General features: G+C 30.8%; 1 protein-coding gene across 1 annotated transcript; it reads left to right on the top strand.

Annotated features, from left to right (window-relative positions):
* The first annotated feature begins 38137 nt into the window (after positions 1-38137).
* LOC130820499 (serine/threonine-protein phosphatase 7) lies at positions 38138-55643 on the top strand. Its single transcript, XM_057685898.1, has 5 exons — positions 38138-38770; positions 42967-43473; positions 44312-44458; positions 52753-52860; positions 53562-55643. The coding sequence occupies exons 1-5, from the start codon at positions 38279-38281 to the stop codon at positions 53640-53642; spliced, it is 1335 nt and encodes a 444-aa protein (XP_057541881.1). The 5' UTR covers positions 38138-38278; the 3' UTR covers positions 53643-55643.
* The last annotated feature ends 5692 nt before the right edge of the window (positions 55644-61335 follow it).

Raw genomic sequence — 61335 nt, 5'->3', positions numbered from 1 at the left:
TATTTGTGTATTCTTTCAAGGTATTTTCTTTCGATACAGTATACACTAGTAGATTTAAACTTTTGCATGTACAAACAATCAGAAAAGACAAAGAACATAGGTTATGTAAAAAAAACCGAACATAGATTATAAAACAAATCATTTTCAAATCTAGGTTAACCACCCACAACATTATGCCAATTAATTTGTAGTTCGACATTTTTAATATTTAGAGTATATGAAAGCTTTTTAATTTAGAAAAATTAAAGTAATATCATAACTATAGATAGCATGTAGGTAAATAATACACAATAATTTTTAATATCTTACTAATTTTATATTATTTTGTAAAATTAAATCTTAATGTAAGCAACTAACCTAAATTAAAACTACTACATTTAAATTAATATTCAAGACCGTTTAATTTATATGAGCTACTTTACATATGTCTAATCGTTTAATTATATAAGCTAAGATGTATATGCCTAAAACCACACCAACAAATAAATTAAAGATAAACACTAAAAACATATATGAAATGGCAAAAATATCATGTATTTTTTGCTATTGAATTGGAAGTTTGGAACATTTTCATGTAAACTAAACAAATTAAAACTCCAAAAAAAAAAAATAATAAAATATACGCTTAAAAGGAGACTCTCAGTATTTCGCATAAGACAGAATTCGGGTGAGTTTTTTCTTTTCCTGAAAGATGTAGACAAAATCGTATCTGTTTTACTTAAAAAGGGAGTAAAGAAAATGCACGCAGCTGATACCTGTCTCCAGTAAGAGTCAAACTCCAAGCCTTCTATCTATCTACAAAAATTACTATATTAAACCCAAAAACAAAAAGACTTTACTTTTAATATACTCCATTATTATTATCTTAGGGCAGCAACAGCCATGGGAGCAGCTTCATTGTTAAGATCATCAACAGATAGAGAATTTCTCTTGATAAACTCCAAACAATCTGCAATAGCTTCTGCATAAAATGAGTTGGTACGACCCAAAGATTTTAATCTACAATGTGGTTTTCTTTTTTCTTCTGAATTTATTCCACTTTTCCTGTACTCATTATTACTATTACTATAAATCGAAATAATATTGCAACTATTTCTATTTATATCACCACCTGAATCTCTTTTTTTGAATAATGATTTTACTGCACCTTCATATGATTTTCTCCATTTATATAACACCTTGAAGAAATGTAAGACTCGTACTCGTAACCTTTGAATCGATAACTTCGGCTTTATGTTGACCCGAAACCCTCTTAACCCATTACTGCATCGGGTCGGGCCTGTTACTCTTTTATAGCCCGATTCACCCATTTATATGGCTTAATAAATAAAATTTAAAAAAAAAATAAATAATAAGCTTAGATTTTAGAGGGAAATTATAAAGGGGTGTTTTGGTTTTGATGAAGAGGAGAAGTTTGAAGGAAGGCTTTTAAAGGTTGGGAAATAGAGAAAAAGAGTAGGATTTTTGGTGGGATGTTATTTGGACGGTTTAATTGAAAGAAGGGGGTTTCTTGGGTTGTTCACTTAGAATAAAACAATTTATAGTGATTAATCCGTGTTTACATGGCTTTTGATTTTTTTAATTGCTTTGTTAATCATGTATTGATTATTCTAGTCAAATTTTCAAATGTTAATCATGTAAGGTCTTGACTTGTAGTTAGTGATATTTGAACTTGGATTAGTAGTATTTATGATGTCCACAACTTATTGGTCTCCCTTCCCATAGAAGTCTTGCCTTGTGCTCTATTAGTCTTAGCTTAACAATTTGTGTCTACTTAATCACCTATTTAATTTTTAATTTTTTTTTATTATAGGATAGGCAGAGAGATGATGGGATAAGTGAGAATCGAATCTAAAAATTAGTTAAGAATACGTATTTATAGGCATATCTAGTAAAATATTTCCTCTCTCCGAGCATAACTAACACATATAAACTTACACTCTAGCTATTTAATGCGTTAATTTAAGTTTTAATTATTTTAAGTATAGTTAATTAAAAATATATTATAATAAATTGATATCAAGAAATTTTATATTAAATAGAATTAAATAAAATCTCTTTGATTATATATTAACTTATAAATTATCAAGAATAAAATATAAACTATTATTAATTGATAATGTCAAAACAAATGCAATAGTTTTACTAGCTAGCTATAACGATGGGAGAAATAAATATAAAGATGAATTTCGTAAGAAGGTAAGTGGTCTTTTATGCTAAAATTATCTTTAAAATTATACATAACATTGAACATAATTCTAAACTTATAAAAATGTTAGAATAAAACATATACTCACTGTTCTATATAGACTGTGAATCTTTAAAAAGTAATAAAAATTAACATTATGTATTCTACGTAACGTAATGTTTTTATCGATTATATGTGTAAATTCATTATCAAATTAGATGTTTTATTCTATACACAATTAAATAAATAATATTTAATTTGAAATTTCTACAAATCATCATCATCATTATCCTACCCAATATCCCGCTCTTAGAAAACTAAGGTCAGGTCTGGGGAGGGAAAGACGGCGGCAACTCATACCCATAAAGGAGAGCGCGACCAAAAGAGTCCCCCGGCTCGAAGAAGATAACGGGACATGATTATATGTGAAAGATAACATAGAGGCTGGTAGACCAAGAGGACTTCAGTAATCTAAGACATGGATATGGTGTCTCTAACTGTTCCTATCCCTAGTCAGGTACGCAGAGAGGCTTAACTCATGCAAATCAACTTTTAATTGCTCATCCCAAGTTTTCCTGGGTCTTCCTCGACTCCTTTTACCCTCTACTATGATGCTTTCTACCTTCCTTATAATGGCGTCAAAAGTCTTTCTCTGCACATGATCGAACCACCTCAATTTATTTTCGCGTATTTTTCTAGATATAGGGGCTAGAAATGAAAAATATAATAACATTAAATGGAGGAGGGATCATGAAGACATGAATGGCATTGATCTTTAGTGAAAATGATGGTAATGTATGAAGAGGAACAATTAGGGGACAATTAGGAGACATAGATTTTCACATAGGCTATAGGTAGGGAAATATTGAAGGAATTTGGACCACGGTCATCAACAACCTACACTTCTACATAAAAGATACTTCTAACAATATTTGATGCAGCTATATATGTAAAGAATTTGAAGATAGATGCACCTAAGATATAAACATGAGTCTAGTTGAACTTAAGCTCGATTCAATATTATCATGAAAAGGTTATATATTGTCAAATGAAAGCCCCAATCAACTCGTTTATAATTAGGAGTTCACCCAGTCCGTCCGAATTAATCTGATCTAAAATTAATATAAAATTGGACTAGAGTTTTTAATTTGAACTTTTTTTTATTAGACCAGACTGTTTAACAGTTAACATTCCATCGGATCAAACCAGATTGTTTTACAACGGTTTAGTCTAATCTAATTTACAATTTTTTACTTTTTAAACTTTTATTATGCTAGTCGTTAATGAACATACTCGAATACTCTGATCCATATTATGAAGTATATACTATGGATTATTAGACAATATTACATTTGTAACAGTTTATAACAGTTTAAATCAATTTGTATTTTATTGTTGGTTTTGACTTGTAAGAAGTTTTGTACGATACCGTCTCATTATGTTTCATGAAAAAGTCATATAATTAGCTTATTTCTCTAATCATAGATTAAACTAGTATTTAAATTACGATAAGTTTCAGTTTGATTTGTGGTTTCTGCCAAACATTGTTCACCTAATTCATAACCAAAAGATTTTGAACTAAGTCTAGTATGAGACCGTCTGATGGTGAGACATGTCCGTACAAAGAATCCAGATTAAAAATATGAGTATTTTGATAAGCACAGAGTTAAGTTTAATTTAACTTTTAAATTGACGTGCTAAATATTAACAAATAATTAAAAGTTTAATTTAACTTGAATGAGAAATTAATTACTATTTAAGCTATAAATTGTATATAATTTATAACTATGTAAAGAATAAACTTATAATTAAATAGTGTTACTTTGCAACAAAATTTAAAGACAATGATGTTAATGTGTGACGATGAAAAATTAGAGGACAATATTTTCACGTAGCCTATAGGTAGGGGAAACCGGAAAGTGGATGAGTTTTACTGGACCCTAGTAGCCACCTAGCTAAACGATACTTAAATTACATGTAAATAATTGAAATAAGAGAAAATGAAATATATGTAGATAAAATTTTTTAAAAGTCATGGGGATATTAACACTATAAGAACAAATTGAGACAATCTGTCGTCAAATTTGGCTACATAATGGAGACGGGAAAGTCCCGTCGCCAAGGTTGGCTACGGGCATTTTTCCTCTCCACTCTGTAGCCATTCTGTCTTTAAAGTTGGCTACGAGCATTTCCCGTTTCCATTCCGTCGCCATTTTGTCTCCAAAATTGGCTACGGGTATTTTCCGTCTTCATCCTATCGTCATTAACATTCTGTGAGAATGCAAATTCGCAGAAGGAGGGAGCTTGAGTTTCACTTTCACTTTCATTTTTTCACTTACACCTTCAATAATCTTCAATCTCTTACACTTATTAATCTTTAACTTTCAACCTTCTTCAACCTTCAATCTTCAATCTTCAACCATCAACCTTCAAACTTCAATATTTATTCAACCAGCATCATCCATTTTCGGTTCGTATTTTCTAACAATTTTTAGTTTTTTTTTGTAGTTCATATGTTGTTATTTGATGATTGTTTATATGTAGATTTGTTTTTCGATTTGTATGTTGTTCTTGACTTGTTGGTAAATTTTAGTTTGTGCTTTATGTTTTCTTTCAATTTTTTAGTTATTTTTATTTTTGATAATTTTGGATTAGTATGTTGCTGTACCTGTTGATAATTTTTGTTATTATTAGATTTGTTAGTTTTTCTGTTTATATGTAAATTTTTGTTAAGTTTTCTGTTTATATGATAGTTTTTGTTAATTTTTTTGTTTATATGTTGATTTTTTTAGTTCACATTGTTGTATGTTGTTGGTAGATTTTTTTTTGTTAATTATTGATAGTCTTTTTTTTTATTTTTGTAAATTTTAGTTTTTTTTTTATTTTCTATCCAAATGTTCATCTCAGATTTTTTTGTTAGTTTTTGGATTTTTTTTGTATTTGTTTGTTGGTAATTAGCTGTTAGTTTTTTTTTATTTATTTGTTAAATAATGACTTTTTTTTTGCTAATTTCAGTTTTTTAATTTCATGATAAAAGTCCCGGTGCATTTGGTGGTTCCCATTGATCTCCTAACGCACGTGCTTCAGGCGGCTCGGACGGGTTTTGTATGGGGCGGGGTGGTGGAAATGGTAGTAGTAATAGATGATTTAAATTGTTGTAAATTTTATTTAAAAACAATTTATATGTAAATTTAGTATTTTTATATCAATATAATTAGTTTTTTGCTTATATATATATGTTTTTCGAATATATTTTAATTGTTATTTTAGTTTTATGTGTTTTTATATATTTATTGTTATTTTAATTAAAATAAAACCTAAAATCTAGATTATAAACTCTTAATTTTTATTAATTTATATTAAAACACTTGTATAAATTAATTAATAATATTAAATATTAATAATAAATAATCATATTAGAATGTAAAAGGGAGGTCAGGATATGGCAACGGAATCAAAATCTGACGCAATAAATGGCGACGGAATGGCTACGAAATTTGCATTTGGCGACGCAAAATATGGCTACGGGTCCATTCCGTGTCCATCCCGTCGCCATATGGGTGATGGCTACGGATTGGGTACGAAATGGACCCGTAGCCATCTCGTGTTTTTTTGTAGTGTGATTAATTAAAATAAAAAGTAATAACATTTAAAGGACGAATAAAAACAATATTGGTAAACTCATGAAAATAGTAGAATTAAATAATAAGAATAGTTATAATTATAGAATTTAAAATCGAAAAATGAGTTTAGTAGTTTGTTTCTGTTCAGAAACTGGCGAATTTGTAAAAAGGACTTTAAGTAGGGAGTACCTTTTTTTAGGAAGCGAGATGATTTGACCGCCGTGAATGATGTACCTACAATCACAAAGAAAGACTAAATCGGGGGTTGACCCGGAAAGCCTCTTCGATGCTTATGTCAGACTGGGCAAGGTGAATTTAAGTGGTAGGTATAAGTATGAGTATGAGAGTACACTAGTGGAAAAAACGTCTTTTGCTGCGGTTATTTTGCCATTATTTACTGCGGTTTTGGCCCCCAGCAATTGTAATAGCAGCAAATGTCCTTTTTTAAATGCTGCGGTTTAAAACCGCAGCAAATAAGGAGGGTTATTTGCTGCGGTCAAGGGCAAAACCGCAGCAAATAAGTGGGGCATTATTTGCTGCGGTTTTGCCCTTGACCGCAGCAAATAACTCTATTTTTTTTTTCCTTTTTTCGTTTTATACTCATAATAATCCAATAATAATGTACATTGTAATAACAATGATTAATCCAATAATAAATCAAATGATAATCACAAATAATCACCAAAAATCTCTTTGTAATAATAATCCAATATTAATAATATGTACGTACATATATATATATAATATACATTAAAGTTATATAGTAATTAAAATCTATACTAATTACAAAAATGGCTTTTTCAACTCTTTACAATCCAGACAATGTGCTACTCACAGATACTCTGGATAATCACAGATAGAACGTGATACTCTGGGTAAACAGCAATGCCATCCATATCCGCATAATCTGATTGATCCATCCAGACAATGTGCTCATTCCGTGTTTTTTATGGGCTTGCGAAGAAAGCAAGGAGAAGCTGCTCAGAAGTTCGATGTGCGTGCTACGGTTGATGAGTTCAGAAACTCAACAAATATGTACTCTTACCGGAAACCAGGGATGGATATGCGTGTGTCCCATGTTTTAAGAAATTCACTTCCTGCTTTTGTTTTCCCCAAACGTTCTCGACAATCAATGCCTTAAGTGATGTCCAAGTACGAAGCTCAAGTGTATATCATCTGTGAAAAGAAAGCCAATAAAAAAGCTAAGAACCAAACCAATATATATATCATCTGTGTCTATTATAAAAAGTCAATTATAAAAACAGTACACATACCCTCAGAGCTTTCCTCTTGAATCTATTCATCATGGAAAACTGCTTGAGCCTCGATTTCACAACATCTCCAAGAGGAACATTTGGAGCCTTTTTGGCATTACAAAAGAAACCGGAAAAATTCATGCTTTTTCAAATATTACTCATCAAGTGAACAACAAAGCACAAAGATAGAAGTGCAATAAAGAATCCAATTCACATGGAAATCTACAAGACTCGAACATCTCATTTCACTTCAAGCACCAATTTCACATTCTAAATCGAACACTTTATTTTGAGCGAATATCATGGAAAATCTTCACGAATAAGCGTAGTCATACACTGAGAACAAAATCGAGTCCAAGTAACATGTATTATTCGAAATAAATGTCAACTAGCCCATAATCTAGCCCTAAATATATTGTTAACTTGAAAAATCAACACAAGCTATCTACATTCTAGTTCTGAATATAAATAGTGAGCCAAAGAGCTCAACAATGAGCTTGTACTATATTGAATTCTTTCTAAAGCTACATGACACAAGCACTCGGCTATGTTGCATGGAAAATGCAAGTTTCTTCACAAAGGAAATTCATGTTTATGATAATTAAATGTAAGCCTCGACAACTTTCCCTATAATGAGCTACAACAACATGACTCAATAAGAAGCAAAAGAAACCCACTTACTCCAATACTACACCAGAACATTAAATAAAAACAGCTATCTAAAACTTAATCTACTTGTGGTGAAAACCAATCGAGTCCTATGATATTAATCATTTGAAAGATATTTCATCTTTGAAGCATTGAAAATACAACTGAAACGGCAAAGCTTAGACTAATTATAAATTATAATCCATAACTTTCAATAGTCCTCAGAGGTAAAATAGCAGCAGCACTATACTATTCCACACGATAACACCTCATAATATGCAACTCAACACCTCACTTTTGATGTTTCCACACATTGCCACACCAGCAATTTTGAGCCTTCATCAAAGTGAATTTACAAGACTAATTACAAAATCAATGCATTAGGCAACACTAAACAGACAATCAAATCTTAATCAACTTATCCAATTCAACCAAATAATGTTGCAAACTCAAAAAAAAAAAGCACAATGCAACTTCAATCAAGTAAAATTTGATTAAAAAAGTGTAGTATATAATGAACCAAAAAAGGGGTAAAAAAAATTGAATGGAAGAATCAAGATTAAATACAAATAAATGAATAAAAAAAGGATTAAATGAAAAGCGAAACCTCTTGTTTCCATGAAGGAAGAGTACGGAGCTGAGAAGAAGCTTCAGCGACGGCCTTTTTCTTGCGACTGATGACATCCTCTTCTCTTCAGCGAAACCTATACAATGAAAAAAATTAGTATAAAAAAACTAAATCCCTAAAACATAATGAAGATGAAGAATTTAAATTAAGCTTGAAAAAATAATACCTTGAAGAACAATACAAGAATGTTCGATAATGAAGTTTGAAGTTTGAAGAATGTTCGATGTTTGAAGTTTGATAATGAACAAGAGAAGTTTGAGGGAATTCTGGAATGGAACTGCTGTTTTGAAGAAGATGATGATGCATGTTCGATGTTTGAAGAAGTCTGGAAAGTTTCAAGAAGCTTAAGGGTTTGAAGAATGTTCGCGTGCGTTTGTTTGTGGTAAACTGGTAATGAAGTCTGGAATGAAATTCTGAAAAGTATGAAGAAGCTGAAGGGTTTTATATAATGAGGAGAATTTGCTGCGGTCAATAGGATAAACCGCAGCACTAAATGAAGTTGGTAAAGAAGTCTGAATCAATTAACGTTATTTGCTGCGGGTAATGATGAACCGGAGCAATTGCAAGCTATATTTGCTGCGGGCAAGAAACAAACCGCAGCAATTGAAGGTGCACATGTGTATTTGCTGCGGTCGAGGCACAAAACCGCAGCAATTAAGGGTTCTTTTTTTTTTCTAATTCTTTTTTCTAGTTATTGCTGCGTATATTCAAAAACCGCAGCAAATGATAAGCAACAAATACGTTTTTTTCCACTAGTGGTAAGATTGCGTAACTTGATTTTCGTAGAATAAGGATCTATTTATTAGGGTTTTAATGCAAGAATCATAATTGCTGATTGGTTACTTCAGGAGTGCTGCCTCATGGAGCACATGATCACGGAAGTGACATGGTGGACAATAGTTACCTGAGATAATGGGTGGTTACACTGTGAAGTGTCTTGAACATGGTGAAAGTGGAAAATTGTTGTGTGATATCGAATTGAGATAAACAGACAACTTTGACTGTCATGACAATATTAACTTTCACGGCTAATGTTGACTTATAGATTTGACCTCTGATCTATTTAACAAGAGTATATTGGATATCTTATATATATCAGATATTTAATCCCTAACATAGTTGATTATGATGGAGTTCAACTAAATATTGTCATAACTCACTAACTCAGAAAGGATGTAAATAGTTTAAGTACACATCAATTGGTTCATAAGCTTACTACTCGATATATAAGAAATGTCATTTATTATAAATTTATAACAATGTAAGGTTGGCAATACTTTCAACGAAAATGATGTACGTGAGTGTTAGTGTATTTATGTGAAGAGGTACAATAATTTTAACATAGGCCGTAGGTACTAGGTAGGGAGAGACTGGAGGAACTATATTGTATGTAGCATACTAGACCTGGTGTCATGTGTACCTAGCTTTAAGATTACGTGTTTATTTTGATGTTTATGTCTTAGAATTTGAAGTTGATAGTGCTCATGAAAAGAATATAGTCAAAGTTTAAATCAATTCGTTCATAAAGAGTGGCGGATTTAGAATAAAAATAAGTATTGTCAATAATTTAAATAAAAAGCAAAAATTTATGAACTGGTGATACAAGTATTGTTACTTGATTACAAGTAGATAATGAGCTTCCATTTGGGACTTGTTTCATTATGAAGTTTGATGGTAGTTGTTACTAAACACGAATTCGCGTCAAGGTGGATATAATTGATGTTTTGTTACTTAAACTAAGTTTAGATTATAGAAGAAACAAGTGGAGTACTGATTGAAGAGTTTCGGTCAATAACGAGTTTAGTCTCCACTGAGACTGACATTAATCAAGATCGAGATTAGTATGTTGTGGAAGACAACAAACTTTGGGTCTTGGAGTCTCAGGCGAGACTAAGCTATATAATCTTGAGAGAGACTATCTCAATTTGGTCGAAATTTATTTTCTTGAGAGTAGTAACTTCTGTGGTGTTGAGTCTTGGACACTTCTATGGTATTGAGTCATTGGGCGAATGTCTTGAGTCTTTGTCAAGACACCCCTAGTCTTTGATTAATTTCTTAAAACCTTATTACTCTTTGTAAAAGGGTATTTTATATAAACACGTCCAATTGCTTAGGTTTGGGGTTAAGAAGAAGAATTAAAGTTGAGAGCCACATAAATGAGAGTTTGGGTGATAGACAAAATTCTCTGTATCATCTTGTTTCCAATATTCTTACATAGTGAAATTTGTTATCGGTGCCTTGTAAACATAGCTATTAAATTGATAGTGAATCACGTTAAATTGTTAAATTCTTAGTATGTTATTTTCTTATTGTTGTTTATAGTTTTATCGCTTTGTAATTGTTTTTTGTGTAATTGTCTCCGCTATCCACAAAACAAAAGGTTATATTTCTTTTTGTTCTAATATAATTTTTTTTTTTTTATAAAAATTCAGATTCTATTTTTATTAAATAACCTTTTGTTTGGTTAGTGTAGGACTTAGATTGTAATATTTTATAGTTTATTTTTACTAAAGAAAATTCGTAAGAGAAGAAGATTGAACTAGTAAAAGGATTTTTTTTTTTTTGTTATTGTTATATATATATATATATATATATATATATATATATATATATATAATTATGAGTATACGTTCTCTTTATAATAAAATAAAAATATGTCAAATAATTAAACCTTTAAAAATTCACCGACTATTACCCTTTCACCGAACTATAAATTCAAAAATCACGTACTAATTTTTACACTAGAAGTCGCATAATTATGAGGTTAATAATAACGAGTTAGGTTGGAATGAGGCTGATTTCACGTGTAACAAGAGATTTGTTTACATATTTTATCTTGGTTTTTGGTACTTAATTTGAGATAAAATCCAACAAAAATCCTTTTGGAAACAATATAATATGCATAATGGTAATGGGGAAGGGACAGAGCTAAGATGCATCGCAAAAACAAGAAGCAGACAAACAGCATCTTAGCTACCAAGGTAGTGTTCAACAATTGGTACATACTATGATCATCAAATCAATCTTAATTTTATGTTTCCTCGGTTATTATAACGTTTCATTAACTGCATTTTCCATGGTCAGATTCATAATTTACTTTGGTTAGGTTAATGGGCTGGTTAGAGGACAAAATTTGATGAATTTTCTGGGTTACAAAATTATATGATCCCCTAATATTATTTTCCTTCATTTTTATTTTAGTTTACACAAATAATTCTTAAATGAAATGGTCTCATGATGAGACCATCTCTTTAAAATTAATTCATGTATATTTACTGTGTTAAAGTAATCACTTATAATATTAAAGTGAATAACTATAGAAATACGTTAATTATTTGAATCCGTTTTATGGTGAGACGGTCTTTTTCAAGACAAGTCGACTAGTTTATTCCAATAAATTCATCTAAATTCTACTTTTGGATATAACGACTTTATTACTTTTATTCTTTATATTCTCTTTTATTTCTAAATATCACACGACTTTTAAACGTGGCATGAATTTGTATTTTTGTTGAACTAACACGACTATCATTCATATTATCATACTCCCTCCTATTCAACTTATGTGTCCCGTTTCTTTTTATGGTCAAGTCACCTTAATTGTCCCATTTCTATTTTTGGTATTGGTTTTTGACTTTTATGCCCTTAGTAGCTTTATCCTATTTTCAATTATACCCTCCATTACCCATATTAATTTTCCTCCCTTACATTAAAAACTCATAATATCACTCTCTTTCCTACCCTTAGGGTCCCACTTTTGACTCTCCTTAAAATCTGTGAAAAGTCAAATAGGACTCCTAAGGTGAATAGGAGGGAGTATTATTTAATAAAAACTTGGAAAATGATACATGTCATGTTTTAAGATAGACTGCCAAATGTAATAATTAATATTGGTGGACTTAATTTGCTTACATGTATAATTATTTATAATTTCTCTCTCAATACCTAAAATAAAATATTCAAGAATATAATACTCCCTTATACTTTTTATGACACTATTCATCTACCGCTTTTAATTTATACTTTTATTCTTAATCTAGACATCAAAAGATAGTTAAGTAAAATCTAGTTTGATTCGTCTCAATGAAATTTTTATTAATTTCAAATTTTGGTAATTTTAATTTTGCATTAGATTAGTGCATTGTAATTTTATTAATATCAATTTTATTGAATTAGTGCATTAGATAATGTATTAAAATTAAATGGGACAATTGATGTGATTTGGAAGAAGTATATAGTTGTGTGTGGAGTACTCTAAATGACAAGAAATCCGCAAAATAAGGTAATTCTTGAGGTAGAAGATTTACATATATTGAATTTAAATAAAGATTAATTTTACAAATTAAATTAATTTCAACTTAAACTATACAAATAATGAAATTACATGGTTGCTTCGTATCAAATTAGTAGGTTCTATATATTTTTCATATTAACATTATCAGAGAATGCATTTTGTCAATCGGAGATAACGCAATAAAATAAATTGGCCTAAAGTTCAACCAAATGTTTGCAATATGCCATGTAATTCAGTCAATTAAAGGTAGAGTGATCAAAATACAACCTTACTAAATAATATTTTTCTTATATAGAAAATCACTTTGTTAAAACATATTAAAGTATACACAATTAGTCAATTGATTTTTCATTTTGGGAAATACTGATGAAAAATATCTCTTAAGCAAAATTAATTAAATTTTTCTATATTCATTCGTATATTTATAACATATATATAAGTTTATAAAAAATCAATATAATTTATATTACTTTTATAAATTTTATAATAACAATGTATATTCTTTTACAATTATATTTAATTTTTATGTATATCTTTCTATTAATAATTTCGTGAGCTTTATAATAATACGGCATAATAAAATTTAATATTGATGTAATCGTTAAGTAGACTCGAACGTAAATTACAATGCTGATATAAATTAAAGTATGGCCACAACATTACCCGATAAGCATAAGCATATTTTATTCAAACAAAAAAATAAACGAGTTTTGATAAGATTCGCATTTTCTTTACATATCACAATCAAAATACGACATCAAAGTATAATAAATTTGGTATTATCGTCACCCTTTTCATTTTATCGTCATCGCTATATTAATGAAATAACGAATATACCTCTGGACTTAAAATAACAACAACAACAACAACAATAATAATAATAATAATAATAATAATAATAATAAAATAAAAATAATATTTAAAAAAAATAATAACAATAATAATAATAATAATAATAATAATAACAATAATAATAAAATTAATAATAATAATAATAATAATAATAATAATAATATAATAATAATAATAATAATAATAATAATAATAATAATAATAATAATAATAAAAATAATATTTAAAAAAAAATTTAAAAAAAATTAAAAGGGGTCGCGCGCTTTAAATTATTTTTTTAATTTTTTTAAAAATTATTTTTATTATTATTATTGTTATTATTATTATTATTATTATTATTATTATAGTCCAGGGGCAATTTCGTTAATTTATTAAATAAGGGGTGACAATAAAATAAAAAGGATGGCGATTTTTAAGAATCGTGTAAAATTATAATTCTTTTTTGCCATCCAGTCCAGAATATGTACACCACATTCAGTTCATTCACAGGATCGAATTTGTCAGATTAAGAATTTTAAAACAAAATAACACTTGATAGCCACCAAGTAAATAAATTGACTTTTGTACATTTGTGGATTACACAGACTCTACACCTAACTTTTTATAGTTGTTTATAATCGACAGATTCCGATCGTATTAATAAAACGTTAATTATAATAAATTTGACCAAGTTCATTTGCCAAAGGGTTTAAGAGTGCCTGATAGATTTAATATTGGCATCACACCGAACAATATAGTTAAATTCAGTTTACAATTTGAACGGTATTAAGTTATCGTCAAACAATAATATAACACATAATTAGAGACGAAAGGCTTATAAAATTAAACGGGTTTCACACCGCATAATATGAAAAGTAGATATATATATATATATATATATATATATATATATATATATATATGAAAAGTCGCGGTATAGGTATGAATTTGATAGGTAGTGAGTAGAAATATATATGAAAAGTCTTACTTACCATGGGTAGTGGGTAAGTGGTGAGTATGAGGTATTACCTAAGTTGCACTAAAACGGACACGAACACAGACATGGACACGACACGGGTACGAAAAACGCCAACTTAAAAATGGCGGACACGGGGACACGAAAATGGTAATATAATAAATATATCAAATTAAAGATAATTTTACAGTCTTTCATTTGATATATGTAAATAAACACTTTAAAAACATAAAACTCACATAAAATTTAAATAAGTACCAAATAAACAACATGAGTATTTAAAAATAGTCATACAAAGCAAATCAAAGAAAACCAAATAAATAGGTAAATTTAAGTTTGATCATCACACATCATCCATATGACATCCATCATCATCCTCCGCTACAAAAGTAGTTTCCAACTCGAGCTCAACAATCGAACTTCGAATCGAGGCTTCGTCGCTTCGAGGCTCGAGCAACCCACAGCAGACAGCAGGCAGCAGGCAGCAACACCGACAACGTCTGTGATGGTGCAGGCAAGAAGCAGCCGGCGCCCGGCGGTGGCATGGTGCGGCCGTGCGGGAGGGCGGCAGCGACTGGAGGAAGAGTTTTTAGGTTTAGAGTGAGAGAGAGTGCGGGTCTGCGGGAGGGAGTAATTGAGAGAGAGTGAAAGACAATTTTTTTTAAAAAAAAACACGTGGGGCACGTGTCCCTTCCGTGTTCGTCGCGTGTTCTTTTCGTGTCCGTCGCGTGTCCTTGCCGTGTCCACATGTGCGGAAAAATATTAAAATATTGGACACTTCATTAGGCGTGTCGGACACGAATTTTCGCGTGTCCGTCATGTGTCCGACACGCGACACGCAGGTCCAGAGGCGTGTCTGTGCTTCCTAGGGTATTACTCGCTCCATATCCACCTGCCCAACCTCATACCCAACTGCCCCATCTAACACCTACTCACTCCACACCATAGTCATTCGCCATATATCTTCAATGTACTAATTGATATCAATTATATATAATTTTTATTAAAAAGTATAGACAACATAAAAATTAATGATATTAATTTTATTTTATTATATTATTTTTTCAAATAAAATTTAATGTAAAATTAAGTTTGTAAGGATTTATGGAATATATAACGCGGACTTGGTGTAAATGTGAGGTGGATATAAGGTGGATATACCCATCATGGATATACTCAGTTGGTCATAATGGATAGAGATGAATTCGAATCCATATCTAAGTGGACAGACATGGATATGAAAATTTTATACATCATAAGTGGAGAATAGAAAATTTTAAATAAATATGGGTATAAAAGAAGAGCATACCGCGTGGAACTATCCATTTTATCATCCTACGCATAGAATAATCATAGGTAGACCGTGGTTTTATGCTTATTTACACATAGAAGCAAGTACAGATAATATAAAGAGATAGGTGGATTGTTATTTTATGCTTATTTACATGTTATAATTTTGATTCTTCTAATACATGGATAAATCATGATAAATACATTTATGTAAGAGCTTCCTTAATGTTAAGGACATGAGATGGAAAACTACATGATATTGAGTCTTTCCGTGAGGGGTCAGGAACTAAGGGGTAACTCTAAGACATAATGAACAACACAAATAGTTGTGTTGTGAGAGATCGTTTCTTTGAGAGACCAATTCTAATTGGGCCGATCTATTATATATTTTTTTAAATATTATAAGTAGTCATTAAGAATGATATAGTAGACATTTAAGATATTGAAAATAGGTATTAAGAATAAAGTAAGTAAACATTAAGGATAATGTAAGTAGATATTAAGAATACGATAAATAGACATTAATTTTTAATGAGTTGGGCTTGAAATACAACTCTCAAAGAGACTAGCTGAATGAACAATGTCGTAAAGTATATAAAAACTCTTGATTTTCTGGAGAGGGACACAGATGATAATTTCTTCATGTATATAGAAAAAATTTATATTATTTGTGTTAAATTTAAGTGATTACAAGTGCAGATATTAAAAAATTGGATTGGTATCTAAATTTGGAGGAGTAGGATTAGATAGGGGCGATATCACTAGGACTTTAAAATTATGCTTAAGAAAATTTTGCTTCGATTTAAAATTATGTGAAAATTGGGTTACTCCGAGGAAAATTATGGAGGTCTATGTTTTCTTGGGTGTGGATTAGTATTATCATTGAATTATTAAAGATTTTATTTTATTTTATTTTTATTTGGTATATATTGACTAAGATTACATTTGGGCGAACAAAGAATAACGTTTTTTTTGTTTTTCTTATATACTAAATCTGATTTGACTATATTTATTTATATTAAAAGCTTCAAACTAACTTCCTAAAGTTCAGGTTAAGTAAAAAACCCTAGCTGATAATAAGGAGGCCCTAACAAACTTTCTATAAGATATATTTTAATTTATATCTTATTTTCCTAACACTCCCCTTCAAGTTGAGTCATGGGATCTTTCACACTCAACTTAAATAAAACTTCTTTAAACATCTTGGTTGACATAGTTTTAGTCAAAATGTCTGCTAGTTGATTTTTTGTTTGTACATACGGAAGACTTATTATTTTAGCATCTAAGTTGTCTTTATGAAGTGTCTATTGATATCCTCATGTTTAGTCCGATCATGTTGTACTAGATTTTCAGAAATACTAATAGCCACTTTGTTGTCACAATATAATCTAAAGTTTTTTGTGGTTCAAAACCAAGCTAGGATAGTAATTTCCTAAGCCATAGAATTTCTGTTACGCCTTTTGCAAGTTCACTAAACTCTGCTTCCGCACTTGATAAAGCTACTAGTTTTTGCTTCTTACTCCTCTATATCACTATGTTTCCTCCAACTAGAGTAAAGTATCCTAAAGTAGATTTCCTATTGTTCTGATCTTCACCCCAGTCTGCATCAGTATAGGCATGAAGTTCTACGTTACCTTTTTTCTAAACCCAACCCCTCTTCTTGGCGTTTTCTTTAAGTACCTTAGAATTCTGTAAATAACATCTAAGTGTTCATCTTGAGAACTATGCATAAATCTACTTACCACACTTACTGCATATGCAATATTTAGTTGTGTCTGGGAAAGATATATAAGCTTTCCTACCAACCTTTGATATTGAGTTCTATTTACCATTTTCCCTTATTTTCTTATTTGTAATTCATGGTTCATCATCATAGGTGTGTCTATAGGCTTGCAATCTAACATCCCAACTTAGTTAAGAAGTCAAGAATATACTTTCTTTAGGATATAAAGATACTTGTTTTTGATCTAAGAACTTCAATCCCAAGAAAATATTTGAGTTTTCCAAGAACCTTCATCTTGAACTCTTGAAATAATTTTTCTCGTAGTGATTTTATTTATTATACATCATCTCCAGTAATAATCATGTCATCAACATAAATAATAAGACAACTGATTAATTTACCTCGTTATTGAATGAACAAGATATGATCAGAATTACTCTATTGATGACAGAGTCTCATTACCGAAGTAAACCTCCCAAACCACGCTCTTGGAGATTTTTTTAATCCATATAAAGCCTTCTTTAACTTGCAGGCTTCCCTAAAAGTAAAATCTTGGGAAAAACCAAGAGGAGCTTCCATATATACTTCTTCATTAATTTCCCCATGTAAAAAATTTTACATCGAATTGATGTAGAGGCCAGTCTTTGTTGGCTGCAATTAAGAATAGCACTCAGATACTGTCAATTTTTGCTATTGGTGAGAAAGTCTCGGATTAATCAATACTATAAGTTTGAGTATAACCCTTAGCCACAAGTCTTGCCTTATATCTTTCAATTTTCCCATCAGTTTTATATTTAACAGTAAAAACCCATTTACAACCTATAGTCTTCTTCCCTTTAAGAAGAATACACATTTCCCAAAGCATCAATCTCATCTTGCATAGTCTTTTTTCCAGTTTTTACTTTTGAGAGCTTCTTCAATTATAGTAGGATTTTTTTCCGAATATAAGGCAGCATTATAAATTGTTGCCCCTTGTGTTAAGCACCCCTTACATATAGCGTTAATAGGATATTTTGACCATTGCGCCTCATATTTAAGATTAAATCTCCTAAGAGGAATTCCTCTAGTGCTTCTGGGTGGTAGTATATACTATTCTTTGTTTTGTTCTGTTTCTACTTGATTAATTTCACACGTACTTTCTGGACTATTCTCATCATGTGGACTATTTTTAACCTTTTCAGCATTCATATTTTGAAATTTAGATATATTTTGATTCTCAGATAAGATGTCGATAGACTGTAGAGTAGAATCATCATTAGCGTTGTTGGCATTTTGTATTTCCAATTTGTATTTGTTCTTCTAGATCAGAACGAACTAGATATGTTAACCAACTTAGATCATCCGAGGTAATCTCCCCATGAGATGTAAGATGGTGATAAAAGTAATATTCAATTTCCTTGCTCTTATCAGTTGTAATGGAAGCTTCATCTTTTTTCCCAATTGTTTCTCCATGAGTGTGTGATATGTTGGCTTCCTTTTTATGTTCCGTTTCATTCTTCTTTGAATTCGGTCACCAATCTGGGTAGCCAACTATCTTGAAACAATCATCTTTAAGTCTTACTTTACCATAGTGGGTGCACTATAATTTACTCCAGTCATCTTCTCGATGGTGAATTCGGTCCTCTTGTCGACGGTGACTTGTTTTGGTACCCATACCTTTTGGGCCAAGTTCAACCGCTATTCCCGATGATTCAAACTCAGATGAGGGTTTTTCCGATCTTATAATGCCCTGGCGTGAGATCTCCCTTTTAATGGTTGCATAAGCATCCTCTACGCTTTACTATCTGCCGCACACGATACCTCTTCTAGTCTTCTTCACCATTTTCATATTTTTAAATTCTCTCTATCCCTTATATACCCCATGATTTGTCTTTTAGGAATTATGATAAGTTTTCGTCTTTCAGATTTTAATAGTTTGTCTTTTAGTATTTGAATTTTATATAAAAAAATTATTCTAAAACAAACAAAACACATGTTTAAGGAAATAACAAATCGGATATCCGTTTTTCGATCCGATTAAATCGGGTATCTGGAATTCTGATATTCGATTTTAACCGGGTCGAAACTCGGTCGCATTTTTAGATACCCAGATTTATGGATCCGGGTTGACTCGGTACACGGTTTTGAATACCCCTAATAAATAGATCAACTTATTAGGGTTTTTATCAACTTTTAATGTTAGCAATTGTCATGATAGGCTTCATACAATGACTAAGCAACTTTAAATGATTCATGATAAGATGAAAGTATTTTAGAGCGCACTGAGTCATATGAATTTAAAATTGCAGTATTAGTGAGGAAGAACTTCTTCAGTGAGTTTCTATTATGATTGATGCAATGTGTTTTGGTTACGTTGAAATATAAGCCCATAATTTATTTTTTTAATAGTGTGTTTGGGAAGGTTGGTGGTTGGCATTTCGTTTACCTTGGTCACCCCTTTGATATAAATCGGTAATTTTATGTTTTGAGCACTTTTGGGATTTAAAAGTGCTTTAAAATAGAAATTGGTATGATGAAATAGTGAAATTTATTTCCGAAGGATTTTGGCACATTCTTAATGCAACAATGATGTCAAAAAATTATTTTCCAAGTATTTTCTAAACTTTCAAATTAAAAGTGTTGGTACAATAGTTGTATTGTAGGGTTTTTTATTGGGTTTTGAGTTGTATTTTGAATTTTCTTGGAAAATTGAGTAGAATTTTGTATGTTAGTGTGGAGTGTGTGTTAAATATTTTTAGTAGTAATTAAAAATTGAACACTTTTATACGAAACATGTTTTTACATGTTTCATTTGTGTATTTCTCAAAAAAATATAAATATATGGTTATGAATAGGGATGACAACGGGTCAGATCTGGACTGGGTTCAGATGGTTCGGATCCAAATCCTTTTTCACAGGCAAGATTCAGATCCGGATCCGAATCTGGATCCGCGAATTTACGTTTTTAGGATTTGAAGTCGGATCCATGGATTCTGCAGATCCAATATCGGATCCGATTCCAAAACGGGTCCAACTTATTTTGGCATCTTTAAATATGAATTTTGGATAGTATTAACATTGCTATAGAAGTATAGAGTTATTTTCATTGACTAATGATAATCATATATAAAACTACGTAATCTATCATCCAAAATAACATTAAACAATTTAAACTTCAGAAATTTACAAGCTACTATAAACTCTACCTACTAAATAACCAATGAAGATACAACACCTAACATTCAGATTATTCATTGTTAATCAAAAACATATTAAGAGAAGAGTTTCAAATTGGCTAGAAATTTACAGACTACACAGATGGTCAAGAGATTGATCTGGTGAATAATTGCGATTAAGAAGATAAATGGAAACAAAATCATATTTATTGCTTTCCAGAATCATAGTTCACACTTTTCCAGATCGACATATCAGTTGATAGTTACTACATCATGTTTAATTCAATACGAGAATCACAAACGAATCATAAAGGTCCACGGTCCGGGTATTTTTTTGAGATTCGGATTCAAATTCATCAATTTAAAACGGATTCATACCCAACCCGAATCTAACAAGTCTAAAAATTTTAGGACCTAGAACTTGCAAAAATGGATCCAGGACGGGTCTAGGATCTATTGCCATCCCTAATTATGATTGTATTATAAATAACCAAAACTTTGAGTACTTGAATTGTTTCTCAATAATTATATATTGAATTATATTGTGAACATTAGAGTATGATGATATAGAGTGTTTGAGTTGGTTTCATGGTTATAGATTGGGGGTATATTTTACTTGTCAAGGAACCAACTCAACCAAAAGCTTAAGCTGATGGTTGAGGCCCCAAGATATGTTATATACTCTAACACGCCCCCTCACACGATACCCCATTGGGCTAGAAGTGTGGATGCGCATAGACGCTGAATATTCCACTTTAAATGAGGGGTGGTTGAGATTCGAACCCGTGACCTCTCACGTTGGCTTCTGATACCATGTCAAGGAACCAACTCAACCAAAAGCTTAAGCTGATGGTTGAGGCCCCAAGATATGTTATATACTCTAACATTACTTTGTAAGGCTACGGCTTCAGGATCACCACGAGAGTGTACACACTTAGCTAAAGCATCTTGTATAGTTCAATTCGTTTTGGCGAAGATGCGCCCACCTCTTGTTACTTATATCAAGTTTGGAGTGGCTTAAATGCCTTATAGTTTGAAAACCAATATTTATTGGTTGATGGTTGAAATTCTAGTGGATAATAACTTAAGCTGTTTTTTCCTTCTACATACTATATACAATCTTTAGTGAAGAACTTAAGCTGTTTTGGAGGTCGTTGGTGCTCTTAAGTTGCGTTAGTAGACTTGAACACTAACTTCACTTTGTCCACGGCTTCGGATTCAACATACTTTTAAGTTAATTTGTCTAGACTATCTAGAGAGAACTCGATCAAGGATTATTAGTAAAAAACTTTAATATAATCAGGTTTAATATTTATGAAGTAACTTCCTAACGAACCATAATCCGACTCGAATCATAACTTATGAAACAAGTTGGTTTTATACGAACAAATACATTTACCTTCCTTCATTCTTATCACTTCCAGTAGAGCTATTATAGTTTGTTCTACCTTTAACATAAAATTCACCATCTGTGCCATGAGTCTCTAGTGATAAATGATTATTAACTCTCTTAATGTTATAGCATTTTTTACATCATCACAACTTAAAATTCTCTACCATGTAACAAGATCTATGAAAGGTTTTGCTAGAGGATGGTAAAGAATGCAATAAGTATATAGTTAAATCCTCATTATCAAGGTTCACATCAATATTGCACCCATCACAATTGTGAAAAAATCATCAAGGTGATTTTAAGAGATTTTACCTTCCTCCGACCGAAAATCATACAATCTACTTTATAAGAAAAATCGATAGTAACACTTTTGGCCATATGCACTAACTTCAACTTGTCCAAAATACTATTGGTAGTCTTCTCTTTAAACACATCCGTCAAAACTTCATTTGAGAGGAATAACTCGATTGCATTCAATGCCTTGTAGTTAAATTCCTCTCATCTTGTAGAAGAAATTTTCATCGACTTCCTAGAAATTTCATTTATTGCCTTTTGCGATAACATTTTGGATAAAAATAAATTTTGTTTTAACTTGTCGAGTATTACAAATTTTGGTTTCTATTAAACTTTTCAACTTCATAATAGCCACGTTTCATCACCTAAAGCAACCAAAAACTTACAAAATCATTACTAAAACCTTCCTTCTCTAATACCAATAATTGTGAATAGAGAACTCAAAGCTAAACAATCAATCTTGAGTTGCCCAAGATTAACGGCAAAGCACTTGATTGTTGTGAAAAACCACAAAATTAGAAAGTAGGGATTGAAAGCAAGAAAAGTAAAATTAATGCAATCATTCAACATCAATGTTTGTAGAGGTATACCCAATGTGGACTACTTCCTCCCTATGCCTAATTATGTATATTAATTGTTGCATAATCAAGAATTCTTGAAGAACTCAATGGAGGTTTACAATGAAGGTTAACTAAGAGTTGGAAAACACACTAAAACTATATTTGGATAGCAACTTTGGAGAGCAAAGAAAATACGAAAATAGGAAGGGGGAAGGAAAAGGAAGAAAAGAGAAATAAAAGGAAGTAACTCTTGTTTGTTTAAGAAGGAATGTCAGGGAAAGAAAAGAAATGAACGTTTTTCCTTTAAACCTTTCCAACTTTGGAGAGATACAAACCTTATGTAACACCCCGTTAAATAATCGATTAAAAAAATTTAATTATTAATAAATAATTAGTCGATTAAATATATTAAATAGTTATTTGAGTATACCTTTGTTGCACATGTGTTTTGTCGCGTAAAAAGTTTATCGCGTAACGATAACAACTAAACCGAACAATAAAGTAATTAAATAAAAAAATTTATAAAAAAATAAAGAAAAATCACAAAGTGGCCGGTTGCATTGGGATGAATTGGAGGGATTTGTAACTCCTTCCTAAATGCCAATTAAGTGGCATTAAGGCTAGCTAATTAAGGGGAGATTTAAGTGTGCGTAATTAGGCTTTGAAGGGTCCAAAGACATTTGCAATTCACTAAAAAATTTAGAAATTTTCTTCACCATTTTAGATCCATTTTTTTTTACCATTTTAAAGAAAAAGAGAGAAAAGTGAGAACAAAATCTTGAGTGTTGTGTTGTTTTGGTGTTCGATTGGGCAATTTAATATATGTGTGTGTGTAGGGCTGAACAGAGTTTGGTCTAAACCGTAAACCAAACCGGACCAAACCGTAATTTAAATATTTGGTCTGGTCTACGGTCTAAATGGTCTGGTCTGTTTTTTATTAAAAAAAACGGTTTCCGATCTGGTCCCGGTTTTAAAATTTTCAGACCAGACCGGACCGTAAAATCGTAATAGATTACGGTCTGGTGAAAACTGTAAACCTTAGACCGGAACCCGTAATTTTCATTTTATTTAAAATTTTAAATGTTACTATTATAACATTATGATTGGGTTTTTTTAATCTCTGATTCTGAAGCTCTTCCTCGATCCCTTCTCCTTCTCACTCGTTCCTTCTCGTTCTCCCTCGATCCCTTCTCCTTCTCCCTCGATTCCTTCTCCTTCTCCCTCGATTCCTTCCTTCTCCTTCTCCCTCGATATCTCTGAAGACTCTGATTTCTCCTTCACCGTACCAGATGACAGATACCACTCTCTAGGTCTACACTTCGATACCTGCTGTGCTGTGCTTCTGTGCTTCTTCGAGGCTTCGACGCTCCTCCTTCAACACTTCACCACGAAATCAAGTGTAGAATCTCATAATGTAAGTATATTGGTTGATTTTTTGATTTTTTAGGGTTTTTTTTATCAGTTTTTGTTTAAATTTGAAGATGAATGGATTGCTTCTGGTGGTTATGGACGAATGAATTGCTTCTGGTGGTTATGTTAATCCTAAGAAAATGCAAGAAAATATTGATATGTTGAATGTTAATGTTAATATCTTCATCAAAAGTCTTTGATATTTTGATATGTTGTTGATATTCTAGACTAAATAGATTGTTGATATTGATTGAAAACAGAATAATTGGAATATATGTGAAATATTCTTTGAAATGACAAGTTGTAACTTGTAAGTATTGGTGGTTCAATTGTAGATTATCGTTTGATATTTAAAATTTGTAATGTTTCGGATTTGGTGATGTATTTTGTTTACAGATTATCGTTTATCTTAGATTCTCAATTAAAAAATACAAAAAAATAAAAAAAAAAAACCGTAGACCAGACCAGTGGTCTGGTCCGGTCTGGTGTCTTGACTGGTCTAAAAAATTTTCAGACCAGAATTTCTGGTCTGGTCTGATTTTTCTGTCAAACCAGACCAGACCGGACCGTGTGCAGCCCTATGTGTGTGTGTGTGTATATATATATATATATATATATATATATATATATATATATATTATATAATTAATGAGTGATAGAAATGTCTTAATATAATTATTTATATTTTTTTATGATGTCTTTAATTGTGTGCTGATATTTGAGTATGTGTTGATACTTGATACTCATATTTTGATTATTTCATTATTAAGAATGATTTGTGGTAGTATGTGTTGAATTGTAAATGTTGGGAATAGAAATCATTGAATTTAAAATAAAGGAATATAAATATTTAAATGAAATAAAAAAAAATTTCTTGACAATAGGTGTGCCTCGACGGGCGTGCCTCAAACCTCGACATTTGAGAGCGTTTTGTTTGTCGCTTCGTTCACCGATTGCATTAAAGTTTACTTAAACGCTAAAATTAGTTAAAAATAGTAAATAGGCGTTAAAAATTATGAAATTTGGTACCCAACATAATTGATGCCTTCCGAACGCAGTGATAAAGTTGGATTTTTTGTTTGAATTTTTGAAACTTTCCAAAAAGGCCAATAAAGTTTCTGATTGCATTTTAAAATTTAGAAGTTATTGAGATTAATATTCAATCATTTAAAATTGTGAATTTTTGTGACGCCTTGATAGTATAAAGTGGATTGGTTGTGTATACACATATTAATACGTAATTTTTGTATGTGTGGTTGTGTTTAGGACCTCGATTCATAAGAGGTTTAGATTTCCCTTAGCCATGAGATCACTTACACCACCATCATCAAATCTTTCTAACATTCTTTCTTATATTTTCACTTCGTTAAAATCTTACTACATTAATACCTTTATTAATTGAAGAAATTAATGAACATGGAGCTTAGAACACTCTTTATTTAGCTTAAATCATCATCATTATTTTGGGAGTTGGGATTAATTATCTTTGGAGCATTATTATCTATCTTGGAGGATCTTATTTCTTATTATTTTCCTAATTAGTACTTAGTACTAATCCTTGGTGTTAGTATGGTATCACTTCTTACCCTACTCTTTTTGTGGAATTTTACATTATATTTACTTTATAATATGCAAAGTATGAAATATGTTGATATATTTTAGTGGAATTTAGTTTAATGAAATTATGATCAAGATTATATTAAGTATGTGTATGCTAAAAGTACTTTAGTATGTTAATTTAATAATCTTTGAACAAGTTTAGGAAGTTGAGTGCAAAATTATACTTTAGTGATATTAAGCATGATTTATGTCATAAACTAGTGCTAGTATATTTATGAGTTATGTGTTACATTAGAAATGTTATTATATTTAAGAATTTATTTTATGTTAGAATTTTGTATTAATATGTTTATGTTAGCCTTTAAACTAGTTTATAAGGTAGTAAGTTATTTTATAAACTTATTTTACTAAGTATGATTATATTAAGAATATTATTATTATACTTTATTTTGAGATTTATGTTTATCCTTAAAGTTATAGCAAATTTCTAAGTTACTGTGTAAAGTTTTTATTTTTTTTTAGTGGTTATGTAATTATTTAAATCTTGAATTTACTATAATAAATTAAATGAAGTTGTTTTGTTAGTGAAAAAGGCCCTAAAATACTCATAGGCCATTCGACCATTATCATATTAAAAAGAAAAAGAGTTTGATTTATTTTTTATATATATTATAAGCTATTTTGTGATAATATTAAAATAAAATTTTAAAAGTTATTTTTGAGAAAGCTTTATAAGTTATTAAATATTGAAGTGATTTTGCTTGAATGTATGAGATTTCATAATTAAAAAAAAACATTTAATTACTATTTAGTACAAAATAATATTTTATCTGCTAACTATTTGACCAAAATTTATATAAAAAGATGTAAAAGTATTTTTAGTAAACTTGTTCTTAAACTATGTGTGAAATATTGATTTTTGTGAAATTATAAGTTTTATTTGTTTTATAACTAGAATGTTGATTTTTGCGAATCTATTAAGTTTACTTGTTTTTCCAAACTTGAAATAATTATTTTTGGTAAACTTGTTGAATTTTGAAAACTTATCCAAAGGTTGCAATTTAACTTGAATTTTAATTAGAATGTTTGATTTTGTGAGGAGAATAAAGTTCTATTTATTTTAAAGTTGGAAATTTTGATTTTGGGAACTTAATTCAAGAGAAATAGATTTTAGTAGCTACTTGTGGAAAATACTAATTTGGAGACTATTAATAAAATATTAAGTTATTAGTGTGAATTTAGTGACCTATTAAAATAAAGTTATAAATAAAATTTGATGTGTAAAAATTAAATAATGAACATATAAGGACGTAAAGGTAAATTAAACGTTATGATTAAGAATTATATTAAATAAATGAAGTTACCACTTAAGTTGGTCAAATTCAAACTCAAAGTCAACTTGGAGTAATAAAAATGTGATGTACTTGTGTGAAATGTATTGATTGAATGACCCTGATAGTAAGGTAATGTCGAACCATGGACCGGCATGTAAAATCCCGGCGTCCGTGTTGGCCGGCACGTAAAATGCGGTGTAAGACAGGGGGTTCGCTACCTATCTTGTAGAGCTCGACCATAAATATTGTATTGGAGGGGTGACAACTCCCACCACAGTTAGGTTTTAGGACTATGGTTCTCACCTAACCAGACCCTTACATATATCAGGTGTCATATTGATGTGCTTGTTCATCAGTGATAAACGTGATTAGTGTTGATGTTATGATGCATGGTACGGTTATGAGTATTAACCAAATGAACTTACTCAAGTGTTAAGATTACCGAATTGTATAAGTGGCAGTAACGTACTTCTGTCAGGATCCAGAATGGTATCTTAATGACTTAAAAGTATGTAATAGAAAAAGAACATGGTAAAAGTATACGGTGGTTTCAATTAAGTATAAGTTTGTACTTGAATTATTATTTTGTAAATGTAGCGTATAATTTCCGTATTTTGAGTTGGATAGGAAGTTATGCTCGGCGTTAAGCGCTGACCGATTCAATCGGCTGTCATCCGTATCATGGATGACAACATTTTGCAGGATTTAGTTCAGGTTTCGATCCAGGCCGCAGCAATTACTATTTATCGAGAACTTAGCTGCTTTTTGTATCTTTATTGATGACTTGATGATGATGTATTTTTTTCTTTTTGAGCAAACAATATTTCTTATTAGAAGTAATAATATTTTACTTTTGTTTCAAACAGTTTTAGTTTTATGATTTAAAGTTTTTAACAATTCGGCATTATGAGAATCCCGCAATATTTTTTTTGTATTAAACATTATTATTAAATATTAATTATGTATCGAGATTGCCACTCTTGTTACACTTTACCTTTGACGACCCGAATAGGATGGGCTACGTCTTAGGCCGGAGGTTGCCTTGGGATTAGCTCTCTCATGTGTATTCCTCCAAACTTTTATATTACTCTTGCGACCCGAACTGGACGGCCAACGACATGATTTGGGAATTGGAAAGATAATAATGGCATCTTAAATATTAGAGCCTTTGCATGTTAGGATGAACACATTGTTTGTATGTAACCTATATAATGCATTGTATGAAGTCTTTGACGTGTGCTGGTTTATGTTTTTTGAACTTGCTATGATGTTGTCTTTCGACAACTAGCCGGTCGATTTGCAGGCGGGAATAGTGTGTGAGGATTCCAACATTAGAACCTGTAAATAAGCTGACACGATCTATGATATTTTTTCGTTGAACTTGTTTATTTATTTTAGCAAGTGTGTTTATATTTTAAACTAGAATATAGTTTTGAAGAGGCCCTTAGGCTCTCAAGTTGTAACCTTTAAAACTTTCGCTGAATTGTTGTTGCTGTCTTTATTTGCTTATTTCTTTATCACTAGAACATCATCGATCTTATATACAGTTTAACTTAAATGTCCGATACGTGACCCGAAATTTATATTTACATATAATTATCTGGTTCACTTTAAATCGAACTATTACACCTTAACAAAAATTATTCACCTGATCCATCCAGATCCCTCCGCTCCAAATCTCTTCCTTTTTTATTTTGTATTCAAACAAGAGATCCTTTATTCCTCTAAATTCTTCACATTCATTTCCTTATATACTTCCAGCCAAACATACCTTAACAATATGTTTAGACAAAAATTTAGAGAGAAAACAAAGGAAGAGAAGCCGAATGAAAAGAAGAAAACGAAAGAGAAAGGAAGAGAAGATAAATGAAAGGAAAGTAGCTTTTTTTTAGGAGAGAAAAGAAGAAAAACTTAGGTAGATCAGAGTTTTCCCTTTAAATCTTTCTAACTTTAGAGAGATTGAGACCTAAAGAGTGTATAGATGAAAAGTAAAAGGAGAGATTTGGAGGAATGAAGGATCCCTTATTTGAATAACAAATTTGGAAGAATTAGAGTAATAGTTTTGTTAAGATGTTAATCTCTCCAAAGTTGTAAAGATTTGGAGGAAAAATTTTCATCTCCTTCCTTTTTGTTCCCTTTTCTCCTAAACAAAACACGAGTTACTTTCCTTTTATTTCTCTTTAGTTCCTTTCCCCCTCCCCCTCCCTTTCCCTTCCTTTCTTTTCTCTCTAAAATTGGTATGCAAACATAAAGTAACAAAAATTAAACATCCAAACTCTCTAGTCCCCCTCCATATCCCTTTCTCATATTTTATTATCCAAATACGATTAATATTATACTAATACAACGTATACAATACTAATTAAATAATTCAAAACTAATACAACTAATATTATACTAATACGATTAATACTATACCAAAAAACTAAAACTATATACTAATACGACCGATACAAAACTAATACGACTAATTATATTCAAATACGACTAACATTATATTAATCTGACTAAAACGACTAATACTAAATCAATACAACTAAAATAATACTACTATAATATTATATTAATACTATATTAATACGACTAGTGATGGCCATGGGGCGGATTACCAAAACCAAACTGGTCCCAAACTGCCAAAGAACTGTGCCAAAACATGAACTGTCTTTGATAGGTTCCAAATAGGTATGTGCCGCTAACTATTATGGTTCTACAAAAATTCTTACAAACCTGTGGAACTGTTGGCAGAAATCGGCCCGGCAGAACCGCTAATCGTTAAGGTTCAAGTCCATCTTTTCCCTCTTTTTTTATTAATCATCTTTACTATTAATTATCATTTTTTTATTAACTTAATTTTTTCCTTCTTTTTCGTAAATATTTTATAAATAATTGACAAGCAATAAATTTCGATAATAATTAACAATGGTATTTCCACATTATTATAGTACTTTATATGATTTTTTAAATTTTTATTTAAAGCAAAAAAAATTAAATCGATGGTCTGACCCGCCCAACATGGGAGTTGAACCGCTAGGAACAACCTAAGAAATTGTCTGAGAACCTACTGGAAACAGAACAAAAATCGAAACCAAAACCGAAACCCAATGACCATCACTAACTACGACTAAATAATACTAATATGACTGATGTGCAAATTTTATTTAACCGCAAGTGTACGGTGTACGTGTAGTCGCGGGACACAAGGAAGTTAGGACAAGAAACTTGCTAATTTCTACTAATTATATTGCTCAAAGAGAAAAATGTGTTTGATTGGTTGTTTTCTAACAAACTAAAAATGCAATAAGAAAATTTGATTCAAACTATATAATGAAAGATCTAGGGTGTCGGGAATCCCCAAAATTTTTGTATGACCAAACTCTCATTAGTGTCTATGAAATGTCGGATTAATTGTGTGATTAAATATGATCTTGTTGATCTCAAACTCTCGCGCTGTTGATTAATTATTAGATTTAGACCCTACAAATTCAATTCTCACACGCTAGTTTTCTTGAACGAATTAATAAGAATTTAACTAAAATTTACCCTAAAGCAAAGTTGATCCTATTTTAACATGCTAGTTCTATTGATTAGTTCAACAAAACATATTTAATTTAGGGTTATTGGCTCAATTGAACCACTTTAATCCTAATTTCATAGACACTTTCAATAATCAAATCATACATGAATTATAGGTTCAAACCATAACCCTAGAAAATAAATCTGCTCACTATTCATGATGGAAACAATGAACACAAACTCTAACATGTTACTATACAAGGAAAAAAAAATAATTAAACTATGAGACAAACAATTAAAGATCCAAGAGACAAAAATAAGAACAATATTACTTTTATTAAATGACAATTTCTAGGAAAAACAATTAATGTTTGACAAGGAAATACTAAACTAATACAAATTTGATAAAGAAAGATTAGACTAATATAATGAGAAAGTAAATCAAAGACAAGAAATTAAAAGCTTACAAGACTTAAAAGATGGTGTTCAATGGAGAGGAAGATGAAAGAGGAAGAAGGAGAAGAGGGTTTTAGTCTCCCTCCTTGTGCTCCTCAAAGGAGGCTTCACCTAATTGTCCCTTATTACCCACTAAATAAACTCTAAGAAGTTAATTAATATAAAGATAAAATAAAATAATACAAAAGTAGAGTAATTGGAAAAGGTTGCACGGAAATCCAGAAGCTAGAGCCAACTCAGCAGCCACTTCCACGACCAGAAAGTCGAGTCGGCGTTTTACGCTGACAATTTCAGTGAACTTCAAACGATTGTTATTTCTTACTCGATTATCAGAATTGAGCATATAATATACTGTTGGAAAGCTCTTGAAGTCTAGTTTCCAATGCCGCAAACCTTGCATTAATGCAATCTTTCTATCAAAAGTTATACCCAAAAGCATAGATATATATCAAATTCACCTCAAAACTTTTGCATTAATAACGCTCTTCTACACTTTTGCTCATTTTCTTTGTAGAACATCTTCACCCGAGCTAAAATCTCCTTAGAGAACTCCGTCATCATTAAAACCATAAGAATTATGCTTAAAACAATCAAAACCACTCAAAATCAACATAAATAACCAAAACGAGTAAAGTAGCATAAATCTTCAAAATAATCACGGAATTACTAACATTGACCATCATAATTAAGGAGTATAAAATGATATAAATGAGTGCAAATAATTGCACTTATCAATGACTAATATATACTAAAAATACTAAAGAATAAAAAATAAATTTAAATAACACATAATAAATAAATCATACATCAAATTATGAAGTACAAAACGTTAAATTATAATGATTTAGTTCATAAGTATATATACTTGACACGAATAATCATTAAAGCACTTCTAGTTTACAGGTAAGAGTGTTGCATTATTGAGTCTAATTAATTAATATAATGATAATTGGTATTAGTTTAGATAATTTATCTAGTTGGTTATAAATTATTTACTAATTTCATTGTTTATTTATATTAAAAGTTTGTAGGTTGCTTCCAAAGATAAATAAGTTGTTGCGAAAAATGTTACATGTTTTTTGTAACAGACAAGAGCCGTTGCTAAAAATAGTAATAATAACAAATATTACTCAATCTTTCCCTACAATTGGGTCATTGCAAAAGATAAACTATAATGTATTGCAACAATTTATGTTGTTGTGAAAAATCGACAAATAACAATGATCAAAGTTGTTGCCAAAAATGCAAAAGGTTTGGCAGCCACTTTGTTTCGTTGCAATAAAGGCTGTAGGAATTGCAACGTCATTGCTTTTGCAACAATAAAAGTCGTTGCAAAAAACAACATATTTTTGCAACTACTTAAGTCGTTGCTAAAACCTTTAGCTACGGCCGTGCATGCAACAACTGAAGTCGTTGCAAAAAACATTTTCAGTAACGAAATGTGGATTTTAGCAACGCCTTTTTTTGTAGCTAAAAGCAATTTTATTATAGTTTTATAATGCATGAGGTTGGGGTTTGATATCTAGCTTGTATAAATTTGTAGCCTCTTCGAAGTTTCATGATTAAGGATAACATATGGTTGCCAGAAATGAGTTTCAAAAACGGGTTAGTGAGACGAACTAGATATTTTTCAAAAAACATTTTTAAGGGTGGTTGGTAATGTATTTCTTTTATTTGAATTTTAAAATTTTAAAAGTTATCTTAGCAAGAGATTTTCCAACCAACTTTTGACCAATTTCGCTGAAACCCTAGTTGCAAAATATGAACTGGTGTGTAATAATTGCAAAATAGTAAGAAATTTTGGACTATTTTTTGACCAATTTGTTGGATGATAACATGGACTAGCCTTCTAACTACATTGAAATCAGTCGCGAACCTCGATTAAAATTTGATTATATATATATAGCAACAATTTCTATTCCAACTTTTTACTTACTACATTAGGTAGTTGGTATATGGTCTGTTTTTATAGTGTCGGCTTTGAGGCTTCATGAAGGAAAGTCAACTCACTTTTTTCTTTCTTTTTTAATTGGCCATATGGCTTATCAAACTAAACCTCATACATAAACAACGAATATCAAACACTTAGTTTTCATGCCCACCCTTATACATAAATATGCTCAGATGTACCAACTTATGGTTCATTGAGACTAGTTATGGTGATTTAGTTACCAACAAATGCAATTTTAGGTTTAATGCGTGCAAATTGGTCAAGTTGTGATTCAATAAAGTATATGAAAAATTATCCTCAATAATCTAATTTATTGCCCATTACCCGTAATACCACCTTTGGAAAATTTTTATATAATCCAACTTTTTCCTTTATTTTGTTGCGAAAGAAACATCGAAAATACAAACCTGCTATTCCATATTACTACTAGCCATTACATTCATCAACAAGCATCATCCCCCTTCTTTATAAGCTTGCTTCTATGGAGTAACGTACTCAACCCCAAAATTTTGAAGAGAGAGAAAAAACTTTCATGTCTTTAATTTAGCAAAAATCTTAATAATTTTAAAAGGCATGAACTCTAATTCCTCTTCTTCTTGAATTGTTGTTCATTTCCTGAAATTATGTGAAATGTGAGCATGATTTTAAGGCAAAGTTGCAAAGAATGAAGAAAAATTCACGGGCTGTTGAGAATGTTTATTCGTATCCAAGATGAATAGGAAGATGTAGGTGGAGGCTTTAATGAAAGTCAAAGAGATTTTTAAAAATAAAAGAATATGTTTGAATAAGTTAAAAGGAAAAGGAATTTACCGATTGTAACCGATTCTTTGCAACAAAGGTCCATTTGTAACAAAATATATGTGAAAGTTGGATTATTAAAAATTTTCAAAAGGTGGATCATTAACAAAGAATGGACAACAGGTTGGATTATTTAGAACAATTTTTCCTAAAGTATAAGCATTAAAGCTAGGTCAAACATAATAAATTTTTGTTGACGTTCTGTGTTGTAGTTGGTGTATGGTACGTGAGATCTTATTTTAATAACTAGTATCATCATTCTATATACTAAAGCAAAGACCACCTAATGACACGTGTCAACCTCTGGTAAAAAACTTTCTCGCTCAAATTAGCTTCTCATATACACTTTCTTATAAGTTTATTGTAGCTTTCACAACAAGATTACAATACATTAATGCATACAATTGCAATAAGTTTGACTATTAATTTTTCCTATTTAAGATTAAGGAGATTTATATCTTTATATGCGTTGGAATATTATATGTGATTTTAGTAAGATTGAAAACAATTTTTCTTCCCCTTATATATGCGTTGAAATTTTATATGTGATTTTAGCAACATTAAAAATATATTTTTTATTTAAGATTTATCTTCTATATATTAATACAAATTAGTATGACATTTTCTAGCCTCCCCTTCGAGAGGACCCAAAACTTATAAACCATGTATCACTATATCATCTCTTTGTAACTTTATTCAAAAAAATTATAATTTAAAAATATAAGAAATAAAAAAAATTCTAATAGGAGAAATGTGTCGACACCCCTTCATTACCCACCACCAACACTGTACCGCTACCATTTCAAATGGGCTAACACGTGTATATTTAGTGCATATCGTGTTTAACATGGGTAATCAACTACTATTACATACATACATTTAACATATAATGATTTTTAAGTAGCTCGTGCTTAGTACGAGTAATCAACAATTATGTTCTAATGATGTGTAAATATTGTTATTTATTATTCAATTTACTTTGTTGTGATTTTTTTAAAAATTATTATTCATAATTCTCTTTCTTGACTTTTGTTAAATCTATTTGTAACAATTATATTATTTATGCATAATAGTTTCTAAATGTCTCGCGCTTTAGCACGGGTGATCACCTAGTGTTATATATAAACAAGTAAACTCCCATCATTTTATACTCCTTTATGATAGTCGTAGTTAGTGATTTTGTGCTTATTTTTTGGAAGATTTATGCTACCTTGGTCATTTATGGCTATTCATGTTGATGTTGAGTGGTTTTGACTGTTTTAAGCATGATTCTTATGATTTTAATGATAATGGATTTCACTGAGGGAGTTTTATCTCAGTTGAATGAGTTTTACAAAGAAAATGAGCAAAAAAGTTGAAAAGTATTCAAATGCAAAAGTTTTGAGCCAAAATTTGTTACATGTTCACTCTTTTAACTACAACTTTTATTATGAACATCGTATTAATTCAAGGTTAGAAGAGTTGGAAACTAGACTTCAAGGTATTTCCAAAAATACATAATATGCGCTCTTTCGACAACTGACCACAAAATGGCGACCGTTTGAATTTCGCTGCAATTTTCAATACTGTAAAGTCGACTCGACTTCACCTGTGAGACAAAAAACGCTGAGTCGACATTTATTACTAGTAAAAGTGATTTTTGGTCAATGACTAAGTCCGACTCGACTTCAACTAGAAAGGGGAAAACGCTGAGTCAACTTTATATGCTAGATTCTTTCATGCACGCTTTCCTAAGACTGACAATTAGGTTATTTTATTATCTTATTATTTTATATTATAGTTTTAGGTTTATTTGTTAGTTACTTGGGGAGAGTGTTTCCTAAGTATACTAGTAGTATAAATAGGAAAATTAGGTTTTAATTTTAAAACAAGTAGTATTTTATTATTCGACAGTTATTTCTAAAAATCAGTTTTTTGTTTTCTTTATTTTCGTTAATTCTTAGATATAAATTGTAGCAGTTTATGCCAATAAAATTCAAATTGTCATCATTCTGTAAGTTTTTCAATTTTTGTTCTTTATTACTATTTTTACTTAATTGCTTTCTTGTTAGATTTAATTATACCTATTATAATTTTTAGGGGTTTTATTCAAGGTCTTTTGTTAGTTTCTATGAGTAGTGCGTGCTTTCTTTATCTAGGTTTGGGGGGAGTCATTGCAATTTTAATCTATGGTTTTATATATGCTTATGAGCCTTTGTTTAAATATTTTTATCAACTTTTTTAATAGAACAAAAGTTTGAGACTATGAGATATTTAGGATTTAGGTATATTTAAGTTAAATTTATACTAATTTAATAAGGTCCTTGAAGATGATGTAGCGAAAACTTGAGATTGATTAGATCACTTTTAGTCACATTAAAGATTCAGCTTCATATAATTGTGAGAATAATTGATTTCCATACTGAAATTTAATGACTTTCGATATCCTAGACTCTTTTATTATTGATTGTACCTTAAAATCTCACTCTTAGTTTATACTACTATTATTAATAGATTTTAGTATTTTAGTCATTTGATAATAGTATTAGATATAAAATTCCTATCATATATTGTTGTTTTGTGTCGCATGATATTTAGAATTGGGCAAATTAATTAACTAGCTTCTCTGAGTTCGACTCGTTAAGCTACAAGTACACAATCCGTTTCCAATTAAAATAAATTTTACATCAACTATCCATAGGAAATATTAAATTCATATACTTCATAGAAATTTCTACTGTATTGAAATTTCAAATTTTCATGCTACTTAAATCTTTTTTCCGAACTAAACACAAACTTATCCAGCTATTTCCTTATAATTTGTAATTTGAAGAAAATAACTTGTTACTAAACAACCTCTAACATGAAATTGCAAACTTCATTTTGGATAATTTTAAATATTTTACATATCTTATATTTGCTTAAAAAGTATCTAAGATATCATTATTTGATTAACTTGTCCAATTTTGGACTCCTTTCCATCAAATCTCAAAAACAACAAATAAAAGAACTTGTAAATTAGTACATTCATGTTTTAACTTTACAATAGTAAATTACTATACTATCCGGTGCTTAATTTTTTTCACTTTGAATACTTAATCGAACATACTATAATTTGTACTTTGGAGAAGGATTTTGAGGTTGTGTCAAATGGAAGTAAACTGGTGTTTGGAATGATCAATGAGGTGATCGATGTGGGGTGCATAAGGCTTCATTAAGGATGTGGAACCATATCTTGAACGATGCAAGGCATGGAAAGAAAGTTGCTCACTCGAGGCAACAAAGAAACAAAGTCCAGAAACTTGCAGCACAACATGCTCGTTTGAGCATGGGGATGGCTCGTTCGAGCAGGCCATACAGAGGCAGTTAAAAGGTTTGTTTAGCAGCTGCTCGAACGAGCAAATGGGTGGCTTGAACAAGCAGTTGCATAGGATTTGATGCTGGACAGTTTTTTGGTGCGTGTATGAAGTTGAAGATGCTTTATTTCTTGCTTAACTGTCATACTTAATTGTGATGTTTATTATTGATGATAAATGTGTGCTTTGATGGTAATTTATGATGGAGTTCTAGCATGATGTATTCTTCATCTATAAAAGAATACATCATTCATAGAATCAAACCACCACCAACACACAAACTTGAGTGAGGGCTATTTCAATTGTAAGGAACTTGAGAGTGTTCTTCTTGATTTAGTATTGTGATCTTAAGAGGTTGTTCTCAAGACAGAGAAGAGTTATTTATACATTATATTGTTGAATCAATTATACATTGTGTCTATTCTATTGTTTTTTTTTAACATTTCTCATCTTGTTTTTCATAAGTATAACCAATTGTAGCTTTCCTTTCACTTAACATGTTACGACTTTATGTGGTAGTTAGCATGATACTTGATTTATTAGTATTTTTTGATTATGAACTTGTTGGTTGGTCTAATAACATAAAACTTGTTTATTGAATTGACTTTAAATTAATTAAAAAATCGTATTCAAAGCCAAAATAAAAAAATTATTTTGGAAAACTTTTATCATTGACATTTAACTTGTAGAATTAGTTATACTCTAATAAACAACCAACAATAATTTCACCAAATAATTCTATCAACAAATGACTATTACAACTAATTTAATAAGAATAAACTACGGAAAATCAATATAATAATTTAAAGGAAAATTTTTAGTTCAATTTTCACTTAACCCTTATTTTTTCTTAATTTACGTTGTAATAATAAAAATCAATAAATTACAATTAAAACTGCCAATAATCGAGCAAATCAATCAAACAACCTAACAATCAACGAACAACCAAATTGCCATTCAACCACGCCCGGCGCATTGGATAGCTCTTTCTCAAGTCTCAAAGGGCTATGAATTATATGATGCTATGAGCAACTGAGAAACACCACAACCCTGATAATCACCATGCAAATGGATACAGATTCTTCTGCAACAACAACATCTTCAACCCTAACTTCAATCACTTCTCCTTCTTCATCCCCAAACAATTCTCCTCTTCCAATCAATCCCACCCCACAAACCCCAATTCAATGGCCACAAAACGGAACCCTAACCCAAGATTGGGTTTTAAATCTCATGGCATCTTTCGATTGGTCTTCTCGTAATCTTAAACCTTCCGATCTTCCTTCTGTTCTTCCGGTTCCAGATTTCGATAAATTGATCCTTTGTGGGTCTAAAATTCTTCATAAGGAACCTAATTGTGTTAGAATTGACGATGTTTCTTCCGATTCAAAGGTTGTTGTTGTTGGAGATGTTCATGGACAGTTGCATGATGTGATATTCCTGTTAAATGATGCTGGGTTTCCTTCTGATAATCGATTTTTTGTCTTCAATGGTGATTATGTTGATCGAGGTGCGTGGGGGCTTGAAACTTTTTTGTTGCTCCTTGCTTGGAAGGTTTGTTAATGGTATTTACTTTTTTGAAAGTATCTTTGTCTTTGGTACTGATCTAATTAATTTTTATCTTATTTTGGTGCTTTATTTATTTTATGGTGATTTAGTGTGTCGTTGTGATTATTAGTATAGCATTGCGAATTTATAATGACCTAATATAAGAATATGAATAGTTAGAAAATCATCAATTTCACCCATATGTGAGTTTGGGGATGATAATTTAAATATGTCTAAGTTAAAGTTTGCATCTTTTTGGATATATGGGGGTGTCTGTATGATTTTGGGATATGTGAGAGTGGCTGTATGATTTTGTGTAGCAATATGAATTTGGGGTAATAAAGCATTCTGAATTTTTAATTACCCACTTTTAGCTATATGAATAATCAATTCAACCCAAACGTGAATTTGAGGTAGAGTAAAGCAGTGTGAATTTAGGGTGATTTTCGTGGATATCCTGATGTACCAAATTTCAACACAATGCTTGGTTTCACAGTTGTGGTAAATTGGAAGTTAGCATCTTTTCAGATATTTTGAAATGGGTGGGTGATTTTGTAGAGCATTTTGAATTTCAAATTAATCCATACTTCATAATACGTTGGGATTTTAATGTACTTTTTCAGCTTATTGCTTTGCGTCTTGGTTGATATAATACTCGATTGTGATTACTTTTTGATGGAAAGTTTGCATCTAGATTGATGTAATCTATGGAATATGGTTGAAAAGTATGTTTGTATGTGAGTTTCAGTTTGATCATTTTTGGGGACCCATGTGTACCTGATATTAGAGTGTAGTGGTCATAGTAGTAATCTTTGCTATAATTTTTTTTGATTAAATTGTTCGGGTGGTTACTTGAAGGGAATTTGGTTAAGCTTGTGTTTGTTATCCATGTGATTTGGTGTTATTAGGGATTGGAGAGTTGTAGGTGATATCCCTAATTCACAATGGTAGATAAAAAGACTACTCATCTGTGGGTATGCACAATGTGAAAAACATAGGATTGAGTGACAAAATCTATGGCATGCGATTGCATTAAATAAATCCTTCTGGTGGATTACAAACATAATGTTAGTTGATGGCTATTTATTCAAAATTATTGTGTGACGGCTCAAGCATAACGAAGCCTTCGAGATACTTTATAACATAGTTTTAATTTTATGGAAAGTTTAACAACTTATGGATTGGTTGTAGCTAAGATGGACATGGGTCTTGGATCCATGGGTCAGACCTAGATTCAACCCTAATTTTGTTTAGTTTGAAACATTATTAACTAATTTCTAATTTCGTATGTTGTGTTGCGTCTTTTGAAACTTGTTTGTTTTGTAACATGAAATTCAGAAGACATGTGCCTTGGACATTGCTTATTATAATGTGTTTTATATTCAAAAATAGTTGAAAGGTTGAATGACTTTGATATTTTTTTAACTTGAAAGTCGAAAGATTTGATGAAATTGACTATTACATCAATATCAAAAGTCTTGATTGATGAAAAAAATGATCACACAATTTTAAATGAACATATCTTTATTGATTTTATATTTGATTATAGCCCTTTCTATTAGCTGTATTAGTCCTATTTCCCTTTTTGGCTAAGTTACTCTAAATGTCACATTTTTATTTTGGGTTATACTTGATACCTTTAAATGTGTCATTTCCTTTGTTTGGGTAAGATGTTTTTTCCCAAATCACCTAATATCCCATTTCTCTCTCCTACATAAGTGGTTTCAACTACTTTCTTGATATTTGTGTCAATTGAAATAGGATTAAGAGAGTGAATAGGAGAATAGGAGGGAGTGATTTTTATGCTCGAAGAAAATAGTGGTTTGGACTCAAATTTTGACCTTGGACCCACTAGACCCTATGGATATGGATCCGGTCAGGGTCCAAAAAAATAAGGTTCAAATGTGGGTCTTGTTGAACTAGATCCGACTCATGCTCATCCATAATTGTAGCATCAACGCTTTTATTCGCAATTTCTATTACAATTTAATCTTTATGATTAATACATATCTCTTTACTAGTCACGTATTTGCGGGTTTCTTTTTCAAATTATAGTTAAATATCACTCCTACACAATCATTCATTGAGAAATTAACATCTGAAAAGGACTTAATTGGAGGATGAATAATTAGTGTTACCCACCTACTGTTTTCCTTTATTCAGGACATCTTAGTTTTTTTGAAGTCTTTAGCAAAAGAAGTACATTGAAATCGCATGAAATTAAGTATCTACTTAGTTTTAGTAATTCTTTTCCTCAAAATAAGTATGATTCTTATTGAAAATATGGGCTTTTCAATTTAAAAACAAAATTTCTTTTGAGACTTAATTATTACTTATTTATTTATTTATTTATTTTATATTTATAAGCACCAAAGAAGTGAAATAATGCAATAATTTATTAAGTTTATTTAGAAGTGAAGATCATATGGAAAATGTAAGTGATTCTTTTGTTTTCTTGGGTCATTGGCCATACATTGGAGGTTTTGAATTTGATACCATTATTTAAGCAATAAATCTAATAGATCTAAGCGCAATTTCCGTGTATTGATGTTTTTGGAAAGTGTTTACAAGTTGTTTGTTATGAATAGGCCGGATTCAATCTCAATTTTGCCTTTAGAATTAAGGGGATATTTTATACTAGAAGGTGTATGATTTCACAAATGACATTTAAATCAATAATAAACAAATCATATGTGAGAATCATATTATTTCATGATTTGTTTGAAAATATACTTTAATTTCCTTTTAACCAATAACCAATAATGTATTGAACCGCAACAAGAGATTCTTTGTTACCATTATTTTGAATAGAGACATATTATAAATCAAAAATCATTACAACTTTTTTGTTTCATAACTCGTTTATCGATAAAAATATTTGAACTTTTATTTATTGGTATTCGATAATTTCTTATTTTTTATGATTTGCAATTTTGCCAAACTTGTAATTTGTTCTTACATACAAGTGGGGAAGTGAGAGTAGAAAGAAAAAAATGTGAGAGCAAGTGGGGGTGAGGATGCCTAAATAAAATTGTTGCTAAACTTCTTTGACATTTTCCAATATGAGAGTGTTGCAAGTATAAAGAAACCTCTACATCCACTTTGTCATGTAAACCCAAATGGAACTTAGCTCTGAAAATTTTCCTTATTTGTTGCTGGATTTTACTAATCTGGGAACAAACTACTTAAAAATGGTTTGAAAAGTATTTAGGATCCTAATCTGGACCATGAGTACTTAAGTAGTAATATTGTTGTGTGCACTTGTCTTGATGCTGAAGGCATGTGCTTGATGATACTGTCTTTGGCTCAGAGCTTCGGAGTGCTCCATTTTCGTTTTTTCCGCAGCCCTGGTGACATCGCTGTATTTCTCATTATGGTAAAATATCCCCACTTTATATCTCTATCTCTCCACCTTTTTCTTTGGCTCTCACCATTCCCAAGTCTCAACTCTATGTAAAATGCAAAAAATATCACATGAGGCAATTTTAGGACTCAGTAATAGTTGATTGGCTAGTATAGTTTATTTGTTTTCTTGCTTGAGTACCTTGTATTCTTTATCTTAAATTTATATATTATTTTTGATTCCATCTACAAAGTTGGAGTCTTTTCTTTGATGTGGTTTAGTGATTTTTGTGTCTAGAGTTTTGGGCCCCCTTAGGTTGTTTTTACTTTTTTCTTGATGTCTTAAGTGACTTTCTAATTAAGAAATTCAAACTTATGTTCAGCCGTTCCTTCTCATTAAGAATAATCCTATGTGGCTATACATGCCGAATAGTTTTGATGGACTCTTCTTTTTCCTATATATTATCCTGATTCATCATACACAATCCTTGTTGTAATTTAGTAATTCCAGAGGGTGCTTATGAAGGTCAAACTAACCTGAGGTAAGTTATGTATTTACTTGGTTTTGTAAGAAGACAGTATAGCTTTCTTTAGGTGTTTATGTGCAGAAGAAACATAATTATATATCTAAATATTTTATACTGATATTCTAAGTAATTTTTAGAGTAAGTGTGTAATGGAAAGCTATCCCAAGATTTATCAACAGTTAATATTTGCATTGCTAGCAAGTTTGGGCATCTTGAATTGCAAAATAAGACTATTTGATTGAAGGAGTGTTCTTAATGGATCATGGTATAACATTTTATATTGCTGGGTAATTATGTTTAAGCATTTTGTGAAACTAAATATTTCCTTTTCAGATACTTTTACCAAATAGAGTATTCCTTCTACGTGGAAATCATGAGTCCAAATATTGCACTGGTGTTTATGGTTTTGAGCAAGAAGTTATGACAAAGTATGGGGATCAAGGGAAGCATGTTTATCGCAAGTGTTTAGGTTGCTTCGAAGGTCTTCCTTTGACGACTGTAATCGCAGGTCGTGTGTATACAGCTCATGGAGGACTTTTCAGGAGTGTAACTGCTCCTCCTTCTAAGAGAAAGAAAGGAAAGAAAAGAAATCGCAAGATGGACACTAGTACGGAAGAAGACTCTGATGGCAAGCTGTCACTTGGCTCGTTTGAGGAATTATCTAAAGCTAGGAGATCAGTTCTAGATCCTCCTTGGGAAGGTTCAAACTTGATACCTGGTGATGTGTTGTGGTCTGATCCTTCAATGGCTCCTGGACTTTCACCAAATATGGAGAGGGGCATCGGGCTTTTGTGGGGTCCTGATTGCACTGAGAAATTTTTGAAGACGTTCGATTTAAAGGTGACTGCAAATCTTCTCGTCTTTTTCTTTTTATAGAATCTAAGTTATGGTGCTAATTGACTATTTACTCTGAATTATAACACAACCACTTGTATATTCATATCGTCGAACTTGTTAATTGAGGCCACTGTTGATGCTAATATGATGCTATTAACTATTAAGGGTCATCACTGATCGGACATCTCGACTGGTTTAAAAGATAATATTTCATTGAAAAAAATTTGTACTTATAGTTGATTTTTGGTACAGTGCAGAACTGCAGAATTTTAATCATTTTAGAAGCTGAAGTCTTTGGAAGTAGATGCTTATAATGTTGCTATACATCCACTGATTTAATGTAAAGTAGGACATCTTGGAACTATGGAATGATCCTTAACCAGAACTTCCTCCTTTGCTATACAAGTCAACTTTTAAATGCCCTTGTTGATGAAGTTCATTGAGCTTTTATGATTTCCCGAACCTTCATCAATATATCTTGACCTCTAAATATCCGTAGGGGTGTTGCATTATTCAATACATTGTTTCCATTATGACGAGCTAATAATCAAACTTTTAAATCTCCATGTACATATGGATTCTTTCTTTAGTATGATTTATCTTGCACTTGTAATGAAAGAAATAAGATGATTTTGGATAATTGTTGGCTGGGGCTTGGGTGCATGTATTTTCTTTCTTTTTTGAGAAAACATTGCTGCACTTTCCTTTTCTTTTTCCATGTTTCTCAATGACATCACTATATTCGAAACATGTTCTCTCTTTTCACTGTCTTTGCCAATCGTTTGTAACATCTGGTTTGGCTGGAACTTCATTCTGAGGCTATGATATTTTCCTATAACAGTTGATTATTAGATCACACGAGGGTCCTGATGCTAGGGAAAAACGATCGGGTCTTGGTGGAATGGACCATGGCTACACAATTGATCATGTTGTAGAGTCTGGAAAGCTAATCACTTTGTTCAGTGCTCCAGACTACCCACAGTTTCAGGTAAGACCTATTTCCTTGTGTTTTCTGCTTGAAACCATAAAGTTGTTCAAAACACACCCAACAATGTTAACAACACGAGCAAATCATTATTCCAATCCTGAAAAGTCCTCATGTGTCATTTCAATAAAAAGAAAAAATGTCTTCTTATGGGGTATCATTACAAGTAAAGTTGTTCAAAACTCACCCCGACGATTTACACAATTTTGTATAACTGAATTTGACTTTAAAAATGGATATAAAATGACGTAAAAACCAATGTGGACACCAGATCAATTTTAACCCTACTCGAAATGGGCCCTAAAATGACTTGAATGAACACCTCTTTTTACAGGCTGTTACCATGCATTTATTGGTGTCTTATTCTGTAAGGGACCTTTTGATGCTCCTCGGTGTTTTCGTTATTGATATTCATCATGTCTTACATTAATAGATCATGTGTTAAATTACCTAAATGCAACTAGATTCCTGAAGATATTCCATACAAATTAAAGTGTTACGAAAAAGTGCATAATATTCTTTGAACATTTTTGTTATAAAATCGCCCTTCAAATTGTTATACTAAAATGATGACAAAACTGGGACTTTTAACTTTATAAAAGACTTTACATTACTTAGGAATTGTTTCTTTCCTTTCTAATCTTTTTTTGATCTAAGATAAGATGCTCCTTCAATTATTTAAGCCATGCAACTTTTTTTTAGCTACCTTCTCACAAATTTACCCTTTAATACGAATAGTGCAAATAAGCTTGCCCTTATATGTACTATTCTTTTCAATGTAATTTGCAACTATGGAATTGTTTTGTTACTTTTTGATTCCCGCGTTAATTAGTTTGGTTCATGTATCCAACCTTGTCCTGTTGGCATTAAGGTTTTTGGCATTGTTCTAATGATTAATGTTGTAGTTAATTGCTGTCTAGCATTAATATTTTGATTCAAATTAATCTGTTACTTCAGGATAGAAAAGAGCACAATAATATGTATTGTTGGCCTTTAAATGGGTGGGAGCATATCAAAATGATATTAGGAGGTTGGCTTGATGTTGTGATATGAACATAGTTATTAGAATTCCGATTCTGATTTACAATTTTACGATCTTACGATCCAAAAAACATGTTACCGATTTAGGTCGTACGTAGGACCTTAATGTGGTAGAATCGTGCGATCCTACTTAGCTCAAGAATTTAGGTGGTAGGATCATAACACGATTCTACGATCCAACGATCCGAACCTATATGGGTAGTTTCAATCGTAAAATATTTTCATATAATATAGATTTCACTTATATACAAATATATATCTAAAATAATTATATCAATACCTTTATAAACTTCAAGTTTTCTTGATTTACAGTTTAAAAATGATTATTAAAAGTATTTTCTTTTCAAAATCATTATAGATGAAGTCAAATAAGTTTTTACTTACACCTTAAAATTGAAAAAGAGAACAAACATAATTGATAATCAGTAATCCAAAGCACATTAAAGCATATTTGTGGTATCACACGATCCTACGATCTTATTTTACCGATTTCGATCCTACCCCCTCAACGATCCTAGATAGAATTCCGATCAATAACCTTGGATATGAAACAATATTATAATTATAAAACATTTCTTAGTTGTGGTTTCGAGAATGATTGACTCGGTGAGTATTGAGAAGAATATGGAGATGGGTGGATAAGAAATCTAAAATATGGTATGATGGTGTAGTTTGGAATATAGATAAACTACGTGTGCCGTATGATTTCTCAATTGTTGTGCATAGGTTATTAAGTATGCCATTTCCTTTCTTAAGTTTTCTTTCTTTATCTTTTGAGATATTTAGATCAGGTTGATCTATATAAGAATCTTGCTTAAATTGATTAAGCTTAATCAAATCATAGTTCTTTATGTTGTGCAATTGCCTTGATGGCTAGTTGTCACACGCTTACATATTAATATGGATTTCTTCAACACTACGTTCCTCATTGAAGTGGTTTCTACCTAGGGGTAAATGGATTTATTCAGTGTTTTTTAATAAAAGTATTTTGTAAAAATTTACCTTTCATAAGCTCCATTTTGTGATAAAGTATATATTCTAATTTTTGTGTGCGACAAAGCCTGTTGAATAATTTTATTAAAATGATTTTAAAAATCCATGTTTCGTAAAAGTTTACTTTTGTTACAAGATATGTTCGCAACCATGGATAAGCATACAAAGCTTTTGGGAAGAAGGGTTTAAGGGAGAGAAAGTGTTTAGAGAGATAATAGAATTTCTATTTTCTTGGAGAATTGCATTCATTGCTTATACCGTACACCACCTATAATCATTATTATAGAGGAGTTTATTATAGAAAACGATACCTGTCTGCTAATGATAGGAAGAGAACGACTATTCTGACTAATTTTTTTCATGTAAAACAATAACTATTTCTACTTGTCACATTTGCTAATAAACTGATTATTACATATGAGCTAATAATCTAAAATACAATATGGTTACATCCCCCCTCAAGCTTGGGGTATGTTTGAAGCGTACCAAGCTTGGATGGTAACATCTGAAACTGAGAAGGTAGGATTATGGGGAAGACATCAACGAATGGGCTTGATGTATGTAGGTAAATAAGCTATTAGTGGAGATCTTCCATCACTTATTTTTAGGTGAAGTGGCAATCAATTTACATATGCTTTGTACGATCATCTAGAACTGGATTTTGAGCAATATTTAAGGTTGATAAGTTTGTAATACCCAATTGCCCATGTGATTTCAAAAGATGCAGAAGTCATCACACAATATTAAGCTTCAAATGATAAGTTGGAGACTGTAATGTACTTCTTTGGTTTCCAACTTAGAGGCGATAGATCAAAATGAAGTAGATAACAGTGACGGATCTGCGAGTATCTTACCCCAATCCTAATCCGAGAAGGCTTGTAATGAGAGTTAATTAGTGGCATGAAGGATGATATTCTTACCGCCCATGGAATTGACGTGGTTTAAAGTATGTTGAAGTGCTTGGAGATGAGCATCCATGGGGTCTTGTATATACTGCCCAAGTGTCTGAACAACATAGGCAAGATTTGGTCTTGTATGCGTAAGGAAATTTAGTTTCCTATGTGGCTTCGATATAAGGAAGGATTAAAGAAAGGAGGGGGATCAACTTTTTGTTGTTTGAGATTGATAGGTAGGAGGTAATAACTTTCTTAAAAGAGAATATGCTACGAGCTCTTTGGTGCAACAATTTCAATAAGAAAGCATTTTAGTTGAGCTAAGTCTGTAATGCTAAAGATTATGTGGAGTTGTTGTTTTAAGGATTCAATGGTAGCTTTGTGATTTCCAGTGAGAATTATATCGTCAACATATACAGCTGCTAGCGTAATAGAGTCGATATCACATTTGATGAAAACAAAACCTTCTTGATGTTCAAAGGTTAGTTTGGCAAACCATTGACGAGAGCCTTGCTTAAGACCGTAGAGTGATTTTTTGAGTTTACAAACCATATTAGAAGAAGGGGTAAGACTTGATTTGGGTGACATGAACACCTCTTCATGTAAGTCACCATGAACAAATGTGTTGTTCACGTCAATTTGGAATGAACTCCATTGTTTAAAAGCAACAACTGCAAGAGACCGAATAGTGGTCATCTTAATCATTGGAGAAAAGGGTTTTTTGATAGTCAACTTTGTACTCATGTAACCTTTTGCAATAAGGCGGTCTTTGTAACATTCACCATCAGATTTTAACTTGATTCTTTGTAGGTTTTGGGTTCTTTGTGTAATGAATTAGAAGAAAGTAAGAATTTGTGAGAAATGGAAAGTTGATCGTAAGATACAAGGTTGCACCAATGTTGAGATACAATATTGCGACAATAGTTTTCAAGTAGGTGGTTTAGAAAGTCTGTTTGATTTTTGGGTGGGTTTAGATTAAGGAAGGGTCATTGATTTGGGAGAAAGGTGAAGTAGAAGAGTACGTTGAGTAGAGCTAGGGTTAGATGATCAAGTGTTATGAAATATGGGTGAAGTAGGTGATATAGGAGTTGTTGCTTTGTCTTTTGGTATGGGAGAAAGGGAGTTGGTAGGGACAAGTAGACTTTCTTGGGGAGATGAGAGAGTATCTTGGGAGGATAAAGTGCTTTCTTGAAAAGTAGATGACAAAGGGCTAGCATGTGAAGATCGACATGTTTGGTAAGTAGGGTTAGGTGTGTAGTATGGTAAATCGGTGGAAGATGGTTAGTATATATGTTAAATGGTATGGAATTGTGATCAATATTGTGAAAAGGTAAGTGTCTTTCATGGAAGACAATATCGCCGGTAATGTGGATTTTTTTAGTGGTGAAGTGTGGAATTTAGAGTCTTTTTGAGCAAAGGGATAATCCAAAAATAGACAAGGTTCAACCCTTGGTTAAAATTCATTTCTGCCTTGTTTAATGGTAGAGACAAAACCTAAGCATCCGAAAGTCCTTAGGGGGAGTGGATTCATATAGTTTCTCAAAGGGAGAAGTGAAATTTAATGATTGCGAAGGCATTTGATTTACAAGGTAACAAGCACCGAGGATCCTGTCACCCTAAAATTAGAGTGATACGATAGATTGTAAATAGAGCAAAAGAGCTATTTTGATTAAATGCTTGTGTATTCACTCGACAACCCGCCAATGCAACTTTTTGATGAATGATACCCTTAGTTTTATAAACATGAAGCATATCCCTCGCAAAGTTCTTTGGCGTTATTAGATCTGAGATATAAACTTTGTGAGTGAATTGTGTCTCAACATATTCAAGAAATTTTTAACATAATCAACAAGTTCAGATTTCTTCTCCATTGAAAATATCCAAGTGTTACGAGTGAGATCACCCACTATTGTCAAAAAGTACAAGCATTATAAGTTTGCTTGGTCTAAGGTCCTCTTACATCAATATGTACTAATTGGAATGGAAAAGTAGACTCGATAGAACATGATTGAAATGGGAGTCTACTCAGTCTTGCTTTTTGACAAATAGAGTAAATGACATTGTTTTCTAGGCTCTTAGTATCTACATGAGGACAAAGCAACTTTAAAGCATGATGAGAAATGTTCCCTAGGCTTAGATGCCATAATTTTGTTAGGTCATTTGTAGAATGGTGTTTGGTGGTTTTTTCATGAGTTGCTAAAATAGCTTTGTGGTTAATATCATCTTATATTCTTATTCCAACTTAAGTTTACTATCCAAAGTGCAATATAAGCCTTAAAAAATTCTATCAAGAACCACATGGTTTTTCGTCAAAGGGGCCTGCATCAAACATGCATCATGAGTGAAAACCATAGTTATAGTGTTATCAGCACATAACCTTTGCACATCCCCAATAGTCAAACGAACTTTTCGACCATCAGGTATAGTAATATGATGGTTATGGCCATAAAGATGTGTGATAGTAGTAAAAGATTCTAGAGAATGGCACATATGATTGGTTGCGCCACAATCTATAAACCGTCCAAACCAATTATGTTAAGAGAATAACAAGGTTAGTGATAGAGATTAAGAGTGTTGAATTGCAGAGTATTAAGTCTAGTATGCTCAATATTGGGTGGAGCGTCATGAGTGTTGGTTTGAACAAAAGCAACAACTGGTTTTCAAAGTTAGTTTCAGTGAAGCTAGGGTATTCATGGATCTTGAAATAGCACCCAATTGAGTAAACATTAATCTTGTATTTGATCGCAAAAATATTGAGATGTACGTTAATTACCAGCCACAATGGGTCGTTTTTGAGTCTTTTTTGAACCTTTTTGAGAAGCACTTTTTCGATCAGAAGCAATGGCCATTGAGTCAGGAATAGGAGTAGAGAGTTTGATGGTTTCATTATGACGTTCTTGAAGAACGATTGTAGGTAATTGCTCCACGATAAAAATTTTAATACTTGGCGAAAGTTATCATTGAATTTCATGAGAAAATGGATGATACGCTGATCTTGCTGAAACTTGACAACTTTTTTAGTTAAACCCATGGAAAAAGCCCGCATCAACGATGCTTTTGTGGAAATGGTTACGATGTCGCGGAAAATGATTATAACTAAGTAATAATGGGAATGGTGGCCAACGTGGTGCAAATTTTTGAAAATAAATCACATAAGGGGAGTTCAAAACTTATAATTGCATTTTTGTTGTTGAACTACTAGCATATGCAATAAAATGCCCATGGCTATTATAATTGTACAGTATGAGGTACTTTTAGTGTATAATTAATTAACTTTGTTAGTTAAATTATTTTTTTTAACAACTAAAATTATGAGCAACTATAATTCAATTGATCTTAATAATTAAAGTCAATGGGTATTAATGAAATTTTAACAGGAGACAAATAATGTTATAACAATGAAATATCTTTGTAACGGTGAAATAATAGGCGTTCCATGTTATGTAATGGTCAATACGGTGTTTTGATTCTGAAAAGTCACGCACTAACAGGATTTAATGCCGCGGAAACTCTCAAATGCAACATAAATGAAATTATGTGATGTATCGAAGGAGTTTTTAGTCGATGGTTAAACCACATTTGTAACCAGTTAATTTACATATATAGGGAGAGGACTAAGATTATTAAGTTCATCCCAAATAGTCTTTATTTTGGTGAAATAATCGACAACATGTTGATAAATATCCTGGGTAAGATAAGCAAGCTCTTCTTGCAAAGAGTAAAAGTTGTGGCATGGGAGCTTGGCCAAAGAACATGAATGACCATAGAAGCAATAAGCCATCTAATGACTATATGGTTGCAACGAATCTGTGGTTTGTGGTCTAGAAGTAGAAGGTTGAGGTAATGTTCGATCAACAAACGCCATTTTGTTTTTTAGCAATTAAGCCAATAAACATCGAACATTTCCAATCACTATCTAGTTCCGTCAAAAGGAGTGGAAACAATTTTGATGCAAGTAATTAAGACTTAAAGCAATACTTGTAGGATAAAGAATACCGTTGGTTTGTGGTGGTGAAGAAGGAATTTCAGTAATCATTTTGAGAATTTTGGAAAAAAATGCAGCTAAATAGGGTTTGAGGAAAGATGCAGAATAGGATGAAAGATCAAAGAAAAAATGTGGAAATACGAAATGCAGAAGGGAAGTTTTAAGAAAAAATTAGGATCGAAAACTTGTCTGATACCATGTAAAAAGATACATTGGCAGCCATGGATGAGCATGCGAAGCTTTTGGGAAGTAGGGTTTAATAGAGAGAAAGTGTTTAGAGAGATATAAGAATCTCTGATTTCTTGGATATGTGTCAGCTATACTCCTTCATTCTATAAAGGAGTTTATCATACTAAAGGATATATGTCAGCTAATCATAGGAAGAGAAAGACTATTCTAATTAATCCTTTGCAGAGTAAACCAAAAACTAACTCTACCTATTACATTGATTATTACAAATAAGCAATCTAAAATACAATATGTAGACTACGTACTGTCTGATTAATTGTATAATTCACCTTTTCATGCTTCGTAGTTGACATTAAGGAATACCAAATCGAAACCTATGTGCATAAGGTGGGGAAATTGGATGAATTAGATTCTTGGTGGCTAGCTTCTGCTCCTTCATTAAGTTATTAGCTCTTTTTCCTGAAGAAAGTTTGTAAAAAGTCAGAATTTTTCCCGTGATATTGTTGTTGATTATCATTTTGTCAAAAATAAAGTTTTAGCAAATTTCCATTAGACCAATACTATCAGTGTTGGAGGATTGAGGTACCTTGCGATACTTACATTAAGATGGGTGAGTGAGCTTACTTGAAGAGGATAGGATTCGAAATAAACACATAAGAAAGAGTCTGATGCTAAAGACACAATGCAAGAAAACTTTACTTTGGCTTGTTCATGTGGAAACAAGACAAAAATAAGTACATGGGTTAGAATAATGAAGACTACTTGTATAACAAGAGTGAAATATGACCTGAGGAAATAAGATTTTGTAAATGTATCACTATAGATAGCGATAAATAAAGGAGAATATATGTAGATCACTGGAATCGTTTTTCTTTGGTGTATATTAATGGGGTAGAAAAATGCATATTTTTTGTTTCGATGAATTTTCATGTTGATTTGTGTATGTTTGTGTAGACGGCCTTATATTGTTAGGCTTAAGGTTTGGAGTTTTTGGTCCCCCTCCACTCCTTGCCAAATATACCTATTCCAATGGTCGAGCTATGACTTGATTTCTAAACGAATTTCATTGTTGATGGACAATAGTTGGATAATTGACTAATGTTTGGTGATGCAGGCTATTGAGTTTTAAATTTTATCGTGTTCCATAATAGGAATTGATTGCAAACTCTTCCTTGAGACATATTCTTATTTTGCAGGCAACAGAGGAGAGGTATAAAAATAAAGGAGCATATATTGTGCTGGAGCCTCCTAATTTTGACGCGCCAATATTTCATAGCTTTGAAGCTGTCTTACCAAGACCAAAGGTACATACTTGTTTCAATTATTAAAAGCAAAACTCATGTGTGTTTCTTTGTTCGAAGCTGCGCCTAAAAAAGCAATGCACCTTCCATGGATAATGTTGGATTTAATCCCTTATGCTATGTTTGGACGGAAGGAATAGGATTTAGAGGGATGAGAGATCCCTTTTTTGGATAAGAAAATGAGACAGAAAGGATGTGGAGGTATTAGATGAATGATTTTTATTAAGGTTTCAATCTTTTTAAAGTTGGAAAATATGAAGGGAAAACTCATCTCTCTTCCTTTCCCTCCTAGACATACAACAGTTACTCCCTTTTCATTTCTCTTCCCCTCCTTTCCCTTTTCCTTTCTTTTCTCTCCAAAGTTGTTATCCAAACATAGTGTTAGTCTCCAGAGCCCTAACATCCTCAACTTTGTCCAACATATAAGAAAATAGTTCCCAACTCGGACAGAAAAAGCTCGATTCTCAAAAGTACTATAGTATTGTTCCACATTCTTTTATGCCTTATGTTTTGATATTCAATCACTTAGTTCTTATTTATGTATAGATCGCCCTAATATCAACCCTCCCTCTTTCTCTCCTTTACTCTCGAAGCTTGAAACATTCCATAGACTGAACATTTGCTTTCTTTGTGTACTTTCGTGTGCTTTCCGAAAAAAGTATTGTTTCTTTAGTGATTATTTTTTTGCCAAAACCTTGTGACAGGCAAATCCTTACTATAACTTCGAAGAAGTGATCGATTCCGATGAAGAACTGGACTTAGCATCTATGGTTACGTCCTCTTGAAAGACAGCTCCCTTTGCTAAAGAACATCGGGTCTTATGTTGCAGGTTAGTTGTCTTTTAATCATTTTGTTGCGAGTTTGTTTTATATATAAGCAGCAAATCTGCAGACGCCCGTATGTCTTCTTAAATCTTTGGGTTGAGAAAATGCCATTATTTGTCTACTATTTGAATATTTTGATGCTGAGAAGTGAGATGTAAAAGTAATTTCAAGTTTTTGGAGCAAGAATTTCCTAACTCTCCAAGCCATTATTGGTTTATTATTTTGAGGTGTTTCTTTTGAATTGTTGTATACTTTATTTGAATTAGAAGTAAATAAAGTGTTACGAGACAATCTTAACATACTTTCTGTTTTACGAGTTAGAGTGATAACTTTGCTATCTATTCTTTCTCTAACCCGTTGAATGTATCATGTTCAATCAGATTCAAAGGGACAAAACATGGTTTTGGATAGGCCTGATTGATAGATTTGGTTGGGCTGGGTCCGTGTTTAAGTTTATATTTCAGATGCCCTTTGATCTGAATCTAAGAAAATTTGAAAAAAATAAGACTAATCAACAAAAGTAGTCAAAAATCAAGCTTTGGGCAAACTTTAATCCCAAAATAAGTGTGTTTGCCTTCAAAGTTAGATTTGGTATATACTCTTTATTAACAGCGAACAATGTATCTGCTAATGTTTATGTCAAGGGTTTGTTTGCTGTGAGTAACAGTGAACAAAGACTTTGGTAAAAAATGGTCAACATATTTGTTCATTGTTAGTAACAGCAAAGAAAAGCATACCTGGTCAAACTAGGTTAAGTTTTTGTTCGCTGTTAGTAACAGAGAACAAAGGTTTGACCTGCTTTGACCAGTTTTTTAAGTTCGCCATTAATAACAGCGAATATATATCAAACTTAGCTTTGGAGGCAAACACGCTTATTTTGGGATTAAAGTTTGCCCAAAACTTAATTTTTGACTATTTTTGTTAAATACTCTTTATTTTTTTCAAATTTTTTGAATCTAATAGGGTTGAAAATCACAACGTTTGACCTGATCTAGGTCAACTTGATTTGAAGACAAATTAAGACATTGAAAAAGGTTTTTGAACTGTTTATGTTGAATCATAAACCCAATAATGATTTGTTTAGTAGCAATATATACAAATCACACTTTATCATCATCATGCTAAGTGTATCCCGCTCATAGGAAAACTATAATCATGGTTTAGAGAGGGAAAAAAGGCGACAACTTATACCTACAAACTACAGTTTATATTTTAGCAAATTACAAATATTTAGCAAATCAAATTTAATGTAGAACTCACATCAAGCTTGTTAAATGTTCGTGGTCTAAAGTGTAACTAACAATTTAGCATTTGGAAACTAAATGTTTAGTTGATATCACATGTGAGCACTTGAGCATTACAAATTAATGAGAGGGATGGGAGAAAATAATCTTAGACGCAAATGGTTAGAACGTAGTCACTCAAATATTCTAGTCTCTTGAGACAAAGGGACGAGAGATAAGGGAAGGCGAGGAGAAGAAATAAGGAAAATTTTCGTGTTTGTTTAGGATGGAAAGGAAAGTATATGAAGAGAATTATCTTTTCAACTAGTCTGTTGAGAGATCGTCTTTTTGCGGAACACGTCTTAAGCCCAACCCATTAAAAATTGATGCCTACTTATCGTATTCTTGATGCCTATTTATATTATCCTTAAAGCTTACTTACCGTATTTTTAATGCATACTTTCAATATTTTAAATGTCTACCTATAATATTCTTAATGCCTACTTACAGTATTTTAAAAAATATATAATGTGTCGGGGCAATTAGAGATGGTCTCTCAAATAGACCGTCTTTCACAAGAATTTGTGTCATCTTCCCTTCAAATTTTTCCACATTTGGGAGAGATTTGCTTATCAACAAAATTAAGGGACTTAACCTCTTCAAATCTCTTTCTTCAAAATGCATTCTTACTAAAATTGATAACCAAACAAAAAACACTATAATCCTCTAAATTCATTCTCTTCATTTCCTTTTTTTTAACCAATTCAAAGAAAGTATAACTAATTAACTGATTCCTAATAATCTAAACTTTCATGAACACTAATGACCCGTTTAGTTGTTGATATTAAACAATGAAAATAATAATGAAAAGTTAATGCAATTTTATTAGAAAATTCTATTTACAAATTTAATGTTCATACTTGTTCTACTTCAATAAGGATAAAAAAGGGTTCATGACCTACCTTATTCTAAGGGTCTAAATTTTTTGTACTCTTAAGGGTTTGGGTCCAATTGAAAACATAAGAGTTTGGGTCTGAATTCGAATTCAGACCATGAAAATTTAAGGATCTTAAGAGTCCAATTTAAGGTCTAAATTTTAAACACTTAACATTTACATTGAGAAGTAAATTTTAAAAGCTTGAGTCTGTATTTGGACCCTAAGAGATCGGGTCTACATTTGGATCTGAAAATTTCCAAAATCAAGCCCCTTGAAAAATAAATCCGATTCATATACTTCAATTATTTTATTTTGTTTACAAAAATCATTCGAATGCATTAAATTTGAAATTGTGGTGTAAGGTGGTATGAAAAATTATGAATAAAAAACATTTTTATGATGAAATCTTCAATCACGATGGAAATAATATATTACATTTTAAAAAAACTATATTATAATTTATTCTTATTCTCACCATTTAATATCAACAACGTATCAACAGAGTTGCTTGCAATTCACTTAACAATGCAACGATATCATCCCAACCATCTCTTATTAGAATTGGACTTTCATATGATTTTCAATCAAAGAAGTAAACACCAAATACAACATCTTATTTTGCTACACTAGAAAAGAAAGACTCAAGAAGACTTATTGACGAATTTCTTAGTTAAACTTGTATGTGAACCACATATTCGCAACTTCTAATACTTCATATTCAATTATTTTTTTAATAAGTGAATTAACGACCCTAATAAGTAATAACTATTTTCTTTTATTAACTTCATTAAACATTTATACAAAAATTAGAAATTTAGTTTTATTAGTCTCATTCTTCCAATAAAACCTATAAAATTATAGAAATGTTTTTGTATTAACTTTATTAAACATATAATATAATTTCTTAACTTTTTTGTTTCTATATTTGTACAGTAATATTCGTTGATTAATCTTGTCCTCTATGTTTGTTTTTACATATTAAAAATATAACTATGTATAATCTTATATGATCTATTTTAATGCATATTTTTAAGTATTAATTTCAGTAATTAATAGTAAAATGAATGCTAAAGTTCAATTGTAATAATTATTAATCAATTTGTCTTAATTCATGATTGAAATGTTCGTCAAATAAAGAAATTATGGTATGATATAAAAGTTTGTATCTCATCCATAATTTAAATAAATTTTATTATCCTCCGACTCTTGTGTTAAACCATTTATATTGAGTAATTATTCTCACATAATTTCATGAAATGTATCAAATATTAATATTAATATCAAAAAAGTATCTTAAAAAGTAAAGCGTTGATAATTTTTTCTCCATACTTTGAAATGTACATTATGATAATTCAAAAAAAAAAAAAAGTAGAACATGAATATTAACTTTTTTTAAATCATGAGTGATAAAAGATGTTTTTAAAAAATATTACTTTTTTGTTCCTATTTGATGTTTTTATTTTTCATTTTAGATTGTTCCAAATGCTTCTCTTCTATTCATATATCACAAATGTTGAACATAATTAATATAGTTCATTCTAATTTTAATATTTATTTATGTTTATGGTCTTTACATATTTTCTACTAACTCTATTTTAATATTACTTATGGTCCTCACATGTTTCCACTAATTTTATTTCAATTTCTTTTTGTTGTGGTTCATATAATTTTTTTTTACTAACTTTATTTTAATATTTTTAATGTTCATTATCCTCATTTTATCTCTATTAACTTTATTATTCAGTAAAATAATATCCGATAATCAAAAAATTTATTTTTTTCTTTATTTTTTTATGAATATTCCTTATAAGAACATCAATAAGGAACGAAGGAAGTATATTTTAATCATTGGTGATATAAGTCATTAATAAAATTGTTTTGTATTGAAAATTTTTCTCTCTACACATTTTTCATTGAACTCAAGAGATAGTTGAGTCCTTTTTTTTTTTTTTTTTTTTCTTTTTGATGTGGAAAAGGGAAGGTAATGACTAGATGACCTAGCTAATGAATGTGATTGTAAATGTGATCTACTCTACTTATATAAGTTCGAAGGGAATGAGAAACAAGACAACATATAAATCATTGGCTTAAAAATAATTTTTATTTATGCTTAATAATTATAAATCATTGGCTTAAAACATTGTATTAATTTATAAAACTAAAACTATGATTGTTCTTAGATTTCTTAAGCTTTGAAAAAATTCTAAAATTTTTAATTAGTTTCGCTTAATAGATTTATTTCATGCCAATTCGTTCTAATTTCATATACAAATGGTAAGAGTGAATTAGTAGTCTAATGATATGCCTCTTAACTCATAACTCTACCAATCCAATTCTACACTCCTACATCAAACATCTTGTCGTAGACGTTTTCATCAAAGCTCTACTTTGGCCTCGGTTCAACTATTTATCATCTACGATTGAACTTACTTATATAATCGCTTGTTTAACTTACGGGGCATATTATTTACATATGAATAATATCGAATTACGGCTTTAAATATTAACACTTTTGCGAATTACAGTTTCAATATTTATTTTTTTCGAATTACAGTCATCAAAGTATAAAAGTTATAAGTTCAGCCTAAAAACACAGAACTCCGACCACTTAACCTAAAATTTTGACCACCAAAATAGTCGAAATTTTATTTTGGCCTGAACTTATAAACTTTGATACTTAAGTTGATGTAATTTGCAAAAAATAAACTTTAAAGTTGTGATATACAAAATTGCTAAACTTTGCAAATTATTCTTTACATATTAAGCACATATTCTCTTCAAGATGCTCTCCACAATTACCTAAAATTATATTCCCAACGATAGTATCATAAATCTCTATAATTTATGATAGACTTAATATTTGAATTTTAATCTTAATTAATACAATTTTGACAATCCATGTGTTATATATATTTTACCGAAATTCTTTGTTGACCTTGTCATAAAATGTTCGAATTTTTCATTCTTATATACTAAGCCATTCCTCCTGAACTCAAAATTTTAATTGTATTCACTCCTTTGGTAATACTGATTGTTCTCGAATCTCGAGTTAAAAAATCAATCACAATATACGTTTAAGGTTTTATCTCTCTTTCAAAGTTGATAAATTTATACCCAAATTGATTATTAGGAAGCGAAGTTAATCAACATTATTATAAAAATCAATTAGTCATTAATCAACATTATAAAAGTCTAATTAGTCATTAATCAACATTATAAGAGTCAATTAATGAGTTAGGTTAACCATCAAATGTACATAGAAAAAAAGATTCAAAAGTGAGAATAAAATGAAAATGTCTACAAAAGAATACAAGCTTTGTTTTCCAAAGATGCTAAGTACACCTTCAATTCTCAAAGTGCGCTAATAAGACTGCCACATTGTGATTAGATAATAAGATATAAAGTGCATGATATTGTTCAGAGATACAATACCACTGTCTTTGGATCAACAACACTAGCTTTACAACAGAATATGCTCTACTACACTCACTCTTCAATCTTTCAACCTTTTTTTAACATCTTTAATTTTTATTTATTTTTACCTACTTTTCAAAAATTTTAGACATAATTAACTTTATTAGTTCTTATTTTAATATTTTATTAATGCTAACTAACTTAATTTTAACATTTTACTTCCTTCGTTCCATTATACTTACAACTGACAGTGACTTCTTCTTACACAACATGTCACAATTAGGTGCAAGTATTTCAAAACGGAGGCCTTATATTGCTTATTATCTCCTTATAATTTTTCCAATAACTATTTAAATATTTTTTTAATAGTTGTGATCCTTATAATTTTTCCACTAACTTTATTTTAATATTTTTTTTAATGCTTATGATTTTTACTTTTCTGTTATTAAATTTATTATTCAATAAAATAATATATCTATCATCTAAAAGATTCTACTTATCTTAATTTTCGTAAACATTTCGTATGGGAACAAGTTATATATATATATATATATATATATATATATATATATATATATATATATATATATATATATATATATATATATATATATATATATATATATATATATATATATATATATAAGAATTGATTTTTTCTGGTTAGAACAAGTACCATCTTATTTAGACATGATCCTGAAATAAAATCTCACATTATTTTTTCTTTCTTTCCCTCGATCTACTCTATAATTAAAAAAAGGATCATTCAAATTAAATTTATTTAAAAAAAAATGAAGAGAATATATTTGGAACAATTAAGTGTAAGAAAGCAACACGTACTTGGTCACTATGAACCCACCACGTGTTAAGTAAGGGATGTGAAACAAAATAGGGAAGCTCCAAAAATTGCAAATACATTTTAGAGTATTTTATTTAAGATGTTGGTGCACATCATGTGCTTCTTGTTAAAGCTTTACTCTACCACTAAATTGATCTTCTACATTTTCTTTATAATCTTTTCAAAATTCTCCTAAATTTAATGTCTTGTTAAGACTACTTGAAATATCAAATTCATGCATGCATACAACTTGTATTATGTACTCATCATTTTTAATTACTTTCGTATAGTATTTATTTAGTTTCTAATTGATTAACGTCAAAAATAGGCACTTCATTAAAATTAAATTTTTCAAAATAAAGATTGATAGCATAGTCAAGTATCTCGAATTAATCACACTTATACAATTTTTTTTTTTTTTACATAACACATTTGTGATACATTACTATATTTTTTATTTAGCAGTTAATTTTAAAAAATTAGTTTATGTGAAATATTTTACACCAAATGACTAAATATTTATTTATATACAATCATATGACTTTTAATAAAAAACAAATGGTTACAGTCTGATTTGATCTGGTTTGACACTAAAATCTGACCTAACTAAAGGTTTTAATTTGAAATTTTTCATATTAGATCGGATCAGACTAGACCGTTCTACGATAAATTAGCTACGTCGTTTGTTTTTTGTGTTGTCGCTATATATTTGTTTTTTGTGTAAAATAACGTCGTTTCTTTGAGCTATATTTATATATTCCACATAATACATTAATCAATTTTACTATTGTATGAAATACGAAATAGTAGTTAACTTTACATATCAATATATAATAATTAATAAAGTTTTCCAATACTCATTTAATTGCAAATCAATTATTGTTCTTTCTTCTCACAAAAAACATAATGATCATTATTTAAAAAAAAAAAAAAAAAAAAAAAAAAAAAAACCTAAAACCTAGTTTGAAATGCACTTTAATTTTCCCTAAAAAGGTAGTTCTATAAAAGATTCCTATTGTAATAAATCTCTAAAAATTGAACAGTGATTATCCTGTAGGACACATCTCCCTAACTGGTTAATTAGTTGGATGTGCCCACATCTTAAGGGCTTATTATAATCATAATTTGTGGATTTTACATAGATTTGGACTGTGCATAGAATCTTTGGATTGTAAAGTATGGCAGCTACAGGATCCTTCCTAGCTGTAATCATAAACCCCTATTTATATTAATTAAATATCA

Source organism: Amaranthus tricolor, chromosome 8 (assembly GCF_026212465.1).
Source record: "Amaranthus tricolor cultivar Red isolate AtriRed21 chromosome 8, ASM2621246v1, whole genome shotgun sequence".
NCBI lineage: Eukaryota > Viridiplantae > Streptophyta > Magnoliopsida > Caryophyllales > Amaranthaceae > Amaranthus > Amaranthus tricolor.
The sequence above is the reverse complement of the archived record's forward strand: the minus strand, read 5'-3'. Positions and strand labels throughout refer to the sequence as shown.

What these genes read in the sequence shown, in the direction of transcription:
- LOC130820499 (XM_057685898.1), top strand. Translation starts at nt 38,279, where the DNA reads ATGCAAATGGATACAGATTCTTCTGCAACAACAACATCTTCAACCCTA. An exon ending in TGTTGCTCCTTGCTTGGAAG is followed by an intron (nt 38,771 to 42,966) that starts GTTTGTTAATGG and finishes TTTCCTTTTCAG; the next exon opens with ATACTTTTACCAAATAGAGT. An exon ending in CAGACTACCCACAGTTTCAG is followed by an intron (nt 44,459 to 52,752) that starts GTAAGACCTATT and finishes CTTATTTTGCAG; the next exon opens with GCAACAGAGGAGAGGTATAA.